The sequence below is a fragment of the Emys orbicularis genome, chromosome 5 (assembly GCF_028017835.1).
Source record: "Emys orbicularis isolate rEmyOrb1 chromosome 5, rEmyOrb1.hap1, whole genome shotgun sequence".
In the NCBI taxonomy this organism is placed as follows: domain Eukaryota; kingdom Metazoa; phylum Chordata; order Testudines; family Emydidae; genus Emys; species Emys orbicularis.
The window spans coordinates 29,274,053-29,346,141 of NC_088687.1; the positions used below are offsets into that span (position 1 = coordinate 29,274,053).

The 72,089-nt window shown below is 41.5% G+C and overlaps 1 protein-coding gene across 1 annotated transcript; it reads right to left on the reverse strand.

Annotated features, from left to right (window-relative positions):
- Window positions 1–211: 211 nt before the first annotated feature.
- ALPK1 (alpha kinase 1) lies at window positions 212–39,204 on the reverse strand. The gene is made up of 13 exons (XM_065405407.1): window positions 39,064–39,204; window positions 33,823–33,977; window positions 20,118–20,316; window positions 17,159–17,218; window positions 15,039–15,125; window positions 14,216–14,292; window positions 12,220–12,315; window positions 10,324–10,428; window positions 7,781–9,968; window positions 5,965–6,118; window positions 4,217–4,379; window positions 1,196–1,382; window positions 212–411 (listed from the first exon to the last, which is right to left on the reverse strand). Exons 1-13 carry the CDS (start codon window positions 39,182–39,184, stop codon window positions 212–214), a joined length of 3,792 nt encoding a protein of 1,263 aa, XP_065261479.1. The 5' UTR covers window positions 39,185–39,204.
- Window positions 39,205–72,089: the final 32,885 nt, after the last annotated feature.

Here is a 72,089-nt window from a genome sequence, read left to right on the forward strand (position 1 = left end):
ATACTTCTATGTGGTTTTGTTAATTTCCACAAGCTGTATTCAGTAACACGGTGTTACCAACCTGGAACAATGACCCGGATCCTTCCACACTTAGGAATAAAAGTAATTTTACTTCTATGGCTCTGCTCTCACAAGCAGAGTTATTTATGTGTCTAAGTGTGTGAGGGATCAGGTCCCACGTCAGCACCTGTCAGGCTGCCTTTGCACGAGGCTAGTTAGGTTCTGCTACCGAAGGCCTCGTTAAAGAAAGATGATGGCAGATTTCATTGCACTCCACGTGTTGATTATTGAAGAAATAATAGATTCCTTTCTCTCCAAAGTTGGTGGAGTGTGAAACATCTTTCCCATTAAGAGAATGAATTTGGGGGTCTGTGAGGTAGATGAGGCCTTTTCCATTACCAGTCACCCAACCTGTAGAATAAAGAATACAAAATGACATACAATAGTCCCTTCACTTCATTGTGTTCTGTAATTAAGCCCCACCCACCCCAAGTCTGATCAGTTTTACATAGGTGGAATTCTGCTGACGTCAGTGGAGTTACTCCTGATTTACCCCAGGGTAAGCGAGAGCAGAATAAGGCTGCACTGATATGCAGGTAAGAACACAATCACAAGATGACATTAGGTCCCAATAGCATCTTGGTTTTGGCTTTACCCTGCTAAGGGAGGAGAGTACTTGAGTCAACAGCTTGCCAGGCCAGGTCCTCAGCTCTAACCAAGGAGAGCCTGTGAAGCTAAAGAGGGGGTGTATGCACGAAGGTAGCTTTCAGCCATTTGGGGGCTTGCCAATCACAGGGAAGGAGAAGGGTGGCATGGGAGCTGCTACACTGTCTCAATGTCACCTGAGGAGCCCCCTTTGCAGAGAAGCCCCTCAGGGGCCCATTTCTGTTAGCTTTAGTTTAACTTTCACATGGGTGGAGTGACACAAGGTTGCATCACACTAGGATCTGGCCCAGGAACATGATCACAGTTTCTCTCACATCAAGAAGAGAGGGAGGTTCTCCTTGAGCCGCCAGGTGTTATTTATTTCACATGCCAAAAATTATGGCCTGTTTTCTTACGCAATGTGAGTCTGAGTCCTCTCTATGCCTCCCCTTGCCTTAATGACATTGTAAGTGGTTTTGTTCTTTGTACAGCACACACTGCTGGAAAATGGGAAGGACACACAACAAACAGAACCAGCCATCATACAAACCTTGCAAATCGACAACCACATCTTTGCCATGGGAAAACTCATATGAGAAATGGCCAAAGGCCAAGCCATACTCTGTGGCTTTGTACTCTGTCTTTACTACTTTTGTGTTATTAGATAGTTTCACAAATTCTCCCAGAATATAGGGCTCCACACTCACACATCCTTTTATAGATTTGCCTTCTAATATCTGAAAGAAAACAGAATGTTAAAGGATTAAAATAATCCCAGTAGAGATGAGAAGTCCTATAGCTCAGTTATTTGAATTCTTATTTGCACTATTACTTTTCCCCACCGCACTAACAGGAAACTGGATGTAAAGAGCCCCCACACTGTGCCACCCATTTGTTTGTTCCCACCACAACACATCTGGAAGCAGAGCTCACATCTAGCTAGAGAGAAGAAAGAGTCAGCTCTGGAAATGTCAATTCAGCCTGGTGAGACCAGACACGGTGATCAACAAGTTCTATAGGTATCTTGCTTGTAAAGCAAATGAAAAATATATTGCAAGAAAGTCAGTATAAAAAGTGGACTAAGGAGCTGAGAAGCAGCAACGACAGCATGCTTAGCAAAAGCAGTAAAGCAAAGCTCTTTGATCCAAAGTCATCTGCATATTGCATTATAGTGTATACGTGAACAACAGAGCAGTAACTTATATTCCACACATGCAAAGACAAAGAAATAAGACATTGATACTGTATATAATAGTCTACTTGGCTATTTGTATTGTATTTACAGAAGTCTAATAGAATGTAGTTAAATGTATAAACTAGATCTATAAAAGATAGAGGGAAAGAGGTTGGCTAATGCTCTGGCCGGTGCGCCACTCAGGGCCAGAAAGCCACTGTCCCAGGGTAGCTGTTGATTTCCCTGGAATGGAGGATTCTCCACATGGCATGTATGTTGGCTCTACGCATCCCCTGCCATCCCCCTCGGTATGGATGGTGTGTTGGGGGCAAGTCTGGATGTGCTGCAATCTGATGATCCATCCGTTCCTTGGGTGCCATTACAAAGCAATGCAGATTAGTGTAACCCTCAGGCTGCACTAAATGGGGACTGACTGGACCCAAGGATCTGGCCCATATTATTTTAACCGTTATTTCCTGCAACATCGCTACTATTAATAATTATTATTATTGATTTACGCATTTTTTAATGCTCAAATGAAAAAACAAGTTCCTGCCCCAAGGAATTGACAATCTAAGGGCCACACACTGCTGGCCTGGCTCATCTGAGTAGCAAGGGCACTGGAACCTTTGTAGAAGTGGGTGGGCCAAGGCCAAAGTGGCAGAGGAATTAAAATGATACTTAAATATCCTGCAGAGTACAACTGTAACATAAATAACCAGAATACAAAATGTAGCCACATTATAATATTTAAGGTTTAATTATAGTACAAACAAACAGATAACTTTAGTTCTAAACATGGGGACTGCATTTTCCCCCACAGCACATGTTTCTTTTGTTAAAAAGTGGGGGGCATGGCCCTTTTATAAATGGGAGGGCCATGGCTCCCTGTCTCCTCCCCCCGCCCCCCGTTCTGGCACCAGTGCTGAGAAGTCCCACTTAAATCAATGGGCCAATTTAAGTGAATAAACTGAGCAGAATTATACCCTAATTCTGGTATTTCCGAGAGCACCATTATAACTATAGGCTACATTTTAAAGAAGCACGCTAAAGGTGCAGCTACTAAAATAGCATGTGCACCTGCAGGCAAATACGAGCCCTCATATTTCTGTGCACAAACTGGTTAGGTGCTAACACAAGTTGGGCAACTATACCTGCCAGCTGGTTAACTGAGCCCTTCCCTGCCCAAGGTACACACGTAAAGGTATGGGTTTGGTGAGCCTGGCAGGACGTACATACTTTTACAGGTGCACCTATTGCACCCTCTGGTGAGAATCTGTGCTTGTATGTTAGATGTTTTTTCATCTTTAAATAATCAAACTTGTTTACCAGATAATGGCATTTGCCTCTTAGGGGATCTCTATCCAGCATTTTGGAGTGAGAACGAGCGAGCCTCCCTGGGTCGACAGACTTGCTCTAGCAAGTCCAAGCTGGATAGGAGTCAGCAGTGTGCCCTTGTTGCCAAGAAGGCCAACGGCATATTGGGCTGCATTAGTAGGAGCATTGCCAGCAGATCGAGGGAAGTGATTATTCCCCTCTATTCGGCACTGGTGAGGCCACACCTGGAGTATTGAGTCCAAGTTTTGGTCCTCCCACTACAGAAGGGATGTGGACAAATTGGAGAGAGTCCAGTGGAAGGCAGCGAAAATGATTAGGGGGCTGGGGCACATGACTTACGAGGAGAGGCTAAGGGAACTGGGCTTATTTAGTCTGCAGAAGAGAAGAGTGAGGAGAGATTTGATAGCAGCCTTCAACTACCTGAAGGGGGGTTCCAAAGAGGATGGAGCTTGGCTGTTCCCAGTGGTGGCAGATGACAGAACAAGGAGCAATGGTCTCAAGTTGCAGTGGGGGCGGTCTAGGTTGGATATTAGGAAACACTATTTCACTAGGAGGGTGGTGAAGCACTGGAATGGTTTTACCTAGGGAGGTGGTGGAATCTTCATCCTTAGAGGTTTTTAAGGCCTGGCTTGACAAAGCCCTGGCTGGGATGATTTAGTTGGTGTTGGTCCTGCTTTGAGCAGGGGGTTGCACTAGATGACCTCCTGAGGTCTCTTCCAACCCTAATATTCTATGATTCTAAGGTTCAGACTGGTGTTCTAAAAACAGCTGTGTAGACAGAGCTTTGAAGTTACGGCTTGAGCTCAGACTCTGAAACCTATTGAGAGGCTGTCTATTCTTAGCCATGAGGCTCACTCCCGCTCGCTCCAAAATGCTGTGTTTACATATCCACTGTGTATGGGACACAAGTGGCTTATAATAATCATTATTGTTCTGCAGAGAACTTGAAACTTTCCTCATTTTATACCCATTATTCTACAGGAGAAACATTCTCTGATCATTTCCTGCTGGCTTCTGTAAATTCCCTGCTTCAGTTGATTTCAGTTTAGGACTTCTTACCAGGAGTATTGTAGAGGGGATGTAAAAGATTTGTGTTGGAATCTTTTGCTCATACAGCCTTTTGTTGAATTCTGTCACATAGTACTGGGCAGTCATTTGTCGCTCTACATCAATGAAATGGTTAAGAAGCCCCTTTTCTTCTTTATACTCTTTCCCAACATACCTACATGGTAAAAACAAACACACAGAATAGCCAATTCCTCAGGCAGATAGCAATAAGGGAAATCCTCACTGGATTGCAAATCATCACCACAAATCCACTTCGTTGTTCAAGGGCAAAGCTATTTATTGGTAACTTATTTAAAATGACAACAAGTGGAATCTGGTCTTGTACCTCTTGATGGAATAACAGAAGTTAGCTCTGAAAGATCTTAGTCTTAGGGTGAGAATTTCAAAAGCGTGTAAATGAATTAGGCATCTAACTCCAGCTGACTTCCACTGGAGCACAGGCACCTTTGAAAATCCCACCATACACCCTAATAACCCATACATCACATTTATTCATGGTCAAAAATCCACATTTCTCTCTCCCAAGCAGCAAGCACTGCCTCTAGGTGCTGTGGCCTAGGTGAAGTGAGCAGGTGGACTTATTCCAGTTTTTAGGCAGAGGTGTCCATTTCACAAAGCCACTACACAGAATAAAATGTTATCCATCTCTCAGACATGCCATGCTCTGCCCCGCCCACCTCTCTCCTTATCCTCTTGAGAACAAGACAGCTAGGCCCAGATTTTTAAAGCCATTTTGGTGTTGCTGCGCTCAGCATTGCAATGCCTAACTGATTTAGGAGCCTAAACCTTACTTTCAAAAGTGATTTAGACACTTGGGAGCCAAAATCTGACTGTAAATGGGATTTAGGCTCCCACGTGTCTAAATCATTTTTGAAAAAAATCAGACTTAGGCATTGCAACACTGAGCACAGCAAGGAGTTTAAGACCTCCACTTCAGGCAGAGGTCAATACTTGGTAGTTAATCTTGTGCCCATGAGCAACCTCTACTCACATTTGTATTAAAACACAACAATATTGCACACTCTACTGTGCGCCTTGTTTACATACTAGCTTGCACTGAAATCACTAAATTGGTTTTAATTTGACTATTTTCCTATTTTATGCAAATCTGTGTGTGGATACTCTCGTTTCAGATTAAGATTACTGTATCTGGATTATATTTAAATCAGAAATAGGAAACTCTTAATCCACAATGAGAGACTTTGAAACAACAAAAGGTGTGAAATAAAATCCATTCACTGACTTCTGTGCAGGTTTGTGTGTAGACAAGCCCAAGGGCATAATAGGAAAATGGACAGTAAATGTAACACAGTGTCGGATAACATAGAAAACAATAATGAAACAATTGGTTCTTTTTAAATACCTGTCCCTATGGAAAGACCGTAACTTCAGAATCAAACTGGGTAACAAGAATATCCAGAGCTATAATAGTGAGGATCAAATAGCCAGGAGCTTTGGAAGGGCTATAAAACCCTTTTGCTTCAGGATATTTGCCAGCTCTTAACTAATGGAGATTAGGAAGAAACTTTCCCTGGGAGCAGGTTATCCCATAACGCCCCTATAACAGTGGGGTTTCTTGCACCTTTTTCTGAAGCACCTGGTACTGACCACTGTTAGAGTCAGGACACTGGACTAACTGGACCTTGGGTCTAATCCAGTATGGCAATTGCTATGTTCCTATGTGTGCAGAATTAGCCCTGATTAAAATTTCACTTCAGCAATTTGTGCTTGATCAATACCTTCCCAAAGTTTCTTCTTGATGCAGAAAGTGTATCCAAAATGCATTCCTTTGTTTGCCTTCCTTCGCCACGCTCAGGTAGTCTCCAATATACACAGCTGTTTCCTGGCCTGTCCACAGCCCAGATTTCTTAGAGTATTTCAGAAGAAGAGCAGCTACCAAAAGAAAACCCCCACAAATGAAACCGACAGCTTCTTTAGCAAGGTTGTTCCATACCAGTAACCAAGGATGAAACCTAAGAGCTATTAATTTTTTCTGTTGGGATTGATGTCCATGCCCAGACAAAGTTTCAAAGCTCTGCTATCTTGTCACACTCACCTATTACAGTGCAGTATTGAAACAGCATCTTTTGAAGAAGCTCAGCCGTAAGTGGAAATGTATAAGGTAGTTAGGTAAAATGCATTGCTTTGGCAGGAAACACTGTAGGGCTACTTTGGGGTAGCAGGGCTTTCCTGCACCTGTCTTGTACACTAATAAAAATTTAAATGATAAGGGCATCCTGCAGAAAAACTAAGAGCGAGTAGAGAACACAAAATATCTACAGGAAGAATCAAATGCATTTCACTCCTGCTCTGTAATGCCCCTGCTATGAGCCAGTCATAAGCCTCTAGCACATATATAAACTTGAATACCACCAAATTGTGTGGCACTGACATTTATACTGATAAGACTATCTAGACTTATACTAGTTAATGTTAACACAAATTTGGAAGGGATATAAAACCTTCAGGGTTAAAACCAATCTACTGCTAGGCTTAGGAGGAGACCTTCGTGTGGAGGCAGATCATCCCACATTTGCCCACTGCAGGGTTCTTATATCTTCCCCTGAAGCATCTGGTGCCAGCACTGTCAGAGAGTGGATACTGTACTAGATAGACCAGGGCACTTAGAGCTGGGCAGGAAATGATTCTACAAGAATTTTCAAGATTTCAAATAATTTTCCCGTCACAAATTGAAATCTCAACAACTTTCACAAACTGAACTTCTGAATTTTTTTTTCAGATCAGGTCAATCAAAATGTTTCATCAAAACTTACCCTCTTCAGATTAGAGCCACACTTTAAACCAGTGCTTCGCGTCAGTTGTGCTTGTTTATTAACTTTGTGAGCTAGCAGACAGAGCTCCTAGACTCACAGATTGAGAACAGAGTTTTATTGAAATGAACAAAATATAAAACTCACAAGGACCTTAAGACAAATTAAAAATAATTGAGAGATTCTGGTAGCAGGTACAGTCTGACTTGGTTTGGTTAACAGATGAAAGGAAAAAACTGGATGTGATATTAAGCAAAATAGCAAACTAAGCCAAAATGTTGTTCTGCCCTGGCTTGGCTCTTTTTTTATTTAAATCTAAATATTGTGAAAAATGAAGAGGGCCTAAAAATATCCAGACCCTTGAGATCTGTATGATCCTAGTAAGTAGTACAGACCTGATTCTGCAGCCTTTACTCATACATAGTTTCATAGATGTTTAAGACCAGAAAGGACCAGTCCCTACTCTACTCTCTTCTAAATTATTGGCATAAGGCAAAATGAGAATCAAACATGTGACTCTCAGTTTACAAGGGCGATGCTCTAACCTCTGAATTATACGGGCAATGCACAAACACATATGAATAAGAATTGCAAGATCAGACCCTAGATTCTATCTGCTGCTTCTATCTATCTTTGAGGGTTTTATACCTTGTTCATCATCATAGTAAGAGTGCTGGCCTGCATGTAGTACAAAATCCTTCAAAGGTTAGCTCTGGCCTCCTTATAGCTATGTTTGGGACCACAATGGCACAGAACATATACACACAGGGGAGATGTTACTTACAGTATGCTTTGTGGAGTTGTCTAGCCTTAAATATTCCAGTAGTCTCCAGTCTCTGCACTAGCCAGTTATGCTCAACACCTGACAAGAGCTTCTCATAGTCAGCATCCTCTAGAAAGCGAGCTTTTAGGATTTGTTCTTTGGTTCTCCCAGGCACAAAGACAAAAGAGCTCCCACTGGAGTTCAGAAAAGATGGACTCTCTAGTTCAGAGAAACTGCTGGAAAACTGAGCTGATTTGTACCATGATTTCAGAGAGGAGCTTGAGCTGTGGCTGCTGTTCAGAATGTTCCTGTACTTTTCCGCTTCATCTTCCTCTGTGGTAGCACAGTCATTGAAGCTGTCAGCTTCTGGCTTCTCCCTCCCTGATGGTGAAACTCTGATCCCAACCCCGTGGCTAAGTTGAGGCCTTGGAGCATTCATGGCAGGAGAGTTGTTTACTGAGCTCCTGCTATTGCTGAAAGCAAACTCCCATTCATCTTCTGTATCGGACTGGGTGTCGACTTCAGGCATTTCAAAAGACCCATTTCCAGCCATTTCAGCAGAAGATTTATTAATCCAGTTACATACAAAGGAATCACTTGCTATTTCTGGCTTGTTGCTTATAGATGTCGTAGTAGCTACCTTACCTATAGGTACATGAGGCTCAATTGGCAGATCCTCTGTATTGTCTACAGTATCTCCTTCCGGGTCAATCCACACATAATTATTTATAGATAATGGCTCTCTGATTCTTTTATACCTTTCAGCAACTATTACATTTCCTTCCACTATGCTGCGCTGAGTAGGGCTGCGAATAACACTGAAGTCTCTATTGCTGTCCTTGGTTCTGGACTCAATCATTTCAAAGGATTCTAATTCTGCCAAGGAAGAGGAAATCGTCTCCCTCTCAGGTTTGTTGGGACCAGAACAATGGGCACCCTTTAAGTCCATGAAAGAAATAGCATTATTCCTGAAGTCTATACTATTGGCATCCCCTGCGTTCTGTTTTGAGGCATCCCTTTCAGGTTCTGTCCCCTGCAAGAGCCCTTCTCTGGAAGCTGAGGACGCACCTGCTAATCTATTAGCAAAGAGCATATTTTTCTTTAATGAATGCTGAGAAGGACCTGAACAGCCACTCTGTGGCTCTTGAAGAGTAAGATGATGAGTTTGGAAGGACAATGAGTGCAGGCTACCAGCTTGAACATTTTCCTCAGTAGATTCGGTTGAGGCAGTGCAACACTGCTCATCCACTGAGCCCTTTTCCCTTGGTTGCCAATCTCTGGGCAGTTTATTGCTAGCGTTACAATCTAGCTCCTCCCAGCTAGCAGAGGAACTTGATTTTGACAACTTGCTCCAAGACTTCAAAGAACTAGTGGTTTGACTCCTGCTTTGCAAACGGCTGAAAATGCCATCTTCATCATTGGTAACTTTGTCTAATGGCTTGCTCTCCATTTCTTCTTCAAGGGAGACGTTCATTACATTAGAACTAATCCATCTTCTTCGGCCACTGAGTCTCTCACGGCTTCTTCTTGCGTTTTGTGAATCAGAGATTTTAGCAATGTATTTGCCACAGTGTAATTTTTCTTCGGTGGTACACATGGTGTCTACATTTTTAGTTTCAGTTTTTAAGGCAGTGATGCAAGCTCCCATTTTGGCTTCTCTGTGCCTGGTTTCCTGGCTCCTGCAAGTACTTTCAAACACTTCACTTATTGACCTATGATGCTGGGAATGCATTTCAAGGATTTTCTCAAAATTCACTTCACCACGCAAGATAGGCTTTTCCACTCCACCTTTGTAGCTATCAGGAACATAAGACCTGGCATCTGAATTAGGGAAGCTCTGTACTTCTAAATGCTCCTTGACAGACATGATCAAAGACATGATCTCTTTGGCAAGTGTTTCTTTGTCTTGATCCTCAGTGAAAGGTGAAGTGCTGTAAGTGTACAGTTTCTCCATGGCTTCGCTACATAGCTGTCTCACCTCACAGAGTCTCTTGCTTTCCCCGTAGAGTTGCCGATGAACTGTTGTAAGGCAGAAAGCTGCTTTAATAAAACTATGAAGCTCCTGCCTGCTAGTGACAGGGTCATTTTCTTTCTTGGTGAGAAGACCAATTTCAAAGGATTCCTTAGCTTCAGACAAATAGAACTTTCTCTTCTCTGGAGGACATTCTCTGGAGTAACTATAGGACAATAAGCATGTGCCACGGATATTCTGAAAAGGAAAAAGGATGAGAAGTCAATGAATTAGAAATCTGGAATTCTGTTCCAAATAAAAAGAAGAAAGTGCTATTTCTTCATGCATTTCAAGGCACAGATACCAGCTCTTACAGATCGTTCCTGCATTTCTAGGACATGAGGTAAGGATTGTCTCATATCTCTGATTATGATGCTTTATTCTAAATTTGCTTAGAGTTGCAGGGGGGGTGAGGTATTAACTTGCAAAGCATCATCACTCTGGGGGATCTGTCTTTCTGCCTGTCTTTCTCCCTCTGTGGTTTTAGATAGGAGTTCTGGGAGGGATGCACCATCCTACCCAAGTCCCAGATATGAACTGAAATCATACTCACCACCGCTGTGAGCACAAAAAGCGGGGTGTACTGGCTGAAGGCAGCTGCCAGCTTGCAGGCTTCAGCAGCTGACAGTAAGCGATGGTCAAACTCTTGGAGAAGGCTCTGTTAAAACAGCAGGATAAAAATTCCTTTACACACTATGTCATCTTTGTAATGTCACATTTTTGGTGGTGGAAAAAGGCAAGTAACAGTTATAGGGTATGTCAACACTGCAATGTAAGTCCAAGGTTAGTAGATCTTGAGTTAGCAGAGCCTGGATTTGTTAACATAGGGCTTTATAACCCTAGGTTAGGAATTGTTGAACCCTGGCTCCCAACCTGGGGCTGGAGCATCCACCCTGCATTAAGCGGGCCTGAGCCTAACCACCCATATCCCAGAATTCCTAGCACCCTCCCAAAATGTGGCCGCTCTAGCCCTTTATTCGTGTTGCAGTGTGGGAAAACTTGACTGTCCAGAGGACAAAGAAAGTCAGCTCATGGGATACTTTTGGTGGACTCCCAGAGCATGGATCTAATAGGGCTGTGTCTACATTGCAAAACAATAGAGCTTGAATCCTGGGTCGCAGCTTGACTCAGGCTCAGACCCTCCACCCTCCTGGGGTCCTGGGTCTGAACCCTAGGTTAGAGTGATTTTTGTGTGGACGGAAGCGGGGTTAGGCTTGAGCCTGAGTTTGAATCTTGGGCTTCCATTGCAGTGTAGACATACCCACAAAGACTTGACTGTATAATGAGGGTCATAGTAGTGTGGTGGGAAATAGTTGGAAATAAAAGGGGAGCGTCTGGGCTCAGTTACACTGGTGTAACCCAGCCTAGTTCCTTTGAAAGCAGTGGGACTGATCTGACTGCAGAGCCCAGCTGCATCTGCCGAGAACATGAGTCATAATTTGACTTTATGTAATGAAATGCTACAGCTTGATTGTTAAAATAAAGCGGTAAATTGAGGATTCCTATAACTACATTAAATTGGCCATGGATTTTATAGTAGTCATTTTATGTCAAACAGAAATTAAGTTACATATCTAACCAGAAAACGGGAAGATACTAAATATAGACAATGCACATGAATTAAATTGCCCTGGGAACCTTAACTTCTACATATCCTGATTTCTTCTAACTGTGCAGCCTTACTGTTTACATTAACGTAGTTCAACAGGAATTTTGTCTGAGCAAGGGCTGATTTAGGACCACAGGACTTGGCACACGGTGGAAGAAAATGAAAGTCCCAGTTTGTTTCGATGCAATGCTATGTTCAGATTGCACTTCTAGTACAGAGGGAAACTGACTTCTCCTCTCAAATTGTTATGTGAAATAAATGACTTCATTATAGGACAAATCCTGAGATGCATTGAACACCATCCACTCCCTATGGGTCGAATCCTGAGATCTTTAATAAGTTAAAACACAATAATTACTCAGGCAAATTGCCATTGATTTCAGTGAAGATCAGGACTCAGTCAGGATAGAGCATGGACCTTAGAATTTGATTAGTTGAATCCACTGGGTTTTGCAGATGCTCTCAGGTTTTGCATCCATAAGAGGCTTCTACTCTAATGAGTCTTGGGCTACTGCCAGAGCAAGATATTAGATCATCTACACCAACGGTCTGATCTGTACCAATTCCTGTGTCCCGGAGACTCTCCCCATTCACCTTTCCCATCACGTTGGACGTTTAACATGTGTCTAATTTTGGTCTTAACAATGTTCACAGTGTTAATTTAATTTGTCCTGGAGGGAAATGACACCCACTTTGTGTCTAGGTGAGATAACAAACACTTTGGCTGGCGTTGTGGAGCTTCCCCAAGCACTCAGTGCAAGGACAAGAGCAGGAAGTTTGCCTGCGCTTGGTGCAACTAAATAAGGATCAGCAAGAGACTTCTAATACATGAATATTTACCAGGTCAACTTGAGAGTTGTTTTTAAAACTATTATAATCTTTCTCACTCATGGAAACAAAGATGTCAGCCAAAATACCCAGTGATGTAGCAATTCCCTGAAAAATAAAAACAAATAAGTGTTTTTTCCATTTTATTTTCTATTTTTGCTGGTGCTGTACAAGACAGTCCCTTGCCATCTACAAGACACGCAGAGAAGAGAGGACACATGGGGAAATCTAGAGCAGGAAACAAGTTAGCCGGATTTTGTTTCTTGGATTATTATAAATGTGCGGGCATTGAGGAAAAAATGAGGGCTGGTGTAAGTCTGTATGGCTCCACTAAACTGAATTAAACTGCATCGATTTACACCAACTGCGGATCTAGCTTTGTATTTTAGGAGGGATCTGAATGAGGATTGGAATTTTGTTACATTCTTCCTTCCTATTTCCTCCAGCCTGTCAGCTTTTAAGGTGTGACAAATACAGCACAGCATCATGTGACATAACATAAGAATATCGTCAGACTAAATGCTACATTAAATCCTGACTAAACAGATTTTTGAAAACAGGTTCTTAATCAGTTTAGGCTCAGTTTTAACACTCTACTAACTTTTTCTGCACACCAATAATTTAGAACTGATCGGTATCTCTCAAACTATTTGCGAGGCACGAGGAAAAATTGTCTAGACAAGCGACATATCAAATGCAATCAACGTACAGTTCTGCTGATAGAGCACCAAGCCATTGATGAGGTAATGTTGCCCTGATCTATTTTATGAAGCACTTAAAAAAAACCCAACAGGTTTTGACAAAAAGGCAGGTGCTCCAGTTAATGACTATTTAACTCTGGGCACTGGAATTTGCAATTTTAAATAGGGGTCAGTGAATCACAAGAATTTGTAATGTCATGAAGATAGGTGCATTTGCCTTTTGTGTCCTTCCAAAACAGGACAATTGTTCACTATTCCCAAACAGTATGCCAGACAACAGATTACCTTAAGATGCAGTTAGTACAGCTAAATCATTCTATTACATGATGCCTCTTTGCCTTCTTAAATATCTGTACAATTCCCTGCACACCTCCGCTTTCATATAAATATTTATGAGACAGGTTCAAGCTGCAAAACTTCGGTCCAGAGTTTTAACCAACTAAGTTTAGGAAGTTTGGGATCTGGAGTTTTCGTTTGGTCCATTATAAGGATAGGACTGGTTTACACAATTCAGATCCAGATTCCAAATATTCTAAAGCATGGAGGTGTTATAAAGATCTGGGCTATTTGCAAAGTTAAAAACAAAATATATGAAGGATGGTTGTAGGACCTATGATGGTTAGGGCACTAACATAAGACTGAGTAAACCAAGCTTCAATTCCCTGCTCTGCCACAGACTTCCTGTGTGACTCTGTGCAAGTCACTTACCCCCTCTGTGCCTCAGTTCCCCATCTGTAAAATGGGAATAATAGCATTTCTCTACCTCATGGGGGTGTTATGAGGATGAATATATTAAAAACTGTAAGCCACTCAGATACTCTGATGATGGGGACTATATAACTACCCAGATAGATAGATATTCAGACCCTGGTTCAGAATTTGAACACTCCTGAAGCTCAGGAATGTTTGGTTCCAATGAAATGGTTAAGGCCCCTCCCTAAAAGTATAATAATGGCTGCATCTTGGTATTACTCTGTCACTCAGTCAGAGAACTACATTGCATCATCTCATTTGATCATTTACTTCTGGTGATGGTAATGAATGAAAATGATCACTTTATTTCTTTGCAGAAAACAAAACAAAGCTCAAGACATGCTGGTTTAAAAATAAGTGCGAGCACATGCATGTAAAAATAAATCAAGTGTAGTGTAACGTTCAGCTAGAACATCTGCCCCACGTATTAACCTTGACTGAAATTGATTACATCCAGGAAGAATAAAACCAGGACATATGACTGAGGGAAACACAATAGATTCTGGACTCAACGTGGAATTAGTAAGAGTATTCAGGGTGAAAAAAACACTAACCTTTTTATCTGGCTGAGGCAGTTTGAAATAGCCTACAATTGAAGCCCAAACCAGCTCCGCTGCCTCATACCACATTCCTGAAATAAAGCAGAGAAATGATCAATAAGCAGACTGCTTCTTTAAGTTACAACATTGCTCTATATTGCTTTAAAGCAGATGAGTTTATTTCACCTATCCTGAGCTGTGAGATTTCAAGATTGTATAAAACCATTCTATGACACTTTTCCAACTTAGTTACAGCATTACATTTATTAATTTCATATTGCTTTGGTTTGCAGATTAGCAGTCATGAAAATGGAAATTCACTCAGAAGGCATAGCATAGCATTAGGCTGGCTATGCTATCATCCTACCAAGAGCAGAGCTTCCATACAGCAGCTCTTTGCACCACCAACCTGGGGACTTCTTGCCTCTGCCCAGGTAATTTTCAGGACAGCTCTATGGGGGTAAGCTATTGGCTGGTTTCATTCAGGAAAGAATGTTGAAAAAGGGGGAATAGTTTTAATATTAAAAATAAAGAAACTGCATTTGCGAGTGCTTATCTTCTGGTTGTCTCAGCAACAGACTGACAATTTGTAAATTACATTTGTTTGATAAATGGGCTCTTGCTAGCTGTAAGTGTTTTCTGTCTCAGCCAGTTGTGAGTAGAACTAATTTTCTGTGGCTTTCTCTGTCAGAGAAACCAGGGGAAAAATTTAGATAAGCCAAGTCTTTACTTAACACAAGAATTTCTTTTTAGTAAGTTGTGAACATGGGAAACGACTTTAACGCTTAAATCGAAATCACTGCATGGAAAAGTGTCTGGCTGCAGAGTGTGATCTTACCAAGCTTTTGCAGAATCTGTCCTCTGATCTGTATACAGACTGACTGAACAAGAATCCTATCACTTTCCTTGTCATACAGCCACACGCCTGAAACGAGAGTTTAAAAACTCACTGGAGTGTGACACAGCTATTGGTGGTTCCTGAGCCCTTAAAATCTGATCCAAATCTCAATGAAATCAACTGGAGTCTTTCCAATGATTTCAATGGGCTTCGAATTAGGGCTTTAGATACCTTGTAGGCACTCAGATACACAGGTGATAGAACAGTAAAAGAACTCAGAGAGATAAACACCAGTATAAAGCTTTCATACCAATTGTTTTTAGATATACCCTAGAACAACAGCAATAAAATAATATTAATATTAATAATAATAAAATTTAGCACTTTTATGGAATACCCTTCTAAAGATTTCAGAGGTTTGCAAGGGTGGCTAAATATTAATAAATAATATTTAAATATCACAAATATTAACTGACGTGATTACTTAATTTAATTAATATATTTGTGGTAATGTATAAATGGCAGCATAACACATTCTTTTAGCCTGTGCCAAAAAATGCTTTCTCATCACACAAATAATAATTAGGCATCTAATTATTTTTGTCTGATAGTTATATGGCATCTTTCATACATATTGAACGTTCACACCCAAAACTTTATTAACTTATAAGTAAGTTTGCTAAGCATAATTAAAAACAAGACATACACTTACACACATCACTAAAGAATGAATATTACAAACTATGGTTAGATAAAACAATTAGTCTCACTGAACAGCATGCAAATAACCTTATCTCAGAGGTTTGCATTGTTTTAAAACTGGCAATGTTGTTCATATTCAGCACTGTCAACCCACACTAACTTGATCCCAAGTCTTGTGATATTTGGTCTGTCTCTTCAATCCCAGCTCCTGGACTTGTGTGGATGTTTGAGAGACTTATCTTTCATTTTAAAAAAGGAAGTTTCTAGCCCTCATTGTTGTGGAGAAAAGCTTGAAAACATGACCCAAGTGAATCATAAAGGCTCAGAAACCAAAAGGCAAAGAAAAAGCACCTAAAATGTATAATTAAAAACTATCTCATGATTTTTGGGGCCTGACTCATGATTATTGAGCACCTGGGGTTGGCAATACCGCACATCCTTCCACCTGTAAAGCAAGCTCTGATGCCAACTGTACAGACCTCCGAGGGAGAGAGTAACGCTAACAAATAACTATTTATAAAAATTCTAACAGCGTTTTAAAATAGCACAAGAATATTACGACTTTTAAGTCCAATATTTCAGACCTTTCCAAGACTAGAAACAAGTGCTGTGAAAGCTGGAACTCTCTTTTCCCCATTGGTACAAATCCTGCATTTTTAGCTCTGATGGTCACTATATAGTGAAACAATTATTATTGGCACAGGATACAGTATTCCTCATTTTGTGCATAAAGCCCAAGTGATTTTGGGAGGAAAGAGAAACATTTCTCTGACAATCTGATTTAAAAATAAAATAAAATCAGTCAATTGTTTGAAACTGGTCAGAGGTTTAGAATGTTACAAAACTCCCATGGGAGAGAAATTAGCAGGCAGGGTGTCAGTGATGCAGTCAAAGGTGCAGGGTACTTCTCGACCTAAGTAAAGGTTCGCAGAATATGGGCCCTGAATGAATTAGGGAAGTGTGAAAAGAGAAAGCTTCATTGCCCACATATCTCTCTCTCTCATGGTAAAAAGCAGAGAGAAGGGAAATATGTAATTTGCCTACCATATTTTTGGGCATTAAAAATAATAATTAAAAAGGAAATAAATACGAACAACAAAGGGGCTTTTGTGGGAGTTTTTGGTGCACAAGGAATGCATGATCAAGCTGCAAGAGAACATCACAATTTAAGACCCAATCCTGCAGGCACATATTAGTTATCAATATTATTTCTTATCAGGCTACTACTGTTAGCAGCACCACTGAATTCTGACTAATATTGGTAGGAAGCATTATGCCGGGTGTAAGTCATTGCAAAATCAGGAGTTTATCAAGGTTTGTGCAGTGAATGATAATATTTAAAGTTTGTGTGAGTGTGGCAAGTGATACAATTAGCTAAAAAGTATATAAACTTGCCAAAAATGATGACTTAGACATACCTGTTGCTCCATTGTCATTTATAAGGCTGCTTAGGATATACTCGGCTTTTAAAAGTTTTCCTGAAAAAAGAACCCCAAAAGATAGATGAATATAAAAATGCATTATGTAATATAGACGGGATTGAATTATTCATGAATAAAAGTCTGTCTGTTCTAGTTAGTCTCCATCTTTCTAATGCATTCACTGTTCACGTTTAAGTGTTTTTAATTCTACATTACTGAAATTAGGACTGCTGTTAAACACTCACAGCTAGACTTAAACTAGTGGTCAGGAAATAAAGGACACCTGTATGTATACTGAACGCCACATGCAATTTTGCATGCACAGAAACACAGAAGAAACGGTAAAGTAGGATACTTTATAGCTAGGATACTTGCACTATTTTGTACTTAGAAAATCCTGTATGCCAAGTTAATATGTATTACTTTACAGCAGCGGTTCTCAAACTTCATTGCACCAAGACCTTCTTCTGATAACAAAAATTACTACACAACTCCAGGAGGTGGGACCAAAGCCTGAGGCCACTTGAGCCCCACCGCCCTAGTCCGGGGAGTGCTGAAGCCCAAGGGCTTCAGCCCTGGGCGGGGGGCCCAGTAACCTCAGTCCTGCCGCCCAGGGCTGAAGCCGAAGCCTGAGCCCCACCACTCAGGGCTGAAACCCTCGGGCTTCGGCCCTGGGCCCCAGCAAGTCTAACGCCAGCCCTGGCGACCCCATTAAAACGGGGTCGTGACCCACTTTGGGGTCCCGACCCACAGTCTGAGAACCCCTGCTCTACAGCTCCATCCTGCCAACACTGGAGTGCAGAACTACTGCTGCGAATAGTCCCATTGTATTCATGTGATATGCTCAGTACAATGTGTTTGTAGAATTGGGCTAATAAATAAATAAAATATTTGTTAACAGAAACAACAACCCCTAGCAGAGTTATGGGCCTTGCCTCATTCCTTCCAGTACCCTAGATATTACAATATTACTTACAATCATGCAGATCTTGCCCCTACACAGCCACCCAGCTGTGGGGAGGGAAAAATGCACCTTACACAGAGCTGCTTCTGAGATGCTCCCTACAGGGGGCCGGCACCTAAAGGAGGGCCAGGAGTAGGCGGGTGCCATGGCTGTGCCCTCCTCATGGGCCACTCGGCTGGGCTGGCTGGGCATAATGAGGGTAGTATGCTGAACTTGTTAAAAGGCCTCAGCTTGCCTGTGGTGCTCCACCCTTCCCATAACGTAGGGCTGTGCTGAACAGGCTGAGCTCTCCACTGTGCCATCCACGCTGCCTCTGCCCCCACCCTGAAGTGCTGTCCTCCGAGGACAGGAAACAGTGGCAGATAGTGGAGGAAAGGAGGAGACTGTCCTCCAGCAGCTATGGTTCCCTGATACCCTCTACCCCTCTTCAAGGAATAGGGAGCTGCTCCCGGGGATTGATCAAAAGCACAGAGAGGTGGTTTCGGACCGAGGAGGGGTGAGGAGGTTAGGCTGCTACATCATTCAAAGAAGAGAATGGGGAACATGGGGGAACAGGCCCTGAGCTGCTGGTCTCTTCGCAGGCTGAGCGGCTCCACGCCCTTCTACACTCTCTCTTGCAAAAAATGTAGTTGTCCCACCTGCTCCCTGGGCTCCCCCCTCTGTTTGTTAGAGAGAAGGGCTAGAGAGGAGCAGGGGCAGCAGCTATGGTGTGCTGCAGAGAGGTAGGGCGATAGGACAGATTTAATTTTAGAGGAGGTGAGGAAAGCTAAACTGGGGAAATGCATGGCCTGGCCTGAACTGTACTGAGAGCAGCCTGGCCAGGGACCATCCCTTCTCCCTAAATCCCTCTCCCCATGATGTCCCCAACAAACCCAGGCAGGCACCTTCTTCCCAAACCCACTCAGTCCTCTGAGCAACCTGGGACAACTACCCCTCCTCAGTAACAGATTTAAGAACTGGGTAGGTGGGTATTGAATTCATGCAGCAAGGAAACATCCTAAACACAGGGTTTACAGGGAAAAAACCAGTAAAAGCTGCCAATGACAGCACAGCGTTCAACAAAACACAGGTGTTCCACATCTCAGCACCCGTTTCAATGGCCTGGGTCACACACTGGCAGGTTTGAATGCTGAGAGAGATGCCGTGAGGCCTTGTTTTGCCACCCTTATCACGTTGAGGCAGCTTTGGCTCCACAAGCAGTCCAACCGAAGTCAACAGAACTGCTCATGTGGTTAGAGTGATATGTTTGCAGCACCAGCCCTAAGTATGAATATTCTGGTGCTTAGACACCACAGCAAGGGGAGCATTAGAAACACATAGATAGAAATAAGAAATATGAAAGGTAAATTATAGTTTCTCTTGTAATTATTTTACAAAAAAAAATATATAATGAAATTTAAATTGAGTTGTTAAAACCAGGCTAGATTCAGTCAGCTTCTCCTTTTACCTTTGGTCCTGAAATAACGGGAAGATACTTTAAAAGCCATCCAGGTACCATCCACGCTCCAAGAGTGATGGAAAAAAAAGTACCAATTTACATTAGTGGGTCTGTCAGCTGCATTGTTTGTATAGTCAAGTGGCCCTACTGAAAAAGCGGCTGGGACAGTGCAGAGAAAATGCCAGTATTCTAATCTACTTTTTAAAGGCTCTTGGTCAGAAGTATAGCAATTCAGATACCCCTGTTTGAAACCAGCAGGCCAGATTTGTTAAGGAACAAAAGCTCCAATTAGTATTTTCCACACCCTTTCACAATTTTCTCTACTGCTTTTGGCTCTGAAACCCTTTATGCCAGGCCCTTTGTGCTGGCAAGAGGAGGTGGGAGGGAGGCAGGGGGGTGGGATCTAGGTTTGAAAAGATGGCACTGGGATCATAGGAATGTCATCCCCAGAATAGGACAAAGTATCCTCTTGAAAGTCAAGTAGCTCCTAATTAGAACTGAGCTGAGAAAATGGAGAGAGAGAGCAAGACAGCGCTTAACAAGAGTTTTGTTACCTGAATTTACAGAGATGCGAGCTAGGCGAATAACCACCTGAGGGGCTATTGGTGTGGCTGGCTGCAACTTGTGCAGGCCTTTGGCAATCCGAAGAAGTTTGCTGGAGGCATCCACCCAATATAGGAATCGGTCAATCAGGAACACAATAGCAGCTGCTGTTGCACAGTCCTTGACCATGATGGAGGCTTTCAAATAAACCTGAAAAGAACACCCAAAACAGGAGACAGCCAGGCAGAAACAGGAGAGGTAAAAGAAGTTCAGTTAAGTGTTTACAGAAAATACTCAAGCTTAATAACTCTTTGCGGAATAGTGATGCTTACACAACACTATGCACTAGACCAGATTTTCAGTCAAATAGTCTTCCTTATTTGCTATCAGACAGTCACACAATTTTACAGAGATTGAAGAAATAGACATTAGGAAAAACAAATATCTGCTGGTTGATAAAATACTGTATGCATTTCTCAATCTGCTTGCAATTATTTTGTTCCTGGGCTTTTGGTAAGGGTGATAGTGATTAAATAAAGTTTATGAGTATTATAAATATTATTTCTGTCTATTTTGTGATTTATTTATTTTTTAGCATGCAAGCTTCTGGTTGGGTAGTTTGTTTTATGGGTTTGTAATGTGGATTTTGTCCCTATTTTGTCTTTTTAATTGTTATACTGCTCCTAGAATGGCAGTTAAGTGCTTTGTAAATAAATTTAAATGAACAACAAACCAATTAAGAGTTATAATGGTAATGTCTAGCTCTTACACTGCTTGACCTGGAGAAGTACCCAGCACCCTCCCAATTTCCATCTGATGTCACTGAGAGCTGCAAGAGCTCCGCATCTAGTTTGTGCGGCAGTTGTTATCCATAAATCTTCAAGGAATTTACATAGGTGGGTAAGTACCATTAGTCCTATTTTGCAATTGGGAAACTGAGGCACAGAGAGGTGAAGATGAAAACAAAGTGCCTTGAGTGCCTCGGGCCACTTATTTACATATGTGTAAATATTTAAATATTATCCAAATGAGTGGCCTGATTTTTAGTGTTGCTGAGCTGCTGGAGTTCCCATTAGCTTAAATGGGAGCTGTGAGTGTTACCTCCAGAGTTTCTTTTCCTTTTTTCCCCTAAAAGTCCCACAGGAAATTATGGCCTCTCAGGAGGCAATCAGCTCTCTGCCGGATCAGCCTTAAATATAAATAACTGGCATTAATGCAACATTAAGATTGCAAGATCAAACACTCCTTTATACATCACAAAGAAGCAAACAGGGCAGAAGTCCAATGTTTTTTCCTTTGCAGGTCACCTTTAATGATTTTTAAAGCAGTATTAACTCCCTTGGAGTCCCCTCTGCGGCTGATCCTTCTCACTGGCATGAGGAATCAGCCAGAGTTCCTGAAGGAGCATGCTGTTAGGGGGAAGGGAGGCCAGCAGGGTAGCAGTGTGGATGCACAGAGCCTCTGTGGGTGTCTAGAGAGCCACGCAGATCTTGGGACATCTGCCAGTCTAGGGCCCAAACACTTTGCCCTTTCCAGGGGAGTTGGAGGATCAGTCCCCGCCCCCACCCCCCTTCCCTCCAATGGGGCAATGAGGAAAAGAGCTCCACAAGCTCAAATTAGGAATTTCATACCTCCTTTGAGGGTTTGTCTTGTGATGGGGAGAGTAGCATCCAATGATCATTTCACTGAAACGTGTACATTACATGCTTATTGTTATCTGAGAAGCAGGGCAGAGTGAAGGACCAGTAAACCATGGTAGAAGCCTCTTTTCCTATCTCAAAAAATCACTCCGGGAGCACAGGTTGTAGGAGGAATGTAAAGGAGTGTGAAGTTATTGTCCCTTCCTTCTTGTCTGAACTGTCTTTTAACTGGATCCTATTCTATAGAATTCCCATGGGTCACACTGTCTCTTGGTCTTAAGCAAGAGAAAAGTGAAAAGAGTTGTCTTCACAGAGGGGAGAAGAGGGAGCGCAGGTTGCTTCAGGAAGCAAGAAGAGACTATTGCAATATGGTATAGTCAGGGAACCCATCCCTCCTGTGCTTCCACAGGTACAGAATATGCTTTCCAGCCAGGTCTTTGGCCTACAACCTCCCTGTAACCCTCAATTACCCCGCCTTGTAAAAATGAGGCTAGTAATGCTACTTACCCAGCTTTGTCAGGTACTTTGAGATGCTTGGATGTAAAGGGCTCTCTATACAGTGAAAAGTGCAGAGCCAGGAGTGTTTGAAAAATCTAGTATGTCAAGCTGTCTCCCAAAAAGGGCCTGACTCTCCTCTCCCTCACACCAGTGTAAATCAGGAGTAACTCCACTGAAATCAATGGTGTTAAAACTGGTGAGTGAGAGCAGAATCAGTCCCCAAAGCCCTATCAGATACTGCGCGACTGAAGAGAGAACTTTATCTGAATCACCAGCAAAATTTCAAATAAAAAGGTTAGGCAGCTAGCTCAATGTTTGTACTCGGCTTATAACATTTCCCTCGCTCATTAGCTCTCCTTGTAGGCACATAGGCCCAAATCCTCAAAGGTATTTAGGCACCCAACTCAATGGCTATGTCTACACTTATAACAATGTGTAAAGGAGAAGACCATACATGTAGCTAGTATCCGCCACAGTGAAAGGTTGGCTGCGTCGACACTTGTCACTCTGGTGCATAGCTGTACCCCACAATGAGAGGCTCCAGAAGCAGGGAAAACTCCAGCAGCTCCCCAGCAAGAACAGGCTGTGGCAGGGAGTAAGCCAGGGGGGAAAGGCTCTGGCAGAGAAAAGCTCCAGCAGGGAAAGGCCCCCTGCTAGAGCCTTTCCTCACTGCTGGAGCCTTTCACCATGGCCCTGGCAGTGGGACACTCCATTGCTAAAAACAGCACTGTAGACATGAGAGGCACTGCTTGGGTGTGCAGAGAATATACCCTAGGATTCCTGCATGTAGGGCATGCTACTCTACTCGCCTAAGCTCTCTCTCCCCATCTACACTGCTATTTATAGCTGCGCTAGCTGGCTGGGCAGTGTCTGTCTGCTACACGCCACCTTAAGTGTACATGTACCTAATGAGAGTTAGGCGCCTAACTACCTTTGAGAATCTGTGCCACTGAGCCTGATTTTCCTTTCATATGGGTTTTTATACCAGGTTAGCTCCATGACATCAACAGAGAGACTCTCGATTTATACTGATGCAACTGAGATCAGGATCAGGCTCAGAGGGGTTCTTACTATTCTGTCCAGTTTTTAAATGCACAGCTTGCTATGTAACTCTCAGGTGATGAAGAAAGCAAGGCAGGGATGGTTTGGATAGGATATGATGATGGTACCAATCAATAGCAGCATATTTGCTATCTCCCAGCTTTTCCACACTTCAAGGTGGTGTTCTGGTATTTTTTTTTTTTTGTTTGTTTAACTTTTTCCTGATCCAGAGAGTGGTGTTTGCTGAAAGGATGGCACTTGAAAGGGATTCCCCACTCCCTGCCTGCACATGCTCTACTTCTGCCTGTCCACAATGGAGGAATCCCTCTCTTTAAGCACCTGTAAACTGACCCTGCAAACTACCCATTCTAAATGCTCATGAACACACCATATATTTAAGCACAGAGCATTGCCTAATCTATTTTTTCTCCCCTTCTTCCCTTAATAGATTGGAGCACAAAAGCCTGAGAGAGGGTGACCTACCAAACAAAAGGGCCTTTGAGTTCCTAGGAAAAGTAGACTTGGAGGAGGATGGAAGGAATCCAAGTGGCCCTATTATTTCCACTTGCACTAATTAGACATTTTTCTGTCAGCTATTGAGCACTGCTGAGAGGCCAAACTCACTGAATTCATTTCTAAAGTGTTTACAGAAGTTTGCATCTGTTTGTGTCTCTTCAGGAGGAAAATAAGCACTTCAATAGCATTGTGAAAAATCTAAACGAAGCATCCTATTCTGGAGGGCCTGGCAGCCTTGCAGCTGCATAATTTAACTCTCTGCTCGAAGCTGAAGGCTCTTGTGTCTCTCTCCAAAACCAAATGGACTCAAAATGTAGAAAAGTCAAGCCCGGGGGAGAATCTCCACAATTTAAAAAAAAAAAAAGGAACGGTTGCATGCTGTGTGGCACATAGCAACGTAGTTTGGTGTCAGTCCTTGTAATTAAGTTCCTGTGTTTCTACCAGTACACTGAGAAATTAATACTCACTTCTTTCATTTGTTGCCAAATAGCATGGCTTTAAAATTCCTTAGCATCCAAAGATAGTGCTGGATAACTGCCATGCTGGGTACATACACAAAAACATGTACAAAGAAACTCTCGAAACTACTTTTAAACAAACTGAGACAGAGGACCCAATTCTGCTCTCCATAGCACCATTATAAACCCAGAGCAACTCCACTGACTTCAAAGGTGTAACTGCCTAGCTGAGAGCAATCAGAAATTCAGATCTGCTGCTCATACATGGACACTTAAGCCCCTTTGTTCTTTATTGGGAGCTCTCTCATTTACTATATTTCCTATTGTTATCATTTTAGAGAGTGTCTGTATGTGTCTAGATCTAGGGGGAGAAAGGGAGAGAGAAATAAATACACACTTTGTTTCAACATCTGTTTCCATGAAGTGAAATGCATATGTCTAATTGAGTTTATGATACAAAGAGGAACCTCATGGCTGGGAAGCGGAGTCAGGTGGTGACGGAATTAAGTTTGCATGAGATTTCTATACATGGTTGATTGGGAAAAATGCAAAAGAGCCTTTACTGAAAGTGAAGGGCTTTTGCTTAACAGCAGCGAGTGGAAGTGTGTGCTGTTTTCATGGTTTCTTGCATTAGTGCTACAGCTCCGCCCCACATACAGCTTCAAGTTTGGGTCCCAGCTTTGGGTTCAAAGCCATGACACCTTCTTTGCACTGACAATGGCAGCTGTTCCCAAGACAGGACACAAATTCAGAACCAGAGCCATCTGGCACTAGACCTGGCAGGAACTGTGTAAAATGGATATTCCTGGTGTAGTAATGAATGAGGAGGAGGAGGTGAAGAAGATTGGGGAACCCTTAATGTGATGACTGATTTAACAGGAATTAAAAGCACAAATAAATGAAATACTGGTTCACACCTGTCTGTCTATTTATAAAGCAACGAACACATAGATAAGCATTCCATGAAATGAGTGTCTGTCTGCAGACTCAGGAAAGTTCACATTGGGAAAGATGCCTTTGCAACTAACAGGGGTAGAAACTTAGGCAGCTAATAAACGGCTTAATTTTCAAAGATACTGAGCACCATTAACTCATCCTGCATTCATCTAGGTGCCTAACTAGGGAACTATGTGCCTAACTGTAGGCACTCATGTATGAACACTTCAGCTTTCATTTATTTTGTTAGTGAACATTTAAATTCTTCAGGGAGATCCCAAATGCATGCATCAGGAAGGAATTTTCATGGTGCATATTTCCAGTGGCTTCAGTTATATCTCCTAGATCTTTTCCTAAATTGACACACAATTTACATCTCATCTATGTATATAAATCCTAAGAAATTGCCTATTACTTGTTTATATTTCTTCCATCCATCTATATCAGCTGTGGGCCAATCAATCAACGAAGGGCCAAAGCATTGAAGGATATGGCATTGAAGGACTTGATTAATGCACTGTTAGCAAAGCCCATCTTCTCTAGCGGAGACTGGATCTGCTGGGAATTGTTAACCCTGTGGCATTGCACTGGGTTTCTCTGTCAATCTTTGTTAACAATCTAACTGTAGAATAATATAGTTTGCATTTCTGTATAGTTCCTTTATCTGCCAATCTTATAGCCCTCTACAAACACTAATGAATTAAACCTCACAGTATCTCTGTGAGGTTGCTATGTTCTCTAACACCCATTTTACATATGGGTAAACTGAAGCAAAGAATGGTTAAATGACTTGCCCTAGTCATATAGCAAATCAGTGGCAGAGTCTGGAATAGAACACATGATTCCGGACATCTAGTTCCCTGATCAAACTGGTAGACACCACTACCTCACTTCTTATGTAACTTCTGGGTCTGCTGATACAAGCCCTAACCAACTCCCTTCTGAGGTCATTGAGAGTTTTCCCATTGATTGATTGGGCCTGTTACTAGTAGCCCCAGATACAAAGGAATTTAAAAGCCCTGGAACAGCTTTATTTTTTGAGTAAATGTCTTCCTTCACCATATGAGAACAAAGTTCTGAACAGTTACAGCTTTCAAGAATCAAAAACTCACTCTCTCTTTTCAGCTTAATTCTCTGGCAATTACATTTACTATATATTTTTCATTTCCTGCTCTACGCTTTAACAGCACGTAGACTTCATACACATGACAACACATGGATAAATATTCACTTGTGAATCTCTGAGGCTATGTTGCCATTGAGGAATTCTGAGGATGTCAGAATCAGGAAAACAAAAGCTTGAGTCCATTTGGGCATTCACCATATGGGCATTCACCTGGGAAGATAGTTACTAAGTACAGGGAGCACTTGGAAAATGTAAACTGCTATGCAAGTGCTAAGTTTCTGCCTGCTAGGAGAGGAAAGTTAGTCCCGTGGTTAGGGCACTAGCCTGGGACTAAAGAGAGCCAAGTTTGATTCCCTACTCTACCACAGACTGCTGGTGTGACCTTGGACAGGTCACTTAGGTCTAGATCCTCAAAGATATTTGATCACCTAACTCCAATTTAAATCAATGGGAAATAGGCACCTCAATATCTTTGAGGATCTGGGCCATGGTCTCTCTGTCCCACAATTCCCCATTTGTAAAATGGGGACAATACTACTTCCCTATCTCACAGGGTGTTGTGAGGCTAAATCCAGTAAAGGGGGGTATTTAAATATATAAGATGGATGCCCACTGAAGTCACTGGCAAAGCAATCATTTATTTCAATGGTGCTTTATGATCAGAATTTATAATTCCCTCGACTACCTGGTCTAACAATTCTCGAGATATGAGCCATTAAAATCCAGTCCAAGTTGAAGGTGGAGGCAAAATGCATTCTGGTAGTCAGAATAATGTGATTTTAAGATGTAATGTTTTGTGACTCACCAGGGCTTGAAGATACTGCCATACTATTGTTTGAAAACTGGCAATTAACAGGGTTAATTTATATCCCTCAAGGTAAACAAGATATCATACCTTTAAAATGTTTCCTACAGTGTGGTTGTAACTATGTTGGCTCCAGGATATTAGAGAGAGAAGGTGGGTGAAGTAATACCTTTTATTAGACCAACTTCAGTTGGTGAAAGAGACTAGTTTTTGAGCTCCACAGAGCTTTTCTTCAGTCTGTGTAGCTGAAAAGCTTGTCTCTTTCACCAACAGAAGTTGGTCCAATAAAAGATACTACCTCACCCACCTTGTCTCTCTTTAAATACTTTAAAATGGTCATTGGTCACTCAGACTAATAGACAGATATACTGTGGCAATTTACCAGACAGGGCTAGATGTTTTCAGCATTATCACAAGTACCCTTGGCTAATTTACCACAGGATCCAACAGGTAAACTGTTCTTTGATCCAACAGATCAGATGGGAAGTTTTGGTTTTGTATGCATTTCAGTTTCCTGAGCACTGCGAATTCTGGATTAGAATGAGAGAGCTGGCATTCTCTGATGCTTATAAAAGCTGTTCTGTGATATTTCTCAATTAAAAAAAGAAAGACCTGGGATGCTAGGGATGTAGGCATCAGTAGAAATGAAAGGGAGCCTATAATGGCATGAATTCCTTCCTCAGCACCAGACAGAAACAAAACTACAGTTCTCAGTTACCTGACTCTCCCTTACACTTGGATCACCTAAGGGAGATCTTATAACGTAAGTCAGGTAGCAAAAGGTCAGCCTGGACAGCTAAAGGCCCAGGGCCAAGAGTTAGGGCTTTAGATTATAATGCTCTTTGTTACCTTACCAACAGGTACAAAAAGGAGAAAGCTAAATACTCAGCTCCCCCTCTTTCCTGCTGTTTCAAAGGTTCCCATCTCTAAAGTGTCAAGCACACCTGTGACATCTTAATCAGGACTGTTTCTCTAATGTTAGCCTCTAAACATTTCATTAGGTCAAGTCATTAGGAAAGCTTATTCAGTCCTCATTACGGCACAATTCCCATTGACTTGAATATTCCCATTAACTTCATGGAATTTTGCCCACGTAAGGACTGAATAAACTTTCCTGAAGTTAAGGTTCAACTAGTTCCCATTACAATAGCTTATTTTAGACTCCCTCCCCACAGTCTCCCAATAACTTTGCCTTGGAAAATTGTTTTGGTCTGAAAATTGCCGCATTTACTGTGAGGACACAGAAATAAATTAACATATCTTCTTCAAACCTGGCAGAAAACGTATTTTTAGTTAACAGTCATTAAATATTGTTTCACATTGTTCACTCTGCTTGTGAGTTTTACCACTTGCCCTCACCTGTCTATTTAACCTGCAAGCTCTTTGGGGCAGGGACTGTCTACTTGTGTGTACAGGGCCTAGCACCATGTGTGGACCCAATCTTGGCTGGTCCCTTGATACTACTCTAATAATAAGAAAGAATGATCATTACTTGAAATTGACTTCTGTTTAATGCTGGTCTCCCTCTAGTCAAAACTGGCTTGCTCTTACCCCTTCCAGCTTTCCATGTAGTTAAATCTCCTTGAAAGCTCATATGCTGGCTACATTTGAAAAAGAAAACAGATTTTCAGTAAGCAAAGTTATTAATGATTCTTGTGGATGGTTTAGAGAAACTCTTCTTTGCCCTGATGCCTACAAAAAACTTGTCAATGGCTAGGCTGCTGATGAGACCACTGCCCATTATGCTGACCAGTATTGTCTCAGTATTTCCTTGTCTATCTGTACCCATTTGCCCTCATGCTCCTCGGGGGCAGGGACTATCTTTTTGTTCTGTCTTTGTACAGCACCCAGAACAATAGGATCCTGGTCCATGATCATTACAAATATTTAATATAATAAATACAACAATTAATATAACAAGGTGCAATCCTGCTCCCATTAATCTCATGGGAGATTTTTGTCATTTACTTCAGTAAGCGCAGGGTATGGCCCTAATCCAGTAAATCACTAAATCACATGAGTAGTCTCACAAGATGACTGCTCATGAGCATAAAGTTGTCCCACAATGAAACTACTCACATACGTGTGTGTGTGTGTGTGTGCATGTTGCCCTCTATAGGCTGGAAGCAGAACATAGGGACATTTTGATAGCTTACAGCTAACAGAGATCATTCAGAGGGCTAATATAAGCAGCAGAAGCCTCAGGTTTTGGAACTGAAGGGCCAGGAGTCCTGTCTTAGTCCTGCAGGTGTGTGTGGTTTTCTTATGGAGAGGGCATAATCCTTCCAGATTTAAGTTTGCTACCATGGTCTGACAAAGGAAAACAAAAGCAGTCTTATGAGTAAAACAAAAATCCTGATGCTTCCAAATGTTTGGGGTTTGGAAGCATTAGGATCTCACTGACAACTGGAACATTTTTTTGGCTTTAGATACAAATAGAGAGCTCCATCCTGAAGTCTCTACTCAGCTCAAATACCCCCTTCATGGGAATTTTGGCTGAAGAAGCCTGCAGAATGAGGTCCGCTGTAGCTAGCTGGGGAATATGCTCACTTTTAGCTGACCACTCCTTTAAAAACCTGTTTGTCTGTTTAAAAAATGTGAGAAAAGCTTTATTGAGCCAGTTAAATTGGGATGGTCATTTGGATATGCCTGTGAATTTTCATCAGAAGACATTTCTAAGAGATGCAGGGGAGATTCCCATTGAATTTGGCCTAAATAGGACTTAAAAAAACCCCAAAAAAACATGGGGGAGGGAAATAATCTTTTAGTCATATTGGAAAAGCAAAAATTCCGAAACAAATACGAAGTGGAGCAGTTTAAAAGGATGATGTAAGCCATCTCACCTTGAGAGGTCAGACAAACTCTTTGTGCCTCCTACAGATGCAGCAGCCAGGAACTGATACACCAGTTTTAAAAATGTGAGAATAAGCCAAATGCTGAGGACCAAATTCCAATACACTTACTCCCTTTGGGTAGAACCAAGAAATCAACAAACTATTCACCACGTAAGTCATTACACAACATGAGTAAGGGTATCAAAATCTGGCGCTTCGTAATAGCAACAACGCTCTATGGTAATAAAGCACCTTTCATTCAAGATCTCAAAGTACTTTACAAACCTTAGTTCATTAAATTTAAGAACTTATTCTAAACTTAATAATTTAGAATAAATGCAGATGAAAATTGTTAAAAGGTTTTCCTCAATATCTACGAAGGCTTATTTTTCTTTCAAAGAATTTAATGATCTCTTTGCCCTCCACATTAAAAAAGAAAAAGTTGTTCAGACTTTTATCTTTCCTCATCAAACTGTAAACATTCCTTTTCAGCCTCATTCGTCTCCCCCCCTCCAGCCTTTGATTCAAAGAGCTCTTGCTCTGCCTTGAAATTTTATTTAAAATTAAAAAAAAGGGGGGGGGAGGAGAAGGAGGAAAAAAATCCCTTTTCCTGACTAATACTAATAATACAGGTCAAAATGTCAGTCGATCTACAATTAAATGGAAAACAAAAAAGGTTTTCCCTTTTTTCCCCACAGTACAATAGCACTGGAATATAAATTACCGATGAAGATGAAATAATACTTCAAAGCACACGGGGAAGGGCAGCACAGTGTTTACAAAGTATTTTCAACGGCACGATGAAACATTGAAGAAGACGGTAACCCATGGATTTCAGGGGGTATTGGTGAATGGTTTAAAACTAGCATGCGGTAGGATTTTAGGTCCCTATAGTCTATGACCCCATGATATGCTTTGTTTAACAAGGGCAGCTGCAGTTATCAACAGATGTTTCGGCAATAAATAATTGGTATCATCTCGGAAAAGACCCATCTACCTGGGGAGCGGGCATAATGCTGAAAACACTGCTCCACTATTACAGCCACATTAATCTCCTATCTATCCAGGTTTCTCGGGGAGTTTACTGCAGGTGTTTATCCTGGGAGAGAGCAGACAAATGCTCCAAAGTTAGAAAGCTTTGTGAGGATTGTAAAGGAGGTCGGCCTCTGCCATAAATTTCTGTCTAGGGCCACACACACCAAGAGAAAAAAGAAAATACCAAAATAAATTGAGAATTACAATAAAATCCTCCTTATCAGTGGAGCGTACAAAGGCAAACACTCCCCACTTATTAGTAACATGTAAGAGGTTCAAGTCAAGCTTCCAATTTTCTTTTTTTAAAGCTACTTGTGCTGATGTTTAAAAAATCTGATTGAAGTTCCTGGATCCAAAACTTGTTGGCTGTACTCAGGCCTGACTCCCAGTGAAGTACCGTATACAAGATCAAGAATGGAATCCCGGCCTCAGTGAAGTCAAGAAGAGTTTTGCCATTCATGTCAGTGGGGCCAGGATTTCTCCCTAGGTCTCTTGGGCCTGACTCCTCTTTCACTTGCACCAGTGTAACTCTGCTCACTACTCCTGATGTACCTCACTATAAGTGAGAGGAAAACTGGAGTCTTTAGTTTAACTCTGTTTTTAAACAGGCACCATGAACCTAAATATCACACTTGACTTCAAAATAAACAAACAAGCAACACTTGATATTTCTATAACTGGAAAAGGCTGGAGAAAAAGTGGGTTTTTTTTATCCATCACCTTCCAGGCTTGGGTCTTTAGGCACCAGATATTGATTGTTTAGGGCTCAATCCTACAAACCCTTTCTTGGGTGAGTAATCCTTACTCTTGTGAAAAGCCCCATTAAAATCAAAGGGGTTTCTTGCATGATGCAGAAACATTTTTGCAGGTTTCTGTTGTGGAGTTTCGTCCCAAAACTGAGGGCCCAATCCCACATGACCTCACTCATGTGAGGAGTCCATACTCTGCACTATCAGCCCCATTGAACTAAATTTCAAAATCAGGTTTTACAAAATATTATATAAATATGTATTTCAGGATTTTATTTTAAATGTCAATGCAAAGTTTTCTGGGAGGATTTAAACATTCTCCTCTTTTGCTGGAAACGTGAACACAACAGCATCACAGCACTGCAAGATCACTGGGACGTTAAAGGGGCTAATAAAGTGAAAGTGACTAATCTATTATTATTAATTTATTGTTTGTATTACCATAGCAACTAGGAGCTCCAGTCATGGATCAGGACCCCATTGTGCAAGGCGAAAACAGAAGAAAGGCCATCCCTACCCCAAATGCATCAAGTGCAGAGATTAGTAAACAGCATAAATGAAGTAAAGTTATTTTTATGTTTTTGTTTTGTATTAATGAACAAATCATTCCTTGTAGGCATATTCCTGCCCATTTATATAATTAGTTCTGCTTGAGGGAATACTATCAAAGTCCTTTTAGATACTTTCTTTCCTGTACCATTATACAGTAGCAAAATATTTGTACACATGGAGATGTCACTGCTTCCACCCACTATATCCTGCCTGGAGCCTTTCTCGGTATGTCTACACTGCAATTAGACACCCATGGCTGGCCCATGCCAGCTGACTTTGGCTGGCGGGGCTTGAGCGAAGGGGCTGTTTAACTGCAGTATAGATGTTCAGGCTTGGGCTGCAGCCCAAGCTCTGGGTCCCTCCCACGTCGCAGGGTCCTAGAGCCCAGGCTCCGAACAGCTACACTGCAATTAATCAGCTCCTTAGCCAGAGTCCCATGAACCCGAGTCAGCTGGCACGGGCCAGCCATGGGTTTTTAATTACAGCATATACGTACCCTCTGATGCCAACCTCCTGCATTGTCCACCGGGACTCATTTCCCCACTATGTGCTGTGCTCTGAAGCCTGGTCTACACGGGGGGGCGGGGAGAAGAAATCAATCTAAGTTATGCAACTTCAGCTACGTGAATAACGTAGCTGAAGTCGACGTACTTAGATCTACTCACCGCAGTGTCTTCACTGTGGTGAATCAACTGCTGCCGCTCCCGTCGGTTCTGCCTGCGCCTCTCGCGGCGGTGGAGTACAGGAGTCGACGGGAGAGCGCTCGGGGGTCGATTTATCGCATCTAGACTAGACGTGATAAATCGATCCCCGCTGGATCGATTGCTGCCGCCAATCCGGTGGGTAGTGTAGACATACCCCGAGTTAGGCTATTTTGCCCCACTGTCAGGCACAGCAAAGAGAGTCTCTTAATAATCAACTTAAAGGCTCTCATTGGGTTGCCAGCTGGGAATGGGGGTGAACATCATCTTAGATCTCAAGTTCAAGTCTGAGTCTCAGCTAGCCCACAGCCCAGAAATCTAACAGTAAGGCCTGATTTTGCTCACACTGACATCAATGGAAGAACTCCTATTAATTTCAATGGGAGCAGGACTGGGCTCCCAGTTTCTGAACAGCAATACTATCCTTTATCCTTCCAGCTTTCATTATGTCTAGCCTATCTAGAGATTAGGTACTCCATGAAGAGTGATGGCACAAAGCCACTGTCTCCAGGATATGGATTCATTAAAATCACAACAGGAATGATTCTAACGATTCTAATGATTCTGTTCATACTAATCGGAACCTCATTTCATCTGGGGAATTCAACTAGGGAAGCGATGGGAGTTCTATATCTAGTCTGTGTGTGATTGGCCCTTTTCTGATAGCTGCTTCCTCAGATCAGTTCATTAACAAAGTCATTGTCTGCTAAATTACAGTGAGGAATGGTGTCATCTGTGTAGCAGTAAATATAGAGGACTAGGGCACTATACACTCAAGAATTGCATTTGTAGATTTTAAAGGAACAGGTGTGCTGAACTTCATACCAGTAATTCATGCAGCCTTGCACTGATCATATCTTGCAGATTTGTTTTGTCTTCTGGGCTTATGGCTTGTTTGTATTGCCACTTCTCTGGCACGAAGGGCCACTTCATTTCCTTTGCCTCTTCAATAAGGGTCCTTAGATCATCAGGGAGCGAAGCTGAAAAGGTCAAAGTGCAGGTAAGGAAATTGCAGATGATTCAGCCTCTGGTGTTATGATGTAGCATCTAACCTGCAAAAAGCATTCCCTTGCCTGCACCTCTTCTCAGGCACTACAAGCTGTTGGTTTTTGTCACAAGAGTAATAATGAGAGGGGTGCGTCTCATCGGTTGCTCTGCTATGCCCTGCAGGTAAATTGGGGCTGCCAGCCATTAAAAAGGTTTTTAGCAGGAAGTAAAACACTTTGGTGGCCGTCTATGCGTGAAGAACTAGAGAAAGAAACGTAGGAAACATTTTCCCCAAAGAACAGGTTTTTGGCTGAGTGAATTAATCCAACAGCATGGTAAACCTATCCCATTTGCTAAAGACTATTAGAAATCTGCTAATGACTAAAAAGGACTAAGATAATTAGAAGGCTTGGAAAGTTTGTTAAATAATTCTTCAATGTCCACATTTGCCACAAAGGTCATTGGCAATGAATTATTCAAGCTGCAGTAGTAGAAATAATTGTGGATCACCCCCCCCACACACACACACATACTCTCAGTACCACAGTGAAAGGAGTAATAAAACTCAGTTATGTAGAAAAATGAAGACGAAATTATTCAGTCCATTTGAATGGCTGATGTATGGCACAGGGAATTAATTCTCTACAAATGCCCTGTATTTACCAGCTGAAACTGCATCACCCATACAGAAAATCCATGGACCAAATCTTCATCTGCTATACAGTAGGGTAGTTCCTTTGAAGTCCATGGAGCTACATGGATTTACACTAGCTGAGGATCTGGCAACATGTGCCTGTACGGTTATGCTTCATTTTCAGTTTATGTTAGAAGTAATAATACTCCAGAACATATAGGGTAGAAGTTTCAGAAGTGGCTCCTGCTGGAGCCAATGGACCACTGACTTCAATGGAAGCAGAATTAGGTCAATTTTACACTTTTGAATTCCCCATTGGCAGTGCCTTACATCTGAGGATCTCTAAGTCCTATTTAAAATGGGTATTGCACAGTGAGGTTAAAGGTGAAGAGCACCCAGCACTACCATTGACTTCAAGTGGTATGTTGCATGCTCAGCCCCTCTGTGATTTGCCAAAGGTCACACGGTGAGTCAGTGGCAGAGTTAGGAATAGAATAGACGAGGCATGAATCCAGGTCTCATGACTCTCAGACCTCTGTGCTAACTACCAGAACTTTATGACTCCCACTGCTAATAAAAGTGGATTAACCAGGGATTATTGACCAGCTGGGGTTAATGGCAATCATCAGCTGCGTATCTAGCCCCAGCTGGTCATTGATCCCCAGGAAAAATCCTGTTCTGAGATCATCATTACTTAATGAGATAATGAGTTAAATGTACTTCTACATTTCTACAAAATCATGATATCTTAGAGATAATAAATTAAAACCCACATTTCTTATCCTTATTAAAGTCCACTTACTGACAGTGAGATCTATTGGGCTGTAGAATAGTTTTCCTTGGAAAATGATGGAGGCCCTGACATTCAGGGACAAATTTTCAAAAGTTGCCTTTAAAATTATGCCCACATTTTTGCACATATTATCTCACTCAAGTGACATTGCACTGCAGTTATATGTTGCTAGCACCCCACAAGCAGCCAGGATTCCCCAGTGTTTTGAAGCACTGTCTGGGCATTGACTGTATTATTCCCACTGCTGCACAGGCTGGCGGAGAGCGAAGGCACGGAAAGGTGGCTCAATGGAATGGACAGAGGGGATGACAGCTATGTAGCATGTTCACCTCTTCCCAGTGCTAACAGAAACTCTATGATAACAATTGTGGTAACACATAAATAGGATTGAGGGAAACTTGGCTGACCACAAAGAGGACAGAACTAAGATCCTGCCTTTTTATGTATAGTAGCCTTAAACAAAGAGGAAGTTTCCCCTGGCCGAGGAGCCTGCTGGAGCCTGCTTGGAGACACTGAGTCCCAGAAGGTGCCACTCTGGTGCGCTCCCGGGCTGTCCCATGTGGCTGACAACTCCAGCAGAGGAGCTTCTCCCAGCTTCTCCTTCAGCCCAGATCAGCAACAGCAGCAGCAGAAGAAAGAGGTCAGGCAGGCAAGCAAGCAATACCTGCAGAGATGCCAGAGTCAACTTTTCTGCCAGAGTGACTTCTTTGACTCAGACATTTGCAGTTAATGGATTTAACAGTTGCTGATATTGACTTGCTGCACCTCACTGCTTGCAACTTCCCAACGTTGCCATTCTCTCCCTTTCTTCTTCCTCATCTCTCCCCTCCCCAGTAAAAAAAAAAGCACACTGAATTAAATAATACCGACATTTAGAGGACAGTAACAGCATCAAGCATTACAAAAGTAATAAGTAATGTGGTTTGGGACACTCGTAGGCAGGCTCTCTAAGACCATTACTGTTACCCTCAACTCCAGTGAAATTTAAATTTGCATTAAACATTTGATTTTAATTAGGCCCCGATCCCGCAGATGGACTCTGTTCCCATTTGGATGCAATAAAAAGCAAAGGATAGAATAAGGCCTAATTCTTTCCTATTATCTTAACCAAATGTCCCTAATGCTGTGTTAGTTAAAAAAGAATTTAGGATAAAATTTCCTAAAGCACCTAAGTCACTTGGGAACTTTAGTCTCACTTTCTAAAGTGACTTGAGCACTTAGGCCAAGATCCTTAAAGGTACTTAGGCGCCTTACTCCCATTGAAATCAATGAGAGTTTTCAATGAGAGTAAGGTGCCTAAGTACCTTGAGAACATGGGCCTTACGAACCCAAGTCTCATTGAAAGTCAATGAGTCTTTTAGGTTGTCTTTGGGAGCAGGTCTTCTTAAGCATTTGTAATGTGCCTAGTACAATGGGGCCTCCAATCCTTACTGGAGCCTCTGGATGTGACTGCAATAAATACAATTATTGTATTGTGTTGCATTGTATCATCATCTATGGAACCACAAAATATTGCAGTGGCAACTATAAATAATTCTGCACTCTTCAGCCAAAATCCAAGCACCACCGATTTTATGGCAGGGCTGTGTTATCACTGTAAGCAATGTAAATTCACGGCTAATTAGGAGGGCTGAAGAAGGAGATGAAACTACACTGAAGCTGATTTGCAGGATTTATAAACAAAACAAAAAACCTTAAGTAAGGTATGGTGAGGATTCTTTTTTCCCCCATTTGTGTGTGTTTGGCTTTCAGTTGTTCCTATGTTTGGTCTGAAAACCAGTTTCACAAAGGCAACGTCTGGGGGAGGGGAAAGAAGAAAAACCCTCAGCGTTTGTGTTCAGAGAATCCCCTTGGCTCAAACTGCTGCCATAAGTGACCCTGTACTAATGCCATTCTGTTGGAAGCACATGTGGGCTTGATGAATCAGTTATATCACAATCTGATTGTTACTGCTGTTTAAAAGCCACCTGCCATAGGAAAGGGGATCTGCAGTCTGAGATCATCCAGCCAACCTCCAGTCTGTGCCCTCCAGTAGAATACACACACAGACAGCAACTATGATTAGGTATTAATATTATTATCACTGCCCCATTGCAAGTGGATTTTCTTCTTTTAGCCAGCCCATGGCAGCCATTCCTAAGAAAAGCCTGAGCCTCACTTCAGTCTCTGATCACTCACTTCCTGAAGCAGTTTACCTGAAGGGCCATGTCTAATTTTGTAACTATAAGGGCACTGATTTACCTTATCTGGAACTAAGCTGATTATTTCTCATGCTTTGTGGCATTTAATAGGAGAAAAGAAGAAGAGAAGGATGAAGAAGAAAGCGCTACCTGATTAGGAGTTCAAGAGCCCATTCTAAAGAGTGATAAAGCTTAAAGGAATTTGTGATGAGAAAACAAAGTACCCTTTGTAGAAAAAGAAAAATCTTCCCGTATCTATAACAGAAACCTATCCACCACCCTCAAACACAACCATGCTCAGAAACTAACTGAGGTGCTTGATAGCCAGCTGACCTCCCAGTAAGATCATGGGTTTGCAAATCTGTTCCAAGCAGACTAGAATACAAAATGGGTCAATATGGACTAAATATTATTAGGATTGAATCACTCATGCAAAGTGGGGAGAATGCCCTGAATGCATATAGTACCAACTACAGACAAGTGAACTAGTTGGTGAGAAACACATGCACTCTTATTTAAAAAAAAAATGTTTTTGGTCCTTTTTAAAAATCTCAGATTCAACTATTAATATTTTCCTTTGTATTCAGGGCATGAGTAATTTTTCTGTGTGGCAAAACAGAATAGGTATACTCTCCAGCTGGTGACAGAAAGAAAGACACTCAGAAAACAAATTCAGTAATGAAAACTCAAAAGAATTCTTTATGTGAAAAATAAAAGCTATGATGGTGTAAGGTTGGGTAGCCCCTTAGAAAGCTTATTACAGAGTGAATAGAACTAACAGTAATATTTGGCAGGTTCTCATATCTAATACAAATTTAAATTTCACTGGAATTGAAATAATTCAAAACACCAACCATCACACAATGCTGAAATAAATGCTAGCTTCTCCATAGGACAGGCAATGTAAAACTCTTGCATCTTAGCACTCATTTTGTATGTATTTATTCCAAATATTAAAGGCAGAGGATATTCTTTCAATATGGATATTGCAAGTGTTTTTCTTGGAACACCACTTGTAGAGGTGTTGCATGTTTTACAAGAAAGAGATTCAAATGGTGAGATTTTTTGATGAGGAGAAACTGTTAAATACATAAGCAACAGACAAATTCCTAGAGAAAGGAAAGTAAATAAGTGCCAGCATTCAGAAGTTGCATTTTTTTTTTAATAATTGAAATTTATGTGCATCAGCAAACTTTTGGGCATTGTTCTTCCCAAACTAAACTGTTCCTTATAGGCTCATGTTTACTGAAGCCTAAAATTGGAACTGACAGCAATTCACTGCAACAAAGTGGGCTTCTTTCCCTGCCTGCCTGCAGCCCACATCCCATTCATGCCCTAGAAATCCAGTCATCTTCTGACACTCATCTGGCTGGGAGAAGAAAAATAGGACAGGGATGGGGATGTGTCACTGTGGCAAGGAAGTTCACAGCAATCTGCTGGCTTGTTCCTGGGGCCTCTCATTGAGACCTCACCTTTGCACTGCTGGTACTCTCTCTTGTCTTCCTCCGATGCATCAGACATCTTGGGTGAGAGCACATCCAGAGCTTGCTTGCACTCCTGAAGCAGGGTAGCCACGACTTTTTGATTATTCATGATGCCTGCTCCCACTCTGCTGCGAATCGGGCGTCCCTGGGTGAGCAGTGATCAATTACCTAGGAGAAGACACAAATTCCAAATGAAAAGGATCCCTTCAAGGCTGAGGTACCTGGTGAACAAAAGAGAGGGAAGATGATTAACTAAAGCATCATCAATTATCTGAGAGACTCAAGCAGGGAGAGATAATAGGGGAAATACATGACAGCCACGGAAGACTTTATTAGAGGAGTGTGTGAAATAACTGCAGGGTCTCTGTGACTAACTGTGCAAGGCAAACATCTCTGAGGTACCAGAGAGCAGAGAGAAAGGGCTTGCTTTTCAATGGAGCCATAAAATCACAAGCAGTGCAGTGACTAGCCAGGGTGCACTGAATCCCTTTACACTTAGGAGACTCATGCAGTCAAGTGCTTTTAGTTTGAACTGAATTGTAGACCTTTTAACACAGAATTACAGTGAAATGCCACATTTTCAAACACTTGCTGGGTGACATGGCATATGCTTACTGGAGCCTGCAGGGAAAAGTTAAGCTGTATAATTTTTACTCATGGGCATGGTAGTATGCAGCTCTCTCTTATGCACCCTCCCCGCAACTTCTCTAATCAACACAACACGCTGCTAATCCCCCAATACAATAGTCTCTCTAAATAATATCTTGAAAGGAATCTTTCCTGGCATTCAAGATTTCAGAATCTATATCTAGAGATACTAGTGTTTGCTTCAATGGCTGTCAACACAGTGTGACATAGACAAACTATACACAAAAAATCTAGTTTGAAATTACAGAAAACTATGGAATGAGTTCAGCTACAACAGCCACCTTAGAACATAGAGGGGGAAGAGGACTGTTTTTTATATTATGGGAGGGGCTGGTAGCACTGCCTAGTATTAGGATTGCCTGACATTTCCCATTATAAGATCCTGTTTTCAGTTGCTTATAACTTTGCCGAATGTAAACCATTTTGGCTGAAATTTTCCATGCTGGCAGTCTGCCTCAGACTGGACTTTTTTTAGAAAAATTTCAGCTGAAATGGTTTCCAAGAATCAGATTAGAGAAAGATATATTGTTTTGCCCCTGTTAAATTTTGGTGACCTTCACTTTGAGAACTTCTAGTGCTCCCCATTTTGGAGCAGGGACTTGAAGTTTGGCATGGAGTGGCCTTTGTGTCAGGGATGAGCCTTTTGATGACCCTGTGAAAATATTCCAAACTTTGGCCAAGTTATAAGCCTTTGAAAAATTGAAGTTGACTCCTGCTCAGAAGAGACTTTGATTTTAGCAGTGAAATTCCCCAAAGATTCCAATTGCATAGGGTGACCAGAGAGCAAGTGTGAAAAATCAGGACAGGGGGTGGGGGGGTAATAGGTGCCTATATAAGAAAAAGCCCCCAAAATCGTGACTGTCCCTATAAAATCGTGACATCTGGTCACCCTACAATTGCACCGGGCCTGCTCCAACTCAAGACTGAGCAGGGCTTTCCCTGCATTGCATCTCAGGGCTGCTGCAGGCTGGGCTGAGTCCAGGTTCAGGTCAGGGTCCTGAAAATGAGAACAGAAAGCCTGTCAATGACCCCCGTTAGGCCCAGTTTGGAAGACAAAGCTGCTTGATTCAAATGCAGAGGGGACAAGAGCTGGACCTGCAAGGGGAGTGAGGGATAGATTGGCATAAGGAACCTGGGTAAAAACTAGGACAAAGAGCTGGGTGGCAAACACTGAGACTGGACAAGGAGCCTGGGAAGGAAAATTGAGACTGGAAAACATGGGGAAGGGGGAACTGGAGGACAGATTGTGGGAGGGAGACAGATTGGATGAGCTAGAAGGAAAGGTACTGGGACTTGCTGGTCAATGAGACTGGGTCAAAAAGATGGGGTCACTGGAAATGGCTGGATAAGAAGGGTGAAGACAGGAATGGGAAGTCCAAAGCGATGTTGCCTGATCTATTAATTGTATGCTGATTATATTACTAATTTAGTTTCCCTAATTAGCACTCTGAAGTTTGGTAGGTTCTTGTATCAAGATCAGGCCCAGTATTATCAGAACTACTGTTGCAACCATGCACATTGAGGGGTCCTAATGTAACATGCACACTCTGGTTTATAACAGTTTTATTAATACAGTTAGCAAATTCACAAACACTCCAACCCAGCAAAGCAGGCAGAAAAGGATAAAATGCGTGGAGCATCCATATACTTATCCCCATCCCTTGCAAAACAATCTGAAGTGTTAGTCATCTTCTTCCTCACCATCACCAGTGGTCATCATCCTGGCATCTCCCAAGAGCTATGTCTCTCCCTCTCAAACCACACAGGCTGGGATACAACTTTCATAACGTGTTATGCTGATACCACTATGCCTAATGCACATTCAGTAGGGGTTTCAGCCTCTTTTCCTTATTTATAGCTTATTTAGGTGCTATGTTGGGGTACCCGTCTCCGAAAGGTTACTAATCCTTTCCCCACATACTTATTTGCATGTGTGTCAATTAGTTTACCATGGCATTCTTGTGACCAGACATCAGCAGATGTCCTTAACTAAAAATATCCTAAAAAAAAATCCCATCTTGTGCTTACCTATCAGCAGTTTAGTTATTATAGCATTCTATCTTGTGATTCTTATGATCTAGCTTACTCTTGGTTAGCTACTTATGCCAAGGGTTTTGGGGCCTTATGCCAGGCTTCCCCTAGCACATACCTATACCTATAGGCTACAGTGATAGACCTAGGACTTTCTGGGCAAGTAGACTGGGACTAGTATGAAAACCCTGAGGAGTGGAGGCTGGGACTGGCTAGGTGAGGACAATGGGATTGGGACAAGGAGCAAGGGGTGAGGAAGAGACAGGATTAGGGCAGGGCCACATTGGAAAGGATGGGGCAGAAATGATCACATTTTGGGGGGGCAGCGCAGAAAAGTCTGTGCCCACTGGAACACACTCCCCTACAGAGCCTAGAATGGAACCCAAGATCTCTGAGTCTCCCCACTCCTCAGCGGTCAGCAAATATCCGTGAAACCCTGGCAAACTCTCTTATACCGCGCCAACACTAGTCCACATACAGGATGACAACCTGCTACCGCTATCATTTATTCCCTTAGCTCCACTGGCAGAGGTCAGTGGAGTGGCTCTAAAGGTTCCAGTTCTGCTGATGACCCATGTGGGTGTCAATATCATGCCACCTGATGGAATTTCTGGGGGGGGGGGGGGTTCAGTTTGGAATTTACACACAATAAACTATGTGAATTAAACATTATTAAGGTTGCAAAGTCAAGCACTCAAAAGTCAGGAAATGCCAGAATAAAGTTGCCTGTGAAATCTTTTATCTGCATTTGTTGCAGAAGCTGGAAGATGAGTAGTGAATGGATTACAGGAAGAGAAAGGATGGTCTTGTAGTGAAGGCACTTAAATGCTGCAAAAAACAAGCACAAGCCTATAAAACACTCCCACGTTACTCAGGGTTTCATTGATTTATGAAGCATGTTCTTTTTGCAGTTACAGTTCAGGACAGCAACAGGTGGCAGATTCTCAGTTTTAAGTCCTATACCTCTAGAACAGTCTCCTGTCACCAGTCTTCTTTATGTTAACAGGAGTTTTGTTCACTTCACATGAACCCACTGGAAGGAATTACGACTTCAATAAATTCATTGTAACAGTTAATGCTTGAAAGTGAGTCAGTGGAGGCTGGGATGCTCACAAATTTGGTGGCTGTCCCTGAACAGGGATGGGTTTTTCACAGCAAGTCTATAGAAGATTGCCCCACTCCACTAGTGCTGTCTTCTCCCTAGTGTTCATCAGGGATGGTAGCAATAGAAATAGGCCTGATCCAGTGCTCTGCATTCTCCCAAGCATGCAGAACAGTCAGCAGAGCTCCACCGCCAGCAGAGGATGGGGGAATGGCAAGGAACTACTTTCTGGTCATGTGGTCTCCTTAACTCCCCAGACAGAGGGCCTGCTGGCTGCTCTTTGGGGACAATGAAAGAGGGAGCTCTAATGCTCCCTGAGACTGTGGTCCCTCTAGGGTCTGCATCACCCCACAACACAGGGCTACACTAAATGACATAGTCTAGCTTGGAAGCCTGGTCTTCACTGCAAAACATTATGGCGAAGACTCCAATTAACTTATAGAATACTGACCACAACAGTACATCCAGCATAGATAAGGCACAAACCCTGTTCAGCATCATGTCAGCTAGTCATGTTTAAACCCTAATTTAGCTATCGATAACTTAAAAACAAACAAACATCAATCATCCTAAGGTTAAAACCTACCCTCTCTTCTCCCCCCCCCCTCCAAAAAAAGATTCAAATAAAAATGACAAGTGAAATTGTAGGCCAAACTGTTTGTCAAGATCACTGGAAAAGGCTCATCACAACTTTGCTTCACAGAGATCCCTTTTCCTAAGCATCTTTTGTAAAGGGATAAGTAATGAGAACTTCAGTTTGCTAAACCTGGTAGCATTGCTGGAAAAGTACATCCTTATAATATCAAAGCACTCTCCTCCTTATCCCATTAGGGCTAAAGAAATTGATCCAGTTACAGGCTACCTTTCAATTAAAGAAGAAAAAAAGAAGCTCTCAACTCAAGCTACTATAAAACACCAGAGCTACATTTACCATTAGGCACACTGACATCCAATTGATTTATCTGACTAAACAATCCTGTTTGTGAAGGGGTGCATGTGACAGTCCCATGAGTACATCTCAGGTTAAGACGAATCATCCCTGCCATATGGCCCTAGCTCTATTCCTGCATGTAAATAGATTTCTTTAAAAAAAACTTGCTTTTCTGGGGAGCACTTTATTACCATACATACATGTATTAGTTTACACACACTCTGTCTCTCACCACAGAATATGTGTATATGGAAAAGAGAAAGAGAGAGAGACCCCCACCAACTCTGGAAATAGCATGCATTAGCAGCTGGTTGGAGAAGAAATGTTTTGGGCCACATCATCCCAACTTCATCAGATAAATACTCACAGAAAAAAAAAAATCTGTGCTAAAAATGCACTAGAGCAAGAAAGAACACGGAGCTGGCCTTAAACACAGTGCTCAAGGAACAGGGGAGTCAAAGGGAGCTTTGCAAACAGTCTGACTTGTGCTGCGTACATTGCATCTGGACCCCGGAATCTGGCCCATTATTCTTTAAGTGAAACTTTAGAAACGTGTATATAGGTTTTCCCAGCTCACACTGTGATTTTCAGTAGTTTTGAGGATATTTTTGTCTACTGACCACAAATATACAAGAAAACACTTTTCCCCCTTGGAATTCAATCACCTCTTCCAGGGTGTCCACTTCCAAGTTGCCCCCAAGGTGAATGATGGGTTAAAAAAAATTCAAACTCCCTACTTAGCCACTTCAGAAATAGTTTCCCATAAAAGATCTACACCTCTATAGTAACTGGAGAGTGTAGTCAGGAAGAATAAGTTCTCTTCGCGTTATTGAGCACCACAGTGTAGATTTTGATCACAAGTCCTAAAACTTTTATTGGGAAACAATTTGGCTAATCAAAGTACACTCTTCAGTTGTTCGTGAGCAACAGGTAGACTGTTCCCAGGATAATGAAAGCCAATCCATTTTTCTTCACATTTCCCACTTGCTGTTGTGCAGGAATGCTAACTATAGTATCAGGATATTTTTTATTCTTCCTCTGTCCCATGCAAAATATAGTCAGTATAGATTGTTAGCCAATAATCTGGGCTTGTCATACATTGCCAGCAAGGAGTGGCATAGTAGCTAGAAAAAAAGGCATTTCTTTGGTGGATGCCACTGCAAAGTGAGTCTACATGTACATGTACGTGCTGTACAATAATGAAATATTTGTATGATTTGTTGGTATATCATGAGCTTCCATGTGTTGATGAATGACAGAAGGGCCCTTGGGTTGAAAGCAGCCATGTGTTCATTCTGGTGCTCTCTTTTGCCATTTCTTACATAGCTTAATAAAAAATAAAATAAATACTAATAGTATTAGAGTGCTAAATACTTCTTCATCTCCAATAAAAAGGGACTCCTAGCTTGCACGTTATGTATACAGCACCCTAAAGTCGAGTACATGACCAAACATTATCATGAGCAGATGGAAGGGGGCTTAGGGCACCAGAGCGGAACAACTGAGAGACTCCAATAGGATTATGAATGTACATTTCACTGGTGTATAACTTTTCAATTGCATTTATTAATTTTTATAAACATAGGCCTCTTTCCTGGCTTGGTCCTGCACCACCTTGAAGTCAGTTGCAAAGTTTCCATTGGCTTCAATATTTCAGGATTGGTCCCTATATCAGGGTCCCAAGAGTTAAACCAGCAGCTCTATAACTATGGTTCCTAGACTGCCTGCAGATTGCAGAGAAAGCTGGCAGGTCAAAAGGTGCTGGCTTCTCCTCCAAGATCCTGGAAGCAGCTGAACACAAAAAGGAGGAGCCAGCACTATGGCCTCGTTCATCGCTACCTAGGAGGAGGAGAAACAGAAGCCAATCCCAGAGGCTGGAGCCATTGGGTGGACTGGAGCTGTCCGCTGCGAGCAGCAGCAGCAACATCTGGGAACAGAGTTAAGAGCCTCCAACAAGAACGCCCAGGGGAGAAGCTACCAAGTGGCTCAGCAGCATTTTCAGGAGAGCAAGCTGCAGGGAGGAAAGGGCATCAGAATGCTGGGTTAACACTGGCAAGAAAACAGAGAAGAAAGTGATTAGGCAGAAAAGCAATGTAGCCAAGGAGCAGAGGAGAAGGGACTCGGGGGGTTGCACAACATGTGCTGAAGAAAGGAAGATCTGACAGCAGGGAAACATGCAAGAGGAAAAGACAATCGGGTCCCAGGGAAAGCTGGGGGTAGGCGAATAAAGAATATGGAGAAGGAGATGAATTGAACAGCAAAAGACGACAGCATAATTATTTTTTTCCCCAAGGAGGACAAAACCTTTATTGTATTAAAAACACCAGAAAATACCTAGTACTTACACAAATGCTGTAGTTGCCACACAATGGGAGTGACAGTAGGAGGCGGGGGAGGGGGGCACCATGAGACGATCTCTTTAGCAAGGTGTGGACCGCACTGTGAAAAAGTTTCAGAACCCCTGAGCTAGAACATCACAAAATCTGCCAAAAGAAAGGAATTTTAAGTTATATTGTGGGTAGGAGGAAATTTGGGGCTTCGCCTAACTGGACTGCAATCAGTTTTGAAGCCATTTTTGAAAAGCAATCAACAGACACGCCAAAAACGGAGCAAATAGAATAATCATTCGAGAAGCTGTGAACAATGTTTAGGAAATGTTCACAGTGTTACGGTCCTGAAATCCCAATTAGAGTTTCTCAGCCTTTTGTCTCTGAAAATATATTATCCTAATTTTGATCTTATTGAGGCCATGCTACAATTCCAGGGAGACCAATGAAGGGGAAGCAAAGACCTGATGATTTCCATGTAGAGGCTGCATTTATGGATTAATCCCAACAGGGAGCAACTAAACCTCATCCCAGGGGCATTTCAGTTGGGACGCAGCACAGACAATTGAGAAATGGGGTAGTTATTTATGACTGGGACTGTTTTGACTTTCAAATAAACATTTTAATTATTTTAAGTGCTACACTGAAACTCAGAAATCAAACGCTGTTTTAATTTTTATGTCAGCTGTGCCTGCTTCTCCTCTCCCCTCCCCCTTACTGATGGAAAATTCAAGCTGGGTTTAAATGCCACGGTGTACATGATACTGATCTTCATGTCAATCACATCAAAAAGCGTTTCCCCAAAGCAAAATCCACTGCTGAGACACATTGCCGAGAGCAGGAAGAGAGGCCTTGTCTACACCAAGCAGACTTAGGGCCTGATTCTAGGAGTAACTCCAAGGAAGTCAGTGGGACTGCATTAGTCTAAAACTGATATACATAAAAGGTGCACCCTCAACTTTCAATGATTTAACTGGAGTTAGATGTACTCAACTTCTCTAAAAATCAGGCCCTCTGTGACTGGCTCAGACACCCTGACACATCTCACTGTAGCAAAACATTCTCATCTTTCTTCCCCGTATATTCATGATCTAGGTGATATTTTTTCTCAACCGCGTGAACAACTTTAAAAAAAATCTGATCCTTTATTTTTATATGAAAACAGTTATTTTTAATATATTTCCATTAAAATTAAATGTAAATTCCATTTAGTAGAATGCAACCTATTAACTTTTCTCTCCCTTCTAATTCAACAAAGTTGAAAGATTCTTTCCTTCCTTTGCACATTCCCTTGTGCCAATGCCATGTGTGGCTTGGCAATTCTGATGCATGTTGAGCTAAGGAACACTTCTGTGATGCCAGCAGAAATCATTTCTCTTGTTCTAACCAAATAATTAACTGAATATATAAAACTGCCCATTGTGAAGATTACATATGACAACAGATGATAGGTCAGATCCTCTGCTGGTATAACTTGGCATAGCTGCATGTAGCTTCATTGTGGTCAATGGAGCTGCACTGATTTACACCAGCTGAGGATCTGGCTCCAAGTCCCTTGATTAAATAGGAGCAGTAGTGAAATCATGACCCTCTGGAGCTACTGTAAAGCTACTCTAGCTGCATACCTGCATCCATTAAATCTAAAGAGCCTCATCCAGTCCCCTTTAGAAGGAACTAGCAAAACTACTACTGACTTCCATCAGGAGCAGGACTAGGCCCCACACCTGTGAAATTTAGAAGTGTATTTTTATTTCCACAGCAGTCTGTTTTTCTTTCCGGATCCAAATGGTCAGGGCCACATTTATATGCACTGTCTGTCTCCCAGTTCCTATTTAAAAGCCAATTTAATAAGATGAGATTATTAAAAAAAAAAAGGTAGAAAATGCATACTACTAGTTCTGTGCATTTATGCACTTGTCACACAACACTTTGGGGCCAAATCCCTAGTTCATGTAAATGGTGTTGCTCCATTAATTTCAATGGAGCTATGCCGATTTACAGCAGCTGAGGATTTGGTCTCATGTCCTAGAATTTTTCTACATGTGGAATAAGCAACATGCTAGCAACCAAAGACTTAAAAAAAATATATATCCCCAGTGAGCATTTCAGCTGATCAGTATTACTATCATCCCCAGCAGCAGGCAAGTTCAGTTTCTGAATATTCTGACAATCACTTGTGTTTCACTAGAGTATTATTTTTTTCTGGTGCATGGAAGCTTTGCTTTGTCAGAGATAATGAAAGAGACATGGCAAAGCTATTTGCTAGGGGCTTTTTATTTTTTTACTTCTCTGGTTTAAAGATTAGATGTTTTCTTTTTGTAAAGCTGGGTATACCAACTGGCATTGGCTGTATTAAAATAAGGAAGAACCTCAATCAAAAAAGCCTCTCCAAAGGCAAGCTTTCTTGTTAATATGCACAAACATGAAAGGCTTTCTTTTCATCCTATACAACTACAGTGTGTGTAAATTGCAGGGGGCTCATTGGCATAAATCTCGGCTGTGACCTCTGAGGTAAACTGGATTTACATTACTTTCTGACAAGAATTAAATGAAGGCCTTGTGGATATACGAACAGCCTTCTAGACTGCAACAGATGGGCATGAATGTGCTCCCTAGGCAAACTATCAGTGACATCTGTGTCCTCCAAATTCTGGTGGTCTCAGCCAATTAACAGGCAAAAGGAGAGAAGGGGGGGGGGGGGGGAAGCCGCCCTCTGCACAGCCACCCCCAGTCAAAACTGAAGCAGAAGTGCTTGTGTTTAGAAATGGGATCAGGAACAGCCCACAGCAGTGAGGGGATTGTTATTAGGCTCTACAGAGATAAGCATTACAGAAAAAGCTAATGTGGATAGATTAGATATCACTAAAATAGAACAAATTCTGCCCCTCAGTTAAACCAGTGTAAACCTAGAGTAATATCATTATTGAGATAGATTTGCTCTGGTGTAATGGAAAGCAGAATTTGGTCTAATGCTTGCTTATAAGCAGAGATGGGCCCAAAACAAAGCACTTCATCTAACTCCACTTACCCATGCTTTGGGAAAGCTTAGATCCAGGTCTGGAGCCAAACTCGATGGCTGCTTCCTAGCTCTGTAATGGGGTGAATCAGAAACTGGATCCAAACATCCTTAATTCAGATCTGGACTTTTCACCTTTTTTGGTGAGCCATATAGACCGCTGAGAAAAAGTGTTCAAGTGACTAATGTAATAAGATTGGAGACAGAATCCCTGTTATCTACCTCGGCCATTATTGAAAAATAGTGCTTTGGAGATGGATTGTAAATATAGCCACTGGACATTTAAGGATCCTTCATATGGTTCTTCAGAAAACTTCAGATATTTTTCAGTGCGGCACGGATACTGAGTAAAACGTCAAGAATGTTCTTTATTAGTAAAACAAAAAAAGTCTCAAGTGATTTATTTCAAAACTGTTTTAGCTTTTAAGGGAATAAAGTCTTTAAGAGAAATGATCTATTCAGAATGAAGCATTTGAGATTATTCTTTTGAATTTTAGGGAACATTCATGAAATTTATAAACAATAGACATTTACATAAAACTTTGGTCCTGATTATGAGTGCAAGGGACTGGACTAGATGACCTCTTGAAGTCCCTTCCAGTTCTATAATTCTATTTGAGAAAACCAGACATCACCACACTAATAAGCACCTAAGAAAGAAAACTTCTGTCTAACAGGTGAAGTTTCACATAGCACTTTGTTTTAGGTCTTAAAAAAAAAAAAGTGGTCAGTAAAAAATTTAGATTTCATTGCTCTCCAGAATGTATCCTCATTAAACATTTCCCTTGAGAGTTAGCATTTTTAAGATAGGTGGGGGTTTAAAATAATCACCCTAAATTCTTCATGTCTATGTAAGACGTGTCCTTCTTGCAGTTGCATGTAAATATTCCCTTTTCAGTTAATTCACCCATAGCTATATCCACAAAACAAGACACATAAGGGAAGAAGGGACTGACTCAGAAATACTGAGCACCACAACTTTCACTGATATTTAATGGGAGATGCTTAACTTTAAGCATGTGCTTAAGTATTTTCCTCAATAGCAGTTCTTTCCTGAATTTGGCCATATATGCACAATTTCACTATGGTATAAAGACACTTCACAACTTGCACTAATTTCTTTCACTCTTTTACACAGTCACTTGCAGTGTCCATAGGAACCAAAAAAGGCTGCCTGCAAGAATATTTGCATGAGCAGCATTATTCTGGAGAACATAAAATTGTCACCTTGATCTGTAAACCAAAACTGTAGAGCAATTGGCCACTTTATGTACTAGGGGATGTAGGAGAAGGGAATTCTGGGGCAGAAACTGATCCCTAAACTGTTCAAACTTTGTTTACTTATTAACCAGAAATGTTAAAACAAACAAGCAAGCAAACCCAACTTGAGTCATTTTTGAAGGACTCTACTGCTCCTATTGGACTATCCTCTGTGTCTCAGATGTCTATTTTCAACAGACTGTGCAGTACACTGCTCTATAGTCACTCCACATTCATAGGCCATTTGTTCTTGTTGCTTGATAAAAGCGGCTGATTGGTGGATGTGAAATGTGTACTGTAAGCTGTTCCTCATGAAACACACGTTTATAAATATTTCCATTACTTCCCTTAAGAAGAGTGCAAAAGTCCCAACTTTTTACCTCCTCCACTCCCAATTGACACCTCTAATATAACACAGGGTGATAACAGCAGAAGGGATCTTTGGCTAAATGCAGAATTGTGATAGTGTCCAGACTTGGTGTACAAAAGCACCTGTTGTTTTGCTCTTGTAGTGGCTTTAAAAGTGCCAATTCTGGCTCTCCCCCCCTCCCAAAACTACCATTTTCACACACCATTATTGGATGCAAAAGAGGGAATAACTGAGAGACAGATCAATCAATTTAAAAGATCTTTAAAAAAAAGACAATGAATTTGGTACAGCACATATTTTTAGATCAAAGATGCCTTTGAAGTGACAAACCCCTAATCCATAAACTACTGAAGCACTTCCTTTCTGTTCCAAACTACTTGTTGTCAAATAAAATGGAAGTTAAGGAAATTATCTTTATCTGAAAATGGCCAAAAGAAGCCATCACCTAATGACAGCCTTGTCACAAATGACAATTGGGGAAATTGTTAGGAAGGCGAGGCCTAACGACTTGAGAAATAAGCTTGCTGTTTGCACTAATCTGGTCATGCAGCCCCCCACACACAATTCCAGTCAGCTTGCTGTGTGAAACAGCTAAGTCTTTGTCACCGTTAACAGTGGCTGGAAAGACTTCTCTTTCATGAATATGTATCACCAGCCCTCCGTGTCTACAGAGACAAACCCTTCAAAACTGCAATATAAAAAATAAAACACCCTCCCCCCCCAAAACAACCAACCAACAAAAAACAAAATCCTAAGCTACTGAGCTGAGCGGAGCGAAATGCTACTAACTAATGAAAGCTCACGCTTTGGTAATCAAGCCAGAGGAACCCTCTGCTCAAAGCCTTTCCTAGGACTTTTATTTCCCAGCAAATTGAGATGAAGCCTATAGAGCACTTCACATCTTCATGTGTAAATGTGCAAAACCTAAATGACCCCATAGAGGTCTATTATGCATCTTTCTCTATATTTATACCAAATATTTGACCAAATGTGTTGCACGGGTATGGAAAAAAACCCTGGCTGTATATACAAAACTGTGGGCCTGATCAACTCAAACTCACGTGAGCCCATGCTTACTCATGTGAGTAGTCAAGTTGATTTCGAGGGGATTACTCATGTAAATACAGACTACCTGCACGTGTAAGGGTTCCAAGGCTTCCCATCTCTTCGCCTGCTTCCCATCATGATCAAATATATGGTGTGAAACTTACAAATACATTAAAAAATAATATGCATTAAATCAGATTAAAATGTTTGACATATTTAAAATATGTATCTTAATATACTATTTTCTACTACAGGAATGGGTTCCCTTTAAAAAAAAACAAACCAACAATTTGGCCAAGAATTTCAAAAGTAACTAGTGATTTTTGGGTGCCCAATTTGAGACAACACAAAAGGGTCTAATTTTCAGAAGGCAGGTGCTCAACACTTTCTAAGAATCAGATCTCTTTAAAGCATCTCCAGCTGGACAACCAGAATCACTAGCAATTTTTGAAACTCTTGGGCTTTATTTTTTATGGGGTCTTTTTACCAACTATTCACAAAATGCTCCGCAGGGAGAAGTAGAATAGAAACATAGTGCCCGATTGTACTGTCAGTAACACCGATTAAATCCAGAACAACTCAGATGATGTCAGTGGAGTTACATTGGTATAAAACTGGAATATGTGAGAGGGGACTCAAACCCACAGCACTTTACAAAACTGTGCATTGAGGTTCATATACAGGCAGAAGGGAGGAAATGGCTTATAAGGATGCAGTAGAGTAGATATAGATGACAATTATTTTGCATCTGCAGAACTGATCCTGAATTTCCTGTATACCAATGGGAGGTACAGAAACACAAAGAATTCAGGATCAATCTTTATATGTATATGATCAAAATAAATAGATTAAAATTTGTGTGTGTGTGTGTGGGGGGGGGGTTCTCCTGGGAATGCTGTACATTAAAATAGTCAATATTATTCATAAAGTTACCTTACGATATTTGCTACTGCTGTTTGAACTTTGGTGAGCTAATCAGGTAACAAAATGAGCCTTAATTTACTAAAAAGAAATGTTTTTGTAACATCACATATTTTACTTTTTCTCCCAGTAATAATGAGAGGAAGAAATTGGACTTCCAGTGGAGATATCAAGACACTAAGCTCAATTTTGAGGGTCTACGATATTATGCAATGTTTGCTGTAGACATTTCCATTTCATTAGCATATTCTACTTTACATGAAATCCAGTGATGAATGCTCCCCCTGATCTAAGGCTAATCCTCTTTAAAGAGCTACAGGCTATATTACATGTGGCCACAGCCGCAGTTATGCCATGGCTGAATCACTTTGAAGCCTATTGAACAGTGTTCCCTTGTGAGACTTTGCACAAATCCATAAACCAGTGCTCTCTGTGTTGTGAAATCCTAATGTTTTCATCATGAAGAATTTTTATGAAGGGACAGAACCTCTCTCCCCCCAAATAAGGTCACACTGCACATGAGATGCGAGGCTGCCGTCACTACTTCTAACGGCCAATCTATAACTGTAGCATACAAGATTAAAGTAAAATGTTGACCTGGTCTTTCAACAGCAAGCAATTATTCAGAAGCCATGGCTGTTGGAACAACAATTCACAATATATAAAGATGAACTGAGAACCAGCCTTCCGGCTGAGATTGCCTTAGCACATTTTTCTGTGGGCTACCTAAAATTTACCAAATTTTGATGGCCATCGCAATTTAGAAGGTGACCAATATAATCAGAAAGTGATGTGGGATACTATTGTAAACTGGAAATGTTTTTTGAACCATGCTTCTCTCCCTTTCTCTATTCCACCCCCCTGCTTCCCTCTCTCCTTTTTACATCCATTTCATTCCTATGCATTTTCTTCATCCACATTCTTTTTCCTTTCTTGTCCTATATCCCTTTCTGTGGACCTGATCCAGAGCCAATTGAAATCAGTAGAAAGACTCCCATTTACTGCAGTGGGTTTTAGATCAGGCCTTGGGTGTGTGTGTGCGCATATTTGTTTCTCTTATTTTCAGGGTGGCAGCTGAAAACAAGAGAAAAGAGTCCAACAGGTGCCTCACTGATTCACCACAGAGAGCTTTATGATCAATGCCTGCTGCTGAGTGAAACTGTCAATATTGCATCATCCCAGGAAGCTTCGTCACATAGCAGCCACCCAGGTAAAGCACTTCTGGTCAGCACCAACTGGCTACTCTTCTGCTGGCTATTCCACAGATGTCCATTAAGGAAAAGAAAATAATTAAACTCTAGGGCAAGATGCATCTCACATAGGTAGATGACTAATGCACATCACCTAGCCCCTTTAAAATTTGCGTAGTGGACTAGAATATACATTGTCACACAATACAGTGCCCAAGGTACCTTATGTGAGCATCGCAAGACACAATACAATCAAATTAGAAAGAAAATCATGGTATTTATGGGGCCTGTACCAAAGCCTACTGAAGCCAGTGAAATTTCTTCAGGCCCTTAAATACTGCAAACACTTATCTTTATACACAATTAATTTGCTTCAGAGTAGCCAAACAGGGATTTTTTTAAGTGACAAAAATAATATCTTACATTTACCCAGCACCTTTCATTAATAAGGACCCCAGTATGATATTCAAAGTAACCCACTTCTAGACAAACTATACACAATGATCACTTCATATGCCTTTGAAATGCAGCCACCTTTGGGGTGGAACGTGGCAGCTGTACACAGCAGCACGACACCTTAGAACAGGAACTACAGAAGAATACTATATCCATTTGAAGGTGTAGATAGAATTTAGCTAGGCAGAACACATTTCTTAAATTGCAATCTGACCAGGACACCAGGACTTATACTCTGGTTCTTGCAAGGAGTGCCATAGGGTCTTTAATGATCACAGCTAGTCAGTAGGGTTACAAAGGTTAATACCCTGTCACATGATGGGTCATAATCCACTGACTTCAGTGGTTTCTGTTATAGTCAGGTCTTAAATTTTATGTCTCATTTGAAAGATGAAACCTTCAGTAGCCCAGAGCCCCTTACATTCTGTACCCACTCAGGGAAAAGAATACCATCACTCTACTGAATTACCAATATCACTTCCTACAGTTTAAAGGGATTCTCTTGGGCATCTCCCAGCCAAGTACTGACCAGGTCCTATTTTGTTTAGCTCACGATATCAGACAAGACTGTAGTCTGAGGTGGTATAAAGACTATCGAGGTCTACGTGCACAGTCTGTCATTCTGAAAGGAAAATGGTCCAAACCACATATGAATAGTGAAGCTCCTTGAAGTAGGTGATAACTCATATAAATACTTCTGAATGAACTTAAAAGACATACAGCTCCCCCACCCCCTCCTCAATTTCCCTCTCCCGGAGTGCCCTTTTCCCAGGGGCTGATCTCCTGCCTGCATTATCCACCATATGTGATAAGATGGCCCCTTCCTGAGTCACCCTCAAGGCAGGCCATAGCTGACAGATGCTCCTGCCTCAGTTTCCCCTTTCTTCTGGAGTCCTCAGTAACGCCATGCAATAAATAGCCCTTTTCACAGTTAATTTATTACCAGAGGTCCCAGAACCATAATCCAGATTTCCCCAGCACAGTCTGAATGGTACATTCAATCTTTCAAGTCCCAAAAGTCCATCCACACCAAGTACAGCTCCTGTGTCTCTCACTGTGCTCCAGCTCCCCCATATGCCTCACCCCAGCCCCTCTAGCTGAGGTGCTTCTCTGTTCTGTTTCCTTCCCAGCTCTTGCCTGGAGACATCAGCGGGCTCAGCCCTCTGTCATTCCCAGCCTTCAGCCCTCTCTGGCTTCAGTTCTCCGGCTCAGAGAGCTGGCAACCATCGCCCTTTGCTATTCTCAGCCTTCCACCCTCTCTGGCCATGGCTCTCTGGTCTGGGAAGTTTGTAGGTAATCCTCCGACTGCTTTCTCGCCTTCTGCTTTCACCAGCCTGATCTGGCACCACTGCTCAACCATGGCATTTTCACAGCTTCCTCCTTCAGGAGCAGCATCCTCACCCTGAAGCTCTCAGCCCAGCTCTGCTCTTCCTCTGAGCTCTCTCTATTCAGGACTCTGGCCTCTCCCCCTTCGTGGACAATGGGTTCTGAATTCTTTCTCTGGGTTATGAAGTCCTTCTTGCCTTTGGGGTGTCTCTCATTTATAACCCCAAGGGCGGCCCTGCCCTCCTCATTACACCAGACTAGGGCACACCTGGACAAGAACAGGAGAGCTGGGTCCAATTCCATTAAGGGATCAGTGACCCTGTTAGAAGCCCTTCTTAGAAGATATTCATTTAATTTGCCTCATCCTGTATAAATGAAAATGTCTCTGATATTTTAGTCACTACAATTCAAGCACAATCAAGGAGAAAACCTTAAATATATGACCAGTGATCTCTTAAGTTTATGGAAACCTCCATAACATTATAACTTAAGTTAATACACGTTTAGTCACAGAATACACAATCTCCCTAAAAACATGATGTCCGATTCTCAACTGGAGTAAATGAGTGTAACTTCACTCATGTTTAGTGTGTAGACCAGATCCTCAGTTGATGTAAATCAGCATAGTTCCATTGGGGCCAGCCACCAATAAAACCTGCTTTTTTGATCAACTAATTTGATGTTTTACAGAGAAAATGCAAGGGGCTCCCTTTCTGTATAGCGGTGAGTGAGGGAGCACAATTACACAAGCAATTAGGTGCACAATTACTAAACACAATAGTGCTGCCCTAGAAGTAATATTAGTGATTTCTACCTTCCAATTCTACTAAATCCACTAGAAATTCCTCTTCAAAAACATGCCTTTTTGCAATCAGGCACCAAAACTTCTAGGAGCCTCGGATTGTGGGGTAGGGCATGTTCTGAGTATTTCTCCCATAGATCAATCCGATGATTTAGGCTTCCTTTTAATGATGAGATTATTTTTAAAATCTTGGCTCTTCCCTCATTCACTTCCCTTTGCTACTCTCGAAACCCTGCATCACAGTGAGCCTCTCCCATTCTGAGGGCTGCATGAGGCTTCCTCCAAAGTCAGTCAATGCCACTCTAATTAGCAAGAGCCACATGAAAGTGCCTCCTTGCCCCCTTTTCCCAGTGACTGAGCATAATGCTCCTGCTGCACTCTCATATCTGTTTCTTTCTGGTTCTGCACTTCTATGCTATGATTAATTTACAATCATATTACACGGCTACTTTACCAGGAATTGATTCTACAATGTTTCAACAAGAACCGTGATCCACTCGAGAAAGGGAAGAATGGGAGGATGATGCATCAGGAGAAGCTGCAGGAGGAATCTTTTCCTCATTTATCAAACCTGCAGATTCTCAGATGTCATCTAGGCTAGAGTAATTTACTGTGCTAACTAACATTTGTTCCCCTGGCATGGCTGTAAAACACCCTTTATTCACACATAGTCTTCTCAATTGTTTATCCAACATACATACCGTGCTATTTAGACTATGATTTTTCAACATTTAATTCCTATTGAGTCTGGATCATTCTAGGCCAAATTGTTAGCGTGCCTATCGGGATAGAGGGGCTAGCATAAATGGTGCCAGTGGTCTTTCCACCACAAGGTATGTGTATCAGGAACCAGGCTATTCCAGCAACTGTATCAGCTGGTGAACTCCTGAGAGTTCTGACTCCATCTTTGCTAAGGGCAATCTGTGGCTTCAGTCCCTTTGAGAACACTGAGTGATGGCAGCCATTTTGAAAGAGGGGTGTTTCTCCGAAGAACATTGTTGCTCAGATAAGTCTTCACTTATGAAGAACATTGGAAGAGGACTATTAATTCTAAAAAAATTTTTTTTAAAAAACCCTACCCATTGTACTAAATTTACTCAAGAGTCACCTCTCTGCCAATTTTGGTGCAGACAGACAATGCCTGAACTGAGATCATTTGGGACACAAAAAACAAAAACAAAAAAACAATTAAGTACATTTCTTAAAGGACCATTTAAAATTAATATTAACCCAAACATTAACCAACCAATTTACTTGTAAATTCTTAGAAAATTCATTCTGTGCCCAAAGAGCTAATGCTGTAATTTTGGAGAGGATACAATATATTCTTCCAGTGTTGCCAATTCTTATCTGAACACTAGATGCATGATAATTGGGGTTTATTTTAGAGCTCCAGCTCCTGGAGTTGACTGAGTATGTGAGAATCTCAGTTTTCATTTTAAAAGAAAAATTAAATTATTAACCCTCACGATTGTTGAGAAAAGTCTGAAAATGTAAACCACAAAGGCCCCAATCAAAAGGCAAATTTTAAAAATCCTTTAAATTGACTATTTCTTAAAAATCTCATGAATTTTAAGCCAGTCTCCTAATTTTGTGGGGCCTAACTCATGATTTTGAACACTTTTGGCTGGCAATACCACTCTTCATATTTAACCTGAACCTTTGCTTTAAGTGCAAAACTCAACTCATCATTTATTATGGAGCTGCAACTAGTGTACCATAATGAAGAATCTGCTCTGCTCTAGAATTCTATCAGTTGGTTTAAAACTCTACAGAAAACTCTACCATTCTTTATTCAATTCCACAGGAAGGTTCTGCTGTTACAATAATTGTCTTATGCAGCAAATGCTGAGCATGTAAAATGGCACTCATTGGACACTGCTCCGCTTTTGGAGGCCTTGTGCATTTGTAGATCTCAGCTTCTGATGAGGTGGAAAGAGGCAGAGTGTTCTAGATAAATGTGTGATGTATAATGTATTTAACATTTATTATTTAAAGAACACCCTCACCATTGGGACTTACTGACAGTATCAACAGAGAGGCTAAAGACTGACTAAGGAACTACTGCTGCCTCCAGGTCACAGTGATGCTATGGCCCTTTTTCTGTAGCAGAACCCCACTACAGATCCCTTCCTGATGCTGACTGCCGTAGTTCTCTGAATAGTAGTTGGCTTCCCTCTCCGTCAAAGCGGGAAGCAGAATGCCTGAGCGGCTCCCACAATGTAGCCAAATCAGGGGAGAGATCAAAGGTTTGGGGAAGAGTTCACTGCTGGGTACAAGTCTATGATAGCAGGGTCAGCTCCTACCCTAGCTCACAGCCTCCCTGCAAATGTCTTGCTGTCCCAGACCTGTGTGATTGAACTTGTCATGTAAGGCTTTGTTCTTTTTAGGGAGGGAGGACAGAGGAGAATCAGAAAGGAAGAGCAGAAAGTGAGAAGGAAGAGAGGTGAGATGAGCTCGAGGAGGTGAAAAGGAAGAGAACAGTGAGGGGGGAAGGATGGGGGGAAGGTGACACGGCTAGGAGAACTGGTGAGACAGTGAGAGGAAGCAGAGAATGGAAGGTGAGGGAGACAGGGCAAGTAAGAGGAGAAAGGGGGAAAAGACAAAAAGGAAATGAGAGAAAAGAGAAGTCAGGGAGGGAAGGACAGATGAGAAACAAGACAGGCCTGGAGCAGGAATGGAGGCAGAACACAGGAGAGAAAGAAAACAAGAGAAGACAGGGGGAGCGAGAGAGAGAGAGATGGGGAAAACCCATCTTGCCAGAAACAGCTCTCCTTGTCAGTCATGCACACAAGTTCAAGAAGACTGATTCAGGCACCAAGCAGTGCAGAAGTGAGAGGGAAGAATCCTATCCCCTCAGTAAAGGCAGGAGGACTGAAGAGGGAAGTAAAACAAAGAGAGGTCACATTTTGTTCTTGCATTGAAATGCCTCCCAAATACTTCAGGTTTTAGAGCTATTCTGAAGACTCGCTCCACCTAGAATTGGGATTCAAAACTTTCAGCAAATTCATCTCCTTCCTATGCATCTCTTCTTCCTTCCTCCCCACTTCCCTTTCCTCTTCCATTTAGAATCAGCTGTGTCTCTTGTCTGATATTTGGATCATAAGCTCTTTGGGGGCAGGGATCAAGTCTTACTAGCACACTTTGGATGCTGCAAAATAAATAAATAAGGGATATGCAGTACTAGGGTCTGGCTGTAAATTATTATTAGGGCTTTGCTGCCTTCCCCAGTGAGCTCTAAGCAATCTTCAGTCCACTATCATCACCCCTAGACACTCACTTAAAATATTTCAAAAGGGAGATTTACAGCTCTTGTAATTCCAAAATTCTAATTCATGCACTCCAAAAATTATAGCTATCCCACTATCAGGTTTGAGGCACAGCGGCAGGGCAATGCTAGGGGAAGATGGCATAATATTTGCTCTTGTTGCTGCTTCTGTCTTTGGATACACAGAGGAGTTTGGAGGAAATTGTAGAGGACAAAGAAGAGTTAGGCAACTAACTCCCCTATATGCCTTTGGAAACCTCATCCTCAGTCTCCAAGGTTGCCCAGCACTTTAGACCCTGATCCTGCAAACACACACGAGTAGTCTCATTGAACTCAATGGGACTACTCGTGTGCATAAAGTTACTCATGTGTGTAAATGTTTTCAGGATCAAGTGTTCACAAGACCTTAACGAGCACTAAAAGTCTTTTAAAAGAACAAAAACCAAAGGCTTGATTTACACTACAACTCTGGTAACATAACCCAACATTGCCACCTACTGGCTGTGATATCTTAACCTGCCTGAACAGGGCTATGTGAACATACCCAAGCGATTAAAGTGGAAATACATCTGGAATCAGTAAAGTTGCATACAATTTGTTTTCAGATGACTTCCTATACCAAAAGCAATACAGACTAGAATTAGATCAAGTAGTAGAAAGCGAGATAATTTTGGGGCGGGTATCTTCTTTTGTAAGAAGATAAGAAAATTGTAATTCAATTTATAGTACATTATATTCACAGATGTAGGCTGTCTATGATTCCTTGGTATTATCTAGCCACCAGTATACAGATATTCACAAGTCTGCCTATTGTGCCCCCAAAGCTCCCAGTTACTCTTTATCTCATCATTGTTATCACCCCATCTTCAGTGGATTCTTGTGGAATTCATGGCAATGAGAGTTACTGAAGAAATTCAGCTACAAGGTTCCCAAACAGACAATAATAATCCGTTATTAAAGAAAAGGATGCAATGCAATAGTACTCAAAGATACTGCTGGCAGGGGACTATAGGCCTAGTCTATCTCTAATAATTATAGAAGTGTATGGATGGATGGGACCTTTAAAAGTCATCAAGTCCAGCCCTCTGTGCTGAGGCAGTTATGATTCTGTATTCCACTCTTTATGGTTAATTTAATTAATGGCACAGAAAAATCCTCTAATTTGGGGTTATTACTCAAGCAATTTTAAGGCTAATCAAACAAAGGATGATGTCAAGGAGTTTAAAACCAAAGGGTGATATATGTTCAAATTTTTATATAGTATCACGATGACTATGGTATTATACAGATAGTAAATAGCTACTTGAAATGCAATCCATCACACTATATATTAGTTTTCTACCCAATATTAAAGTAATAATATTCTTTAATAAAAGGAATTCTATTTTTAAGACATTAAAATAAGCTCACTCGGTGGGTTGGGGTGGCTATCTAGGGACTTGATCCTGCAAACACAAGCACATGCCTAACTTTAATCAGGTGAGTACGCCTAACAGAAGCTAATGGGTCTTCTCATATAAGTAAAGTTAGTATGTATATGTGTTTGTAGGACAGGCTCTACAGATTCAAGGAGAGAAAAATTTAAGGTGTTCTCCTACTCCCAGATGTTCTATATGAAGGGGAATAATGTAGGACATGCATCTTTGAGGGTTGGAGGAAGTGAAAGGGAGTGCAGGAATACTTGGCCTCTGAAATATGTTAGTAGAGCCAACCCCTGGGGGAAAAAGCTCACATACTGATCACATTTTCCATAGGTTTTCTGCAAAAGTCTAGGTAGTCTTTATTTTATATATTTAAGGCATATAATGTTAAGCCCTTTAATGTTTCATTTCTGTCCCCTTGTGGTGAGAGATCAGCTTTGCAGAATAATGGCATCTCTTTACATTTACCCTTTTTACACTACACTTAAATCTGGTGTGGGCATTTTACAAGGTGGATTTTGAGTAAAAGGAGTCACTACAGTCAATTATTCTAAATTAGTACTCAAATGGTCAGACCACCTACAAATTAATGGTTATTTTAAAAGTGGTCAGAAAGCTAACACACATTCAAAGTGGTCACCTAAATAGTGCCTGCAAAATGAGTGCGTATATGCACAGTTACTCATTTGTGCACAGAAACACCCACTCTGTCCACACAGCAGCTGTGCCTGTAAATTCTGCATTTAGAGTTTAGATAGCCAGGTCTGAAAGTTAGCCCCTTGGGAATCAAACAAAGGAAGAAGACACAAGGTGAAATCCTGGCTCCACTGAAGGCAATGGGAGTTTTGCTGCTGGCTTCAATGGGGCCAGGATTTCACCCCAAATGTCAATTTATTTAAATAACTGACGAATATAGGAATTGCCCTCTTGGCCCAGACTAGTGATCCATCTAGGCTAGTATCTTGTTTCTGACAGTGGCCAGAACCAGCTGCTCCAAAGGAACAGTCAAGAACAGAAAGTAAGAAATTACGGAATAACCTACCCAAAGTGATAGATTCTTCCTAAACCCCATCAGTATGTTAAATTTACATAATCAGGTTCAAGTGTTGTCTAATTCAATTTCTTTATTCATCAAACAGGCTTGGAAACAAAACCCTACATCTAAGTGCTCTTTAAAATCATTTAATGTGGTCTATGATTTCTTTCTCCACCAGAGACGAAGCAAATTTATTGCATTTACATCTTATTCTGCATGAAAGTAAATTGATTTCAGGAATATTTAAAAACTTACCTATCTTCTGTGAGGTTCAAAAGTTTATGCTGGAGAACTTCCCAGGCCAAAAAAAAGATAGCTTATGCTAATTATTTAATGTTTCTGTCTAGAAAGAAAAACCTATAAAAATTCTTGCTTGCACAGTGTGCATTTTTTAACAGACCATCTAAAGGCCAAACCTTATTTACTTTATTCATGGGAATTGCTTCCCTGAATCAAAGAGGTACCACATATATGAGCAAGATGAGGAAGTTTAGGCCTTTAACAGTAGTAAATAATAATACTTGGCTATAAATTACTAAGGGTGGGATCCCCAAGGGACTTAGGGGTTGCAACACAACACCTAACTTTTAAGTGCCTAGAAAAATCACAGGAACCACACTGTGATCCACAAAGTCAAGTTAGGAACCTGGGCTCCATAGACAACGACTGGGGAGAAATAGGTGCCTATAAATGGCATCCACAAAAGCCGGGATCTAGGCAGCTTCCCATCTAAGCTAGCCAATGGGAGATGCTGACCAGAGGCGTGTGTGCTAAGCCCCTCCCATCTCTCAGAAGTAGGCACCCAAGTCCAGGAGACAGAAAAGTGCCTATTATCAGCTTAGTGATCCACAAATGGGAACCTGCCACCTGGAGTGAAGAGGCTTAGGCACCTATGCTGCTTTTTGAGAAGACGAGTTAGTGTCAAGATCCTGGCTGCAAGGCGTGGGTCAAGACTAGAAGTTGCAGTCTGTGCTTGTGTCACACCAAAGGGCCAGGCAATAGTCAGTAATCCTAGGAATACTCCATTGTGGGATTTTTGAACCTTCTTGAGAAGCATCAGGAGCTGGCCACTGTCAGGATACTGTAACAGACCACTAGTCTGATCTGGTATGGCAATACTTTTATACCTAAAAAACAATTTAAATGAATACAGGGGCTACACAAGGAAAACAGCGACAGCTAAAGCCACAGACTCTCAAAAGCCACCAAGTAAAATAGTATTGTCTAATATTTGATTAAACAAATTGTTCCTTGAGTTCCAGGTGGTGTTTTACGAAAAGAAAGTTACAGTGTGTGCCTGGTAAACAGTGAGATATAGAAGGAGATAGCAGCCTGTCATAAATATAAAGGGAAGGGTAACAACCTTCCTGTATACAGTACTATAAAATCCCTCCTGGCCAGAGGCACAAAATCCTTTTACCTGTAAAGGGTTAAGAAGCTCAGGTAAACTAGCTGGCACCTGACCAAAAGGACCAATAACAGGACAAGATACTTTCAAATCTGGGGGTGGGGGTGGGGGTGGAGAAAGACAAAGAACAGACAAAACAAAGCCTGTCTGTTCTGTGTGCTTGCTGAAGACAGATCAAGAAAGCAAGCAATCAAACTCCATTAGAATTAGTAAGTACTAGCAAGGGAATGTGTTAGCTTACTTTTATTTTGGCTTGTGATTTTCTCTGTGCCGAGAGGGAGGTGTATTCCTGCTTTTCTTTTTGTAACGTTAAAGTTTTGCCCAGAGGGAAATCCTCTGTGTTTTGAATCTGATTGCCCTGTGAGATTATCTTCCATTCTAATTTTACAGAGGTGCTTCTTTTACCTTTTTTCTTTCTAATAAAGTTCTGGGTTTTTTTAAGAATCTGATTGGTTTTTTTAGTGTCCTAAAAAAACCCAAGGTTGGTCTGTGCTCATCTTGTTTATTCTCAAGCCTCCCCAGGAAAGGGGGTCTAGGGCTTGGGGGGATATTAGGGGGGAGTAGGAACTCCAAGTGGTCCTTTCCCTGAGTTTTGTCTAATCTCTTGGTGGTGGCAGCGTTACCTAATCCAAGGTACAAGGGAGAATTTGTGCCTTGGCGAGTTTTTAACCTAAGCTGGTAGAAATAAGCTTAGGGAGTCTTTCATTCGGGTCCCCACATCTGTACCCTAGAGTTCAGAGTGGGGAGGGAACCCTGACACAGCCAATAGTGATGTAATAGGAAAAGAGTAATTACACTGTCTTTCATTATTTGCTTTTAAGACAGCAGCTTAGTTATTTCATGGGAATATTTAAACTGCCTCAACTGCAGATAGCTCTTTTCTTTTAAAAAATGATGTATTTGTTTAGAAATCTCCTCCATGCCATATATGGCAGTAAATATTTCCCACAAAAGCTGGAATTTCCCATGGGAAACTCCCCCAAATCTAATTACAATGAAGGACCCATGGGACAGTCCCAGCCCCACTCCCTTAAGCCAAAAATCCTTCTTCATGCAAAATTAAGGTTGATAATATAAATATTGAAAAGTCAGGAGAGTTTCACTTCTGGGGGTAACACCAATCTTAACCTGCCCCTTTCTAACTTCTGCTGAGTCGGAGTCTGTTTATCAGTGTGACTGAGGAATAAGCCCTGTTATTAATGCTCAGCTAAGACAATAGTTTCCTACATCTCAGAGCCAACCCATCTTATTAAATCTCTCAAAGAGATATTATCAATTATGAGTGCACATGGTACTGGGAAGAAAGCTCAGTCCTTACTCAAGTAGTTGAAGCAGCTAAATCCAAACCCTTGTTTTCTTAGGCACACTAATTACACTTCAGGAGTCGTGCTTCACCTCTAGTTTAGTTGCTCTCAGTTCACCACACAAACATGGTTGCTGGTGCAGCCAGTATTCTTTTGCAGGAGTATAATGGCCATTTTGAAAGTGTATAAACTTTGCACCCACGAGCTGAACTAAGTGAAATCTGAAAGAGAACTGGAGATTTAGTGCTCAATGGCTCAGTGATGTCAGGTCTGAGGTGGATGCATGCTTACCTACCTGCCAGCAGAAATTTAGGCAGTCAGGGGACTTTACCTCTGAAAACGTGAGCATCTTGGGAGGTTAGGCACCTACAGAGTTACGCAGCAGCTGCTTCGGGGTTTTGAGACTACTGCCAGTTGGGCACCCAAGTCCCCATTGTGAGTCCAACCCTTATTTTCTATCCGGAGAAGCCACTAGACGTGCCTTGTTGCAATTATAATTATTGTAAGCTAGTGTTGCAAAATCCTGATGTTCGAGAAGGGAAGTTCCTCTTTTGAAATAATGAGAAGACAAGACATTACTTACCCTAGTAATTTTTCTGTTTAGCAAAAGCATATCATCAGTATTAGTGCCCTCACTTTAAAACGATATCATGGACACAGAAAGGGTTCAAAGAAAGGCAACCAGACTGAATAAGGGATTTGAAAATAAGATCATGAGGAAAAGTTAAGGAAGCTTATCTCGCTTAGCCTCAAGAGAATGGACACGACAGGGAAGCTGTAGGGATGCCATGTTCAGGGGCTCCATCTTTAGTAGCCTACAGGAAAGAGGGCTGCACCATGTACACAAGCAATACACACTAGAAAGACGTGAATTTTAATACGCACCAATGTGTTGTGCACACCCTGGCCCAGGCAGATCCTGTTGGCATGCACTAAAAGTCCCCTAATGCATGCAGCAGGTTTGACACGGGCCGTTAGTGTGCAATACATTGGTGTGCAATACATTGGTGTGCACACTGCTGCACCATTTAGGCAAGCCTGTAGGAATCTGATAAATGTGAGTCTCCCTTCCTGCCTGATTTGAGTGGTGAAAGCGAGAAGCAGCTTTCTCTCCTGATTATCCTCTTCCATGCTAGACCCTCTTGCTCCTGCAAGAAGGTGATAGGTCTTCTAGTCCTCCCTAAACTCCTAAACCCTGCATGTACCTGGATTATAATTATCTCTCTCTACACTAGATTTATCTTCCATTAAGGAAAACACATTTTCAGACCTAAACAAGTTCACAGTGACTGTATAACACCCGTGGTACCAAAACTGTGACTATGACTACACTAGGGAGCTTATGGGGTGCAGCTGCACCGAAGCAGCTGTGCCACTGTCAGTTCTCTACTGTACATGCTCTAAGCCAATGGGAGAGAGCTCTCCCGTTGACTTAATTAATCCACCCCCAACGAGCAGTGGTAAAGAGCTTCTCCTGCTGACCTAGCACTGTCCCCACTGGCGCTTAGGTCCGTGTAATTTATGTCGCTTGGGGGTGGCCGCGAGCGACCGTTATACCGACATAAGTGGTAGTGTAGACATAGCCTGTGGTTTTTTTCCCAATGTAGCTGGAGGCTCTGTGGCAAAGCATGTTTTGTTGATCTGAATAAACAAGGCTGAACAGTCACCTAATACCTGCTTTTGAGCAATGGGCTATGCCCAAATAATGAATGAACATTCTGTATATATAACCTGTGCCCAACACAAATACCTACTTGTGCAGATATTTATTCAGATTTCATATAATTAAATGCAGATTTATTAGTTCTAAGAATAAAAGTTAACAGTACGGTAGAGGTGACAATTGTGAGTGGGGGCACAAGATAGGGGGTGGAGGCACAATTTTTAACCCATTTCCTGCAAAAAAGATTATATAAACCCTGGCAGAAATCTGCAGGGAACGTGACTCTGCGTGACCCCCTCATGCATCACCTTACAGGTTACTTTGTGCAGTGATATTAGCAATACTGTCCTCAAAGCAAATGATCAGGCACATCCCAGAACTTCTCTCTAATGAGGGCCTTTTTCTGCCCTTGACCTCAATGATTTGCAAATAACTTCAAAATTTGCCCTTGACTTCAATGGGTGCAGGAGTGAGGTCCTAGAGCATCCTAAGCTGCTAAATTCCTTGCCAGAATAGTTCTGGTCACTGCTTAATTTGTGTCAGGCTGAGTCCTGGCACCTCTATGCTTGGCAGTTCATAGCCCCACCACCTCTGGGCTTGCCGCATCAGTTATGAATGTAAAAATTAAGCACTGGTTCAGTAATGTGTTCTCTATGGACCCAGAAGTTTACTGGCAAGGATCACAGAAAACCTATGTCAGGTCCCACTATGTTAATATGACAGTTCAAGGATAATTAACAGAAGATATCATTAATTTATATCTTTCATTCTGTAATGCCCAGTCTGAATCAAATAAACTTTGTCTTTGGTCCATTACTCAAAATTACTTTTCTGATCTAATGTACGCCTGTTTTCATCCATATCCAGCATAAAACAAATCTTGAGTGTGTGGTACCCTTCAGAGTTCCTACTTTTAGGATATTTTGTATGAGTAGCACCTTAAGGCCCCAACTAAGATCAGGGCCCCACTGTGTGAGGCCTGGTTCAAACACGTATTAAGAAAGAGTCCCTGTCCCAACACCTTAGTCTACATAGACAAGGCAGACAGAAGGAGTATGGGAAAACAGAAGAACAGAAGGTGAAGTGACATGTCCAAGGTCACACAGCTGGTCAGTGGCCATGCTGGTCACAGAAGTCAGATCATCTGACTCCCAGTCTAGTACCCTATCCACTAGACTACACTGTCTAGCTTTCCAAAATTTTGCCATTCAGCATTTATTTGCAGTCCCACCTTTGCAGCTAAGGGAAGTCTGAAGCTACAGCGATCCAACAGCAAAGTTAATATGAGAAAGAAATGCACTCTAATAATCCAAGCAACTGTATTATTGCAGTAAATGCCAATGACACTATCCTAAAAGCATGAATGTACTGGGCCTAACTCTCCTCTCACTTACATCAATGTAAATCGGGAGTAATTTCACTGGAGGCAATGGAATTCCACCAGTGTAAAATTGATGTGGAGGAGAGGAGAATCAGACCCAGTTGCTATTGTCTAAGGAATGGGTTTCTCTCTCTCTCTCTCTCCCCCCCCCCCTCTCTCTCTCTCACACACACACACACACACACACACACACACACACACACACACACACACACACACACACACACTTTAAAAGCCACAACCTGGTCAATAAAGATTCTTTAACCTCACATTAACTACACTTTCCTAGAAAAATCCTCCTACACCCAAGTGCTTATCAAATAATAAACAGATGAATGGTGGGAAGATAAAACAGGTTACCAGACTGATACTCACCTGACTTTATAGATACCAGTATCTTAATGATAGCACGTAATCTGATTCAGGAAGACGATTATTCCTTATTATTATCAAACATCAGAGTTCTTGTAAATTAGTTCGGTTTCAGGAAATGAGAGGCAGGCAAGAGACATGAAAAAACAGCACAGACAATAAAAGCACACATAAAAGTTGCACAATTGTGGGTTTTCCAACCACAGCAGCCTCAGCATCAGTCTGTAACAAGATACTTTTTGAAAGAAGACCACACCCATACAAGACTGTTGCACTAAAAAGGCATTCTGGGATATGTATGACAGAGATGATTTCCCTTCACTTTGTTTCCAGTATATCCTTTTCAGGATTCTCACATTAAAAACAATAGCACCAAGATCTAAAATTCTCTCTGAAGTAAGGCTTTAAAAAAAAAATACGAACAAAAAATTGTACACAGCAAATAGTTACATCACAATAATCATTTTAAATGAGCACAAGCAGCATATCTAGCCAAATGTACTTAAAGCAATTAAGCACTTTTGTATACAAAAGGAAGTAATATATTGTATTGTTTAACCATCCACGGTATGGAATTTGTTTATTTATATTAATCTAAGTATATGTTTTATAATATTGTAGTACCTCTACCCCGATATAACGCTGTCCTTGGGAGCCAAAAAAATCTTACTGCGTTATAGGTGAAACCGCGTTATATCAAACTTGCTTTGATCCACCGGAGTGCGCAGCCCCGCCCCCCCGGAGTGCTGCTTTACCGCGTTATATCCGAATTCATGTTATATCAGGCCGCATTATATCGGGGTAGAGGTGTATTTATTCACATGGAGACAAATCCTGCAAAGTTTACTCAGGCATAACACCCATTGATTTCAACGGGAATATTGCAAAAGTATAGATTACAAGATTTGGCACACAGATATCATACTGTCACATACATAGTATGGGAGATGCAGGGCTGTCTAGTAGTTAAGGCTGGGATTTAAAAGACCTGGAATTTATTCCCTACTCTGCCACTCACTCACTGTGTGATCTTGTGAAAGTAACTTACAGTAACCGAGGTACAGAGAAGTATCTGTAATGAGCTTGGAAACCATTGGATGAAAGATGCTATAACTGAACTTTTATTATGCAGTAAGTTTGCATCAGGACTCAAAATAAAATATTCTTTTCGACTGAACTTGGATTGCCAGACAAGAAAGGATTTTTTCTTCTCTAACAGTCAGTGAAATTTGATCAGACTCAGCATTTGTTTCTTAAAACATAAGAAAAATTATTTTATTCTCTGTTGGCAAATAACTTAATTAAGCTGTAAATGTAAAACCAAAAAAACCCAAACAAACAAACAAACCTAAATGTTTCCCTAACAAGCAGAATTGTTACAATATAAACACCCTGAAGGGTGGGGGATCTTTCTGTATAGAAGAATTACAATACAAATATGTTTTCCTTGATGTAATCACTTTATGATGGAGCATTTCTCTGTGGCCAAGACATTGCAGAGGTGACACTGGAGTGTCACCAAAGAACAGTCCAGTTCTGAATACTTTTGACTGTAGGGATTCAATACTGGGCATGTGGGCCAGTGACTAGGATACACTGTTAGGAGCTCAGTTGAAGGTGACCTGAGCACAAGAAGACTGGGCTTAGTCTTTGGCTCATAGATTGAATTCTAAAGGACAGCAATACATTCTGGATCTTGTCTGGAGCCTCAATGAAGTGAAAGCACATTGGAGGAAACCTCATGTGAAGGTCTGAACATGGTGTGATTGCTGAAAGTTACACATAATTAAGGACACAAATATCTATTTGTAAGCTAAGAACTGAAGAGAGTTTCTCTTTTCTGTGTTAGATCATATTAGGGTAACATTTACAAATTTTATTTATCACATTAATTCCTATGATTCTAATATGTACTGGTATAAATACATCTACTTTATGTTTTACACTATCAGCTGGGAGCATTGCTTGCATAGTCTAATTTTGTCTGTCTTCGAGACAAGCTATTAAAGAAAGAGGCACAACTAAAAAATTCATTGCCCTCAGCAGACAACCAAAGTGGTTGTCAGTTATGGTAAAACAACAAATTGAATGTAGAAATCCTCCCAACCTCGTGAATTATGGACAAATCCAGTCCTTGAGGGAGAAGTTGGAGACAATCCTACAAATACATATAAAGAAAACTGGATAAGACTCTATACATATCTCAGGTTCCAAGCCCAACTCTGGTGGTTACCAGGGTTCCAGCAGAACTGCTTGCTAGTATTATGAATGAAGAGACACTAAGCACCTGTAAATGAAAATGCTTTAGAAAAATTGCCATTTGAAATTAATTTCTGCACACTCACTTCCAGTCCCAAAGTGGTTGTTTCCCCCACCCACTGTAAAGTTTAGTACAATTTTGTTTGTCTGTTTTTGAATTATCCCAGGATTTTAAGATGTGATTTCTACATTTTTAAAGACTTGTTCAGTAATTCCTTTGTGATTGGAGATCTCAACATTAGTTTTGTTTTAAACTTGAAACGGATGTAGTCCAAAGTAGCTTGTGTGCTTTACTAAGTGTGATACTGATTGAAGACTAGGTACTACAAAATGAATGTGGGAAGATTGAAAACTGTACAGAGGGCCTAATTCTGCATTCATGCGCCGTACACTCAGACATATGCACGTGTGTATTTACAGATGCTCTCTTTCTTTTAACTCCCACCCCCACAGGATCTTAAAGTCAGAACACTGTTTAATGCAACAGTAGACTGAGATTCTGAACCTATAGATGTCAAGGAATTCAGATATTTGTTACAATAACTGTTATTCAGTCATGCTGAACATATGGTATTTACTATAAAATCAAAGCTATCACCACAATGAGTAATATGAAAGACTTCACTATGAAAGAGGGCATGTAATGATTGTTGTGGAAATATAATTTTGGTTTTTACTGACTTTTATGGGTGTGATGGGTTCCCCCTAGCGTGCCACCTGGAACTGGGGTGCCACTGAGCCCTCTGACCCACCAGCTTGGGCTCCCTCTCATACAGTGCTGCTGTGACAAGCTGCAGACCCACTCCCGGTCTTATACTTCCCACTAGCACTCACACAGGCAGGGACACACCCAGCTGCAGTTACCTGCAGGCTCTGACCAGCTACTGCACGAACCAACAGTAGAGAGGCTACAGCCAAAATAACCAGTTTCTCAGCCTAAGTCCCCAGCGCTGTACCATCCTGCCCTGGTCTAAACCCCAACCAGTATGAATTTATTATCCACTTTGCCTCCCCCTCAACGTGCGGAGGAAATGCAACAACCCCTCTGAGCTAGGATTCCCGAGCACTTCACTGCAAACTTACTGGTTTAGATTAAAACATAAAATAAATTTATTAACTACAAAATATATGTTAAGTGATTATAAATGGTAGCAAACAAATCAAAGCAGATTACTTAGTAAGTAAAGAAAAACGCAAACTAAGCTGATCATACTAGATAAACTGCTAATTCATATCCAATCTCTCACCCTGAGAGACGGTACAAGCAGACTGCAGATTCTTGAGGGACAAGCTACACTTGCTTTACAGCTTGGAATCCCCAGGTCTTTCATACACAGGCTAGAAATCCCCCAGTTCAGTCTTTGTTCCTTAGGTGTTTCCAGAAATCTTCTTGTATGGGGAGTGAAGAACAACAGATGATGTCATTCTCTGCCTTAGATAGCTTTAGCATACGGAGGGAAAAGGATTCCCTCCGT

What these genes read in the sequence shown, in the direction of transcription:
- ALPK1 (XM_065405407.1), bottom strand. Translation starts at nt 39,184, where the DNA reads ATGAATAATCAAAAAGTCGTGGCTACCCTGCTTCAGGAGTGCAAGCAA. An exon ending in AAATGACAATGGAGCAACAG is followed by an intron (nt 15,126 to 17,158) that starts GTATGTCTAAGT and finishes CTCTCGTTTCAG; the next exon opens with GCGTGTGGCTGTATGACAAG. An exon ending in CAAGAAGAAACTTTGGGAAG is followed by an intron (nt 4,380 to 5,964) that starts GTATTGATCAAG and finishes TTTACCATGTAG; the next exon opens with GTATGTTGGGAAAGAGTATA.